The following is a 72,089-nucleotide window of genomic DNA, read 5'->3' as shown; positions in this document are numbered from 1 at the left end:
TCCTGAAATGAGCTCGGACGCTTGATTGTAAAACAGGGAGAAAAATAAACTGGTTCCGGTACGACCTTCCGAACGGCTGAAATTGAAGTGTATAATACACGGTTTTTCGAGATTCCGGGGTCCCGGAATAAAATTCTCTTGAAATCACATAGAAAGTTCCTCGCATCAGATAAAGCGGCCACACAAAGTTTGAGAAACAACATAAGACATTTGGGGGTGCCGGTGTGTCTCAAACCAGCATTCGCCGAAACTCGGATTATCGTGAAAAATGTGTTAAAGCTCGTTATTTGAGGCTGAAATCGAACAGGTTGATTTCTGAAATCGAACAGGTTGATTCCTGAAATGAGCTCGGACGCGTGATTGAAAAACAGGAGAAAAAGATACAGGTTCGATCGACCTTCCGAGCTACTGAAATTGAAATGTATAATACACGGTTTTTCGGGATTTGGGGTCCCTAATAAAATTCTCCGGAAATCACATAAAAAGTTCCTCGCGTCAGATAAAACGGCCACACAAAGTTTGAGCAACAACATAAGACATTTGGGGGTGCCGGTGTGTCACAAACCAGCATTCGCCGAAACTCGGATTATCGTGAAAAATGTGTTAAAGCTCGTTATTTGAGGCTGAAATCGAACAGGTTGATTCCTGAAATCGAACAGGTTGATTCCTGAAATGAGCTCGGACGCGAGATTGAAAAAAAGGGAGAAAAATAAACAGGTTCCGGTACGACCTTCCGAACGGCTGAAATTGAAGTGTATAATACACGGTTTTTCGAGATTCCGGGGTCCCGGAATAAAATTCTCCGGAAATCACATAGAAAGTTCCTCGCGTCAGATAAAGCGGCCACAAAAAGTTTGAGAAACAATATAAGACATTTGGGAGTGCCGGTGTGTCACAAACCAGCATTCGCCGAAACTCGGATTATCGTGAAAAATGTGTTAAAGCTCGTTATTTGAGGCTGAAATCGAACAGGTTGATTCCTGAAATCGAACAGGTTTATTTCTGAAATGAGCTCGGACGCGTGATTGAAAAACAGGGAGAAAAAGATACAGGTTCCAATACGACCTTCCGAACGGCTGAAATTGAAGTGTATAATACACGGTTTTTCGGGATTTCGGGGTCCCGGAATAAAATTCTCCGGAAATCACATAAAAAGTTCCTCGCGTCAGATAAAGCGGCCACACAAAGTTTGAGCAACAACATAAGACATTTGGGGGTGCCGGTGTGCCACAAACCAGTATTCGCCGAAACTCGGATTATCCTGAAAAATGTGTTAAATCTCGTTATTTAAGGCTGAAATCGAACAAGTTGATTCCTGAAATCGAACAGGGTGATTCCTGAAATGAGCTCGGACGCGTGATTGAAAAACAGGGAGAAAAATAAACAGGTTCTGGTACGACCTTCCGAACGGCTGAAATTGAAGTGTATAATACACGGTTTTTCGAGATTCCGGGGTCCCGGAATAAAATTCTTCGGAAATCATATAGAAAGTTCCCCGCGTCAGATAAAGCGGCCACACAAAGTTTGAGAAACAACATAAGTCATTTGGGGGTGCCAGTGGGTCACAAACCAGCATTCGCCGAAACTCGAATTATCGTGAAAAATGTGTTAAAGCTCGGTATTTGAGGTTGAAATCGAACCGGTTGATTCCTGAAATCGAACAGGTTGATTCCTGAAATGAGCTCGGACGCGTGATTGAAAAACAGGGAGAAAAAGAAACTGGTTCCAGTACGACCTTCGGAACGGCTGAAATTGAAGTGTATAATACACGGTTTTTCGGGATTCCGGGGTCCCGGAATAAAATTTTCCAGAAACCACATAAAAAGTTCTCGCGTCAGATAAAGCGGCCACACAAAGTTTGAGCAACAACATAAGACATTTGGGGGTGCCGGTGTGCCTCAAACCAGCATTCGCCGAAACTCGGATTATCGTGAAAAGTGTGTTAAAGCTCGTTATTTGAGGCTCAAATCGAACAGGTTGGTTCCTGAAATCGAACAGGTTGATTCCTGAAATGATCTCGGATGCGTGATTGAAAAACAGGGAGAAAAAGAAACAGGTTCCGGTACGACCTTCCGAACGGCTGAAATTGAAGTGTATAATACACGGTTTTTCGAGATTCCGGGGTCCCGGAATAAAATTCTCCGGAAATCACATAGAAACTTCTTCGCGACAGATAAAGCGGCCATACAAAGTTTGAGAAACAACATAAGACATTTGGGGGTGCCGGTGTGTCACAAACCAGCATTCGCCGAAACTCGGATTATCGTGAAAAATGTGTTAAAGCTCGTTATTTGAGGCTGAAATCGAACAGGTTGATTCCTGAAATTGAACAGGTTGATTCCTGAAATGAGCTCGGACGCGTGATTGAAAAACAGGGAGAAAAAGAAACAGGTTCCAGTACGACCTTCTTAACGGCTGAAATTGAAGTGTATAAGACACGGTTTTTCGGGATTCCGGAGTCCCGAAATAAAATTGTCCGGAAATCACATAAAAAGTTTCTCGGGTTAGATAAAGCGACCATGCAAAGTTTGAGCACCAACGGAAGACATTTAGGGGTGCCGGTGTGGCACAAACCAGCATTCGCCGAAACTCGGATTATCGTGAAAAATGTGTTAAAGCTCGTTATTTGAGGATGAAATCGAACAGGTTGATTCCTGAAATCGAACAGGTTGATTCCTGAAATGAGCTCGGACGCGTGATTGAAAATCAGGGAGAAAAATAAACGAGGTTCCTATGACGACCTTCCGAACTAATAAATTGAAGTGTATAATACACGGTTTTTTGAGATTCCGGGGTCCCGGAATAAAATTCTCCGGAAATCACATAGAAAGTTCCTCGCGTCAGATAAAGCGGCCACACAATGTTTGAGAAACAACATAAGACATTTGGGGGTGCCGGTGGGTCACAAACCAGCATTTGCCGAAACTCGGATTATCGTGAAAAATGTGTTAAAGCTCGTTATTTGAGGCTGAAATCGACCAGGTTGATCCCTGAAATCGAACAGGTTGATTCCTGAAATGAGCTCGGATGCGTGATTGAAAAACAGGAGAAAAAGATACGAGTTCCAAAAGATTTACCTTCCGAACTACTGAAATTGAAGTGTATAATACACGGTTTTTCGGGATTTCGGGGTCCCTGAATAAAATTCTCCGGAAATCACATAAAAAGTTCCTCGCGTCAGATAAAACGGCCACACAAAGTTTGAGCAACAACATAAGACATTTGGGGTGCCGGTGTGTCACAAACCAAAGATTCGCCGAAACTCGGATTATCGTGAAAAATGTGTTAAAGCTCGTTATTTGAGGCTGAAATCGACCAGGTTGATTCCTGAAATCGAACAGGTTGATTCCTGAAATGAGCTCGGATGCGTGATTGAAAAACAGGGAGAAAAAGATACAGGTTCCAGTACGACCTTCCGAACGGTTGAAATTGAAGTGTATAATACACGGTTTTTCGGATTTCGGGTCCCTAATAAAATTCTCCGGAAATCACATAAAAAGTTCCTCGCGTCAGATAAAACGGCCACACAAAGTTTGAGCAACAACATAAGACATTTGGGGGTGCCGGTGTGTCACAAACCAGCATTCGCCGAAACTCGGATTATCGTGAAAAATGTGTTAAAGCTCGTTATTTGAGGCTGAAATCGAACAGGTTGATTCCTGAAATCGAACAGGTTGATTCCTGAAATGAGCTCGGACGCGTGATTTAAAAAAAGAAAAAAAGGAGAAAAATAAACAGGTTCCTGATTTACCTTCCGAACGGTACAAAATTGAAGTGTATAATACACGGTTTTTCGAGATTCCGGGGTCCCGGAATAAAATTCTCCGGAAATCACATAGAAAGTTCCTCGCGTCAGATAAAGCGGCCACACAAAGTTTGAGAAACAATATTAGACATTTGGGGGTGCCGGTGTGTCACAAACCAGCATTCGCCGAAACTCGGATTATCGTGAAAAATGTGTTAAAGCTCGTTATTTGAGGCTGAAATCGAACAGGTTGATTCCTGAAATCGAACAGGTGTATTTCTGAAATGAGCTCGGACGCGTGATTGAAAAACAGGGAGAAAAAAATACAGGTTCCAGTACGACCTTCCGAACGGCTGAAATTGAAGTGTATAATACACGGTTTTTCGGGATATCGGGGTCCCGGAATATAATTCTCTGGAAATCACATAAAAAGTTCCTCGCGTCAGATAAAGCGGCCACACAAAGTTTGAGCAACAACATAAGACATTTGGGGGTGCCGGTGTGTCTTAAACCAGCATTCGGCGAAACTCGGATTATCGTGAAAAATGTGTTAAAGCTCGTTATTTGAGGCTGAAATCGAACAGGTTGATTCCTGAAATCGAACAGGTTGATTCCTGAAATGAGCTCGGACGCGTGATTGAAAAACAGGGAGAAAAATAAACGAGGTTCCTATTTACCTTCCGAACTACCGAATTGAAGTGTATAATACACGGTTTTTCGAGATTCCGGGGTCCCGGAATAAAATTCTCTGGAAATCACATAGAAAGTTCCTCGCGTCAGATAAAGCGGCCACAAAAAGTTTGAGAAACAATATAAGACATTTGGGGGTGCCGGTGTGTCACAAACCAGCATTCGCCGAAACTCGGATTATCGTGAAAAATGTGTTAAAACTCGTTATTTGAGGCTGAAATCGAACAGGTTGATTCCTGAAATCGAACAGGTTGATTCCTGAAATGAGCTCGGACGCGTGATTGAAAAACAGGGAGAAAAAGATACAGGTTCCAGTACGACCTTCCGAACGATTAAAATTGAAGTGTACATACACGGTTTTTCGGCATTTCGGGGTCCCGGAATAAAATTCTCCGGAAATCACATAAAAAGTTCCTCGCGTCAGATAAAGCGGCCACACAAAGTTTGAGAAACAATATATGACATTTGGGTGTGACGGTGTGCCACAAACCAGCATTCGACGAAACTCGATTATCGTGAAAAATGTGTTAAAGCTCGTTATTTGAGGCTGAAATCGAATAGGTTGGTTCCTGAAATCGAACAGGTTGATTCCTGAAATGAGCTCGGATGCGTGATTGAAAAACAGGGAGAAAAAGAAACAGGTTCCGGTACGACCTTCCGAACGGCTGAAATTGAAGTGTATAATACACGGTTTTTCGGGATTCCGGGGTCCAGGAATAAAATTCTCCGGTAATCACATAGAATGTTCCTCAGGTCAGATAAAGCGGCCTCACAAATTTTTAGCACCAATGGAAGACATTTGAGGGTGCCGGTGTGCCACAAACCAGCATTCGCCGAAACTCGGATTATCGTGAAAATGTTTTAGGCTCGTTATTTGAGGCTGAAATAGAACAGGTTGATTCTTGAAATGAGCTCGGACGTGTGATTGAAAAACAGGGAGAAAAAGAAACAGGGTCCGGTACGACCTTCCGAACGGCTGAAATTGAAGTGTATAATACACGGTTTTTCGGGATTCCGGGGTCCCGGAATAAAATTTTCCGGAAATCACATAGAAAGTTCCTCGGGTCAGATAAAGCGGCCACGCAATGTTTTCGCACCAACGGAAGACAATTGGGGGTGCCGGTGTGCCTAAAAACCAAAGATTCGCCGAAACTCGGATTACCGTGAAAATGTGTTAAAGCTCGTTATTTGAGGTCGCAATCGAACAAAGTTGATTCTCAAATCGAACAGGTTGATTCCTGAAATGAGCTCGGACGCGTGATTGAAAAACAGGAGAAAAAGAAACAGGTCCTAGACGACCTTCCGAACAGCTGAAATTGAAGTGTATAATACACGGTTTATAGGGATTCCGGGGTCCCGGAACAAAATTCTCCGGAAATCACATAGAAAGTTCCTCGGGTCAGAAAAACGGCCGCGCAAAGTTTGAGCACCAACGGAAGAATTTTGGGGGTGTCGGTGTGCCACAAACCAGCATTCGCCGAAACTCGGTTCGTCGCGAAAAATGTGTTAAAGCTCGTTATTTGAGGCTGAAATCGAACAGGTTGATTCCTGAAATCGAACAGGTTGATTCCTGAAATGAGCTCGGACGCGTGATTGAAAAACAGGGAGAAAAAGAAACAGGGTCCGGTACGACCTTCCGAATGGCTGAAATTAAAGTGTATAATACACGCTTTTTCGGGATTCCGGGGTCCCGGAACAAAATTCTCCGGAAATCACATAGAAAGTTCCTAGGGTCAGATAAAGTGGCCACGCAAAGTTTGAGCACTAACGAAAGACATTTGGGGGTGCCGGTGTGCCTGAAACCAAAGATTCGCCGAAACTCGGATTATCGTGAAAAATGTGTTAAAGCTCGTTATTTGAGGTCAAATCGAATCGAAATTTAATTCTGAAATGAGCTCTTACGCGTGATTGAAAAACAGGAGAAAAAGAAACAGGGTCCTGTGCGACCTTCCGAACGGTGAAATTGAAGTGTATAAATACACGGTTTTGGGATTCCGGTCCCTAACAAAATTCTTCGGAAATCACATAGAAAGTTCCTCGGGTCGGATAAAGCGGCCACGCAAAGTTTGAGCACCAACGGAAGACATTTGGGGTGCCGGTGTGCCACAAACCGAGTCGCAAACTCGGATTATCGTGAAATTGTTTTAGGCTCGTTATTTGAGGTGAAATAGAACAGTTGATTCCCGAAATGAGCTCGGACGTGTGATTGAAAAACAGGAGAAAAAGAAACAGGTCCTATACGACCTTCCGAACGGCTGAAATTGAAGTGTATAAATACACGGTTTTTCGGGATTCCGGGGTCCCGGAAGAAAATTCTTCGGAAATCACATAGAAAGATCCTCGGGTCAGATAAAGCGGCCACGCAAAGTTTGAGCACCAACGGAAGACATTTGGGGGTGCCGATGTGCCACAAACCAGCATTCGCCGAAACTCGGATTATCGTGAAAATGTGTTAAAGCTCGTTATTTGTGGCTGAAATAGAACAGGTTGATTCCTGAAATGAGCTCGGACGTGTGATTGAAAAACAGGGAGAAAAAGAAACAGGGTCCGGTACGACCTTCCGAACGGCTGAAATTGAAGGGTATAATACACGGTTTTTCGGTATTCCGGGATCCTGGAACAAAATTCTCCGGAAATCACATAGAAAGTTCCTCGGATATGATAAAGCGGCCACGCAAAGTTTGAGCACCAACGGAAGAAATTTGGGGGTGCCGGTGTGCGAAAACCAAGATTCGCCGAACCCGGATTATCGTGAAAAATGTGTTAAAGCTCGTTATTTGAGGTGAAATAGAACAGTTAATTCCTGAAATAAGCTCGGACACGTGATTGAAAAACAGGGAGAAAAATAAACAGGGTCCGAGACGACCTTCCGAACGGCTGAAATTGAAGTGTATAATACACGGTTTTTCGGTATTCCGGGATCCTGGAACAAAATTCTCCGGAAATCACATAGAAAGTTCCTCGGAACAGATAAAGCGGCCACGCAAAGTTTGAGCACCAACGGAAGAAATTTGGGGGTGCCGGTGTGCCAGAAACCAGCATTCGCCGAAACTCGGATTATCGTGAAAAATGTGTTAAAGCTCGTTATTTGAGGCTGAAATCGAACAGGTTGGTTCCTGAAATCGAACAGGTTGATTCCTGAAATGAGCTCGGATGCGTGATTGAAAAACAGGGAGAAAAAGAAACAGGTTCCGGTACGACCTTCCGAACGGCTAAAATTGAAGTGTATAATACACGGTTTTTCGGGATTCCGGGGTCCCGGAATAAAATTCTCCGGAAATCACATAAAAAGTTCCTCGCGTCAGATAAAGCGGCCACACAAACTTTGAGCAACAACATAAGACATTTGGGGGTGCCGGTGTGTCACAAACCAGCATTCGCCGAAACTCGGATTATCTTGAAAAATGTGTTAAAGCTCGTTATTTGAGGCTGAAATCGAACAGGTTGATTCCTGAAATCAAACAGGTTGATTCCTGAAATGAGCTCGGACGCGTGATTGAAAAACAGGGAGAAAAATAAGTAGGTTCTGGTACGACCTTCCGAACGAATGAAATTGAAGTGTATAATACACGGTTTTTTGAGATAACGGGGTCCCGGAATAAAATTCTCCGGAAATCACATAGAAAGTTCCTCGCGTAAGATAAAGCGGCCACACAAAGTTTGAGAAACAATATAAGACATTTGGGGGTGGCGGTGTGTCACAAACCAGCATTCGCCGAAACTCGGATTATCGTGAAAAATGTGTTAAAGCTCGTTATTTGAGGTGAAATCGAAATCGAAGTTGGTTCCTGAAATCGAACAGGTTGATTCCTGAAATGAGCTCGGATGCGTGATTGAAAAACAGGGAGAAAAAGAAACAGGTTCCGGTACGACCTTCCGAACGGCTAAAATTGAAGTGTATAATACACGGTTTTTCGGGATTCCGGGGTCCCGGAATAAAATTCTCCGGAAATCACATAAAAAGTTCCTCGCGTCAGATAAAGCGGCCACACAAAGTTTGAGCAACAAGATAAGACATTTGGGGGTGCCGGTGTGCCACAAACCAGCATTTGCCGAAACTCGGATTATCGTGAAAAATGTGTTAAAGCTCGTTATTTGAGGCTGAAATCGAACAGGTTGGTTCCTGAAATCGAACAGGTTGATTCCTGAAATGAGCTCGGATGCGTGATTGAAAAACAGGAGAAAAAGAAACAGTTCCATGTGACGACCTTCCGAACGGCTGAAATTGAAGTGTATAATACACGGTTTTTCGAGATTCCGGGGTCCAGGAATAAAATTCTCCGGAAATCACAAAGAAAGTTCCTCGGGTCAAATAAAGCGGCCACGAAAGTTTTCGCACCAATGGAAAACATTTGGGGGTGCCGGTGTGCCACAAACCAGCATTCGCCGAAACTCGGATTATCGTGAAAAATGTGTTAAAGCTCGTTATTTGAGGCTGAAATCGAACAGGTTGATTTCTGAAATCGAACAGGTTGATTCCTGAAATAAGCTCGGACGCGTGATTGAAAAACAGGGAGAAAAAGATACAGGTTCCAGTACGACCTTCCGAACGGCTGAAATTGAAGTCTATAATACACGATTTTTCGGGATTTCGGGGTCCCGGAATAAAATTCTCCGGAAATCACATAAAAAGTTCCTCGGGTCAGATAAAGCGGCCACGCAAAGTTTGAGCACCAACGGAAGACATTTTGGGGTGCCGGTGTGCCACAAACCACCATTCGCCGAAACTCGGATTATGGTGAAAATGTGATAAAGCTCGTTATTTGAGGCTGAAATAGAACAGGTTGATTCCTGAAATGAGCTCGGACGTGTGATTGAAAAACAGGGAGAAAAAGAAACAGGGTCCGGTACGACCTTCCGAACGGCTGAAATTGAAGGGTATAATACACGGTTTTTCGGTATTCCGGGATCCTGGAACAAAATTCTCCGGAAATCACATAGAAAGTTCCTCGGAACAAATAAAGCGGCCACGCAAAGTTTGAGCACCAACGGAAGAAATTTGGGGGTGCCGGTGTGCCAGAAACCAGCATTCGCCGAACCTCGGATTATCGTGAAAAATGTGTTAAAGCTCGTTATTTGAGGCTGAAATAGAACAGGTTAATTCCTGAAATAAGCTCGGACACGTGATTGAAAAACAGGAGAAAAATAAACGGGGTCCGAGACGACCTTCCGAACGGTAAAATTGAAGTGTATAATACACGGTTTTTCGGTATTCCGGGATCCTGGAACAAAATTCTCCGGAAATCACATAGAAAGTTCCTCGGAACAGATAAAGCGGCCACGCAAAGTTTGAGCACCAACGGAAGAAATTTGGGGGTGCCGGTGTGCCAGAAACCAGCATTCGCCGAACCTCGGATTATCGTGAAAAATGTGTTAAAGCTCGTTATTTGAGGCTGAAATAGAACAGGTTAATTCCTGAAATAAGCTCGGACACGTGATTGAAAAACAGGGAGAAAAATAAACAGGGTCCGAGACGACCTTCCGAACGGCTGAAATTGAAGTGTATAATACACGGTTTTTCGGTATTCCGGGATCCTGGAACAAAATTCTCCGGAAATCACATAGAAAGTTCCTCGGAACAGATAAAGCGGCCACGCAAAGTTTGAGCACCAACGGAAGAAATTTGGGGTGCGGTGTGCGAAACCAAAGATTCGCGAAACTCGGATTATCGTGAAAAATGTGTTAAAGCTCGTTATTTGAGGCTGAAATCGAACAGGTTGGTTCCTGAAATCGAACAGGTTGATTCCTGAAATGAGCTCGGATGCGTGATTGAAAAACAGGGAAAAAGAAACAGTTCCTGACGACCTTCCGAACGGCTGAAATTGAAGTGTATAATACACGGTTTTTCGGGATTCCGGGGTCCCGGAATAAAATTCTCCGGAAATCACATAAAAAGTTCCTCGCGTCAGATAAAGCGGCCACACAAAGTTTGAGCAACAACATAAGACATTTGGGGGTGCCGGTGTGTCACAAACCAGCATTCGCCGAAACTCGGATTATCGTGAAAAATGTGTTAAAGCTCGTTATTTGAGGCTGAAATCGAACAGGTTGATTCCTGAAATCGAACAGGTTGATTCCTGAAATGAGCTCGGACGCGTGATTGAAAAACAGGGAGAAAAATAAGTAGGTTCCGGTACGACCTTCCGAACGAATGAAATTGAAGTGTATAATACACGGTTTTTTGAGATAACGGGGTCCCGGAATAAAATTCTCCGGAAATCACATAGAAAGTTCCTCGCGTAAGATAAAGCGGCCACACAAAGTTTGAGAAACAATATAAGACATTTTGGGGTGGCGGTGTGTCACAAACCAGCATTCGCCGAAACTCGGATTATCGTGAAAAATGTGTTAAAGCTCGTTATTTGAGGCTGAAATCGAACAGGTTGGTTCCTGAAATCGAACAGGTTGATTCCTGAAATGAGCTCGGATGCGTGATTGAAAAACAGGGAGAAAAAGAAACAGGTTCCGGTACGACCTTCCGAACGGCTAAAATTGAAGTGTATAATACACGGTTTTTTCTGATTCCGGTCCCTAATAAAATTCTCCGGAAATCACATAAAAAGTTCCTCGCGTCAGATAAAACGGCCACACAAAGTTTGAGCAACAAGATAAGACATTTGGGGGTGCCGGTGTGCCACAAACCAGCATTTGCCGAAACTCGGATTATCGTGAAAAATGTGTTAAAGCTCGTTATTTGAGGCAGAAATCGAACAGGTTGGTTCCTGAAATCGAACAGGCTGATTCCTGAAATGAGCTCGGATGCGTGATTGAAAAGCAGGGAGAAAAAGAAACAGGTTCCGGTACGACCTTCCGAACGGCTGAAATTGAAGTGTATAATACACGGTTTTTCGAGATTCCGGGGTCCAGGAATAAAATTCTCCGGAAATCAGAAAGAAAGTTCCTCGGGTCAAATAAAGCGGCCACGAAAGTTTTCGCACCAACGGAAAACATTTGGGGGTGCCGGTGTGCCACAAACCAGCATTCGCCGAAACTCGAATTATCGTGAAAAATGTGTTAAAGCTCGTTATTTGAGGCTGAAATCGAACAGGTTGATTTCTGAAATCGAACAGGTTGATTCCTGAAATAAGCTCGGACGCGTGATTGAAAAACAGGGAGAAAAAGATACGGTTCCAAAAAGATTTACCTTCCGAATCAATGAAATTGAAGTGTATAATACACGGTTTTTCGGGATTTCGGGGTCCCGGAATAAAATTCTCCGGAAATCACATAAAAAGTTCCTCGCGTCAGATAAAGCGGCCACACAAAGTTTGAACAACAACATAAGACGTTTGGGGGTGCCGGTGTGTCACAAACCAGCATTCGCCGAAACTAGGATTATCGTGAAAAATGTGTTAAAGCTCGTTATTTGAGGCTGAAATCGAACAGGTTGATTCCTGAAATCGAACATGTTGATTTCTGAAATGAGCTCGGACGCGTGATTGAAAAACAGGGAGAAAAATATACAGGTTCCAGTAGGACCTTCCGAACGGCTGAAATTGAAGTGTATAATACACGGTTTTTCGGGATTTCGGGGTCCCGGAATAAAATTCTCCGGAAATCACATAAAAAGTTCATCGCGTCAGATAAAGCGGCCACACAAAGTTTGAGAAACAATATAAGACATTTGGGGGTGCCGGTGTGTCACAAACCAGCATTCGCCGAAACTCGGATTATCGTGAAAAATGTGTTAAAGCTCGTTATTTGAGGCTGAAATCGAACAGGTTGGTTCCTGAAATCGAACAGGTTGATTCCTGAAATGAGCTCGGATGCGTGATTGAAAAACAGGGAGAAAAAGAAACAGGTTCCGGTACGACCTTCCGAACGGCTGAAATTGAAGTGTATAATACACGGTTTTTCGGGATTTCGGGGTCCCGGAATAAAATATTCCGGAAATCACATAAAAAGTTCCTCGCGTCAGATAAAGCGGCCACACAAAGTTTGAGCAACAACATAAGACATTTGGGGTGCCGGTGTGTCACAAACCAGCATTCGCCGAAACTCGGATTATCGTGAAAAATGTGTTAAAGCTCGTTATTTGAGGCTGAAATCGAACAGGTTGATTCCTGAAATGAGCTCGGACGCGTGATTGAAAAACAGGGAGAAAAATAAACAGGGTCCGAGACGACCTTCCGAACGGCTGAAATTGAAGTGTATAATACACGGTTTTTCGGGATTCCGGGGTCCCGGAACAAAATTCTTCGGAAATAAAATAGAAAGTTCCTCGGGTCAGATAAAGCGGCCACGCAAAGTTTGCGGACCAACGGAAGACATTTGGGGTGCAGGTGTCCCACAAACCAGCATTCGCCGAAACTCGGATTATCGTGAAATATGTGTTAAAGCTCGTTATTTGAGGCTGAAATCGAACAGGTTGATTCCTGAAATCGAACAGGTTGATTCCTGAAATGAGCTCGGACGCGTGATTGAAAAACAGGAGAAAAATAAACGAGGTTACGCACGACCTTCCGAACGACTGAAATTGAAGTGTATAATACACGGTTTTTCGAGATTCCGGTCCCTAATAAAATTCTCCGAAATCACATAAAGTTTCTCGCGTCAGATAAAGCGGCCACACAAAGTTTGATAAACAATATAAGACATTTGGGGGTGCCGGTGTGTCACAAACCAGCATTCGCCGAAACTCGGATTATCGTGAAAAATGTGTTAAAGCTCGTTATTTGAGGCTGAAATCGAACAGGTTGATTCCGAAATCGAACAGTTGATTCCTGAAATCGAACAGGTTGATTCCTGAAATGAGCTCGGACGCGTGATTCAAAAAAAAAAACGAGGAGAAAAAGATACGAGTTCCAAGATTTACCTTCCGAACGGCTGAAATTGAAGTGTAAATACACGGTTTTTCGGGATTTCGGGGTCCCGGAATATAATTCACCGGAAATCACATAAAAAGTTCCTCGCGTCAGATAAAGCGGCCACACAAATTTTGAGCAACCACATAAGACATTTGGGGGTGCCGGTGTGTCACAAACCAGCATTCGCCGAAACTCGGATTATCGTGAAAAATGTGTTAAAGCTCGTTATTTGAGGCTGAAATCGAACAGGTTGATTACTGAAATCGAACAGGTTGATTCCTGAAATGAGCTCGGACGCGTGATTGAAAAACAGGGAGAAAAATAAACGAGGTTCCTGAATTTACCTTCCGAACGGCTTAAATTGAAGTGTATAATACACGGTTTTTTGAGATTCCGGGGTCCCGGAATAAAATTCTCCGGAAATCACATAGAAAGTTCCTCGCGTCAGATGAAGCGGCCACACAAAGTTTGAGAAACAATATAAGACATTTGGGGGTGGCGGTGTGTTTCAAACCAGCATTTGCCGAAACTCGGATTATCGTGAAAAATGTGTTAAAGCTCGTTATTTGAGGCTGAAATCGAACAGGTTGGTTCCTGAAATCGAACAGGTTGATTCCTGAAATGAGCTCGGATGCGTGATTGAAAAACAGGGAGAAATAGAAACAAGTTCCGGTACGACCTTCCGAACGGCTAAAATTGAAGTGTATAATACACGGTTTTTCGGGATTCCAGGGTCCCGGAATAAAATTCTCCGGAAATCACATAAAAAGTTCCTCGCGTGAGATAAAGCGGCCACATAAAGTTTGAACAACAAGATAAGACATTTGGGGGTGCCGGTGTGTCACAAACCAGCATTCGCCGAAACTCGGATTATCGTGAAAAATGTGTTAAAGCTTTTTATTTGAGGCTGAAATCGAACAGGTTGATTCCTGAAATCGAACAGGTTGATTCCTGAAATGAGCTCGGACGCAAGATTGAAAAACAGGGATAAAAAGATACAGGTTCCAGTACGACCTTCCGAACGGCTGAAATTGAAGTGTATAATACACGGTTTTTCGGGATTTCGGGGTCCCGGAATAAAATTCTCCGGAAATCACATAAAAAGTTCCTCGCGTCAGATAAAGCGGCCACACAAAGTTTGAGCAACAACATAAGACGTTTAGGGGTGCCGGTGTGTCACAAACCATCATTCGCCGAAACTCGGATTATCGTGAAAAATGTGTTAAAGCTCTTTATTTGAGGCTGAAATCGAACAGGTTGATTCCTGAAATCGAACAGGTTGATTCCTGAAATGAGCTCGGACGCGTGATTGAAAAACAGGGAGAAAAATATACAGGTTCCAGTAGGACCTTCCGAACGGCTGAAATTGAAGTGTATAATACACGGTTTTTCGGGATTTCGGGGTCCCGGAATAAAATTCTCCGGAAATCACATAAAAAGTTCCTCGCGTCAGAAAACGCGGCCACACAAAGTTTGAGAAACAATATAAGACATTTTGGGGTGCCGGTGTGTCACAAACCAGCATTCGCCGAAACTCGGATTATCGTGAAAAATGTGTTAAAGCTCGTTATTTGAGGCTGAAATCGAACAGGTTGGTTCCTGAAATCGAACAGGTTGATTCCTGAAATGAGCTCGGATGCGTTATTGAAAAACAGGGAGAAAAAGAAACAGACCTTCCGAACGGCTGAAATTGAAGTGTATAATACACGGTTTTTCGGGATTTCGGAGTCCAGGAATAAAATTCACCGGTAATCACATAGAAAGTTACTCGGGTCAGATAAAGCGGCCTCACAAAGTTTGAGCACCAATGGAAGACATTTGAGGGTGCCGGTGTGCCACAAACCAGCATTCGCTGAAACTCGGATTATCGTGAAAAATGTGTTAGGGCTCGTTATTTGAGGCTGAAATCGAACAGGTTGATTCCTTAAATCGAACAGGTTGATTCCCGAAATGAGCTCGAACGCGTGATTGAAAAACAGGGAGAAAAAGAAACAGGTTCCGGTACGACCTTCCGAACGGCTGAAATTGAAGTGTATAATACACGGTTTTTCGGGATTCCGGGGTCCAGGAATAAAATTCTCCCGAAATCACAAAGAAAGTTCCTCGGGTCAAATAAAGTGGCCACGCAAAGTTTTCGCACCAACGGAAAACATTTGGGGGTGCAGATGTGCCACAAACCAGCATTCGCCTAAACTCGGATTATCGTGAAAAATGTTTTAAAGCTCGTTATTTGAGGCTGAAATCGAACAGGTTGATTCCTGAAATCGAACAGGTTGATTCCTGAAATGAGCTCGGACGCGTGATTGAAAAACAGGGAGAAAAAGATACAGGTTCCAGTAGGACCTTCCGAACTACCAAATTGAAGTGTATAATACACGGTTTTTCAGGATTTCGGGGTCCCGGAATAAAATTCTCCGGAAATCACATAAAAAGTTCCTCGCGTCAGATAAAGCGGCCACACAAAGTTTGAGCAACAACATAAGACGTTTAGGGGTGCCGGTATGTCACAAACCATCATTCGCCGAAACTCGGATTATCGTGAAAAATGTGTTAAAGCTCTTTATTTGAGGCTGAAATCGAACAGGTTGGTTCCTGAAATCGAACAGGTTGATTCCTGAAATGAGCTCGGACGCGTGATTGAAAAACAGGGAGAAAAATATACAGGTTCCAGTAGGACCTTCCGAACGGCTGAAATTGAAGTGTATAATACACGGTTTTTCGGGATTTCGGAGTCCCGGAATAAAATTCTCCGGAAATCACATAAAAAGTTCCTCGCGTCAGAAAAAGCGGCCACACAAAGTTTGAGAAACAATATAAGACATTTGGGGGTGCCGGTGTGTCACAAACCAGCATTCGCCGAAACTCGGATTATCGTGAAAAATGTGTTAAAGCTCGTTATTTGAGGCTGAAATCGAACAGGTTGGTTCCTGAAATCGAACAGGTTGATTCCTGAAATGAGCTCGGATGCGTTATTGAAAAACAGGGAGAAAAAGAAACAGGTTCCGGTACGACCTTCCGAACGGCTGAAATTGAAGTGTATAATACACGGTTTTTCGGGATTCCGGAGTCCAGGAATAAAATTCACCGGTAATCACATAGAAAGTTACTCTGGTCAGATAAAGCGGCCTCACAAAGTTTGAGCACCAATGGAAGACATTTGAGGGTGCCGGTGTGCCACAAACCAGCATTCGCTGAAACTCGGATTATCGTGAAAAATGTGTTAGGGCTCGTTATTTGAGGCTGAAATCGAACAGGTTGATTCCTTAAATCGAACAGGTTGATTCCTGAAATGAGCTCGAACGCGTGATTGAAAAACAGGGAGAAAAAGAAACAGGTTCCGGTACGACCTTCCGAACGGCTGAAATTGAAGTGTATAATACACGGTTCTTCGGGATTCCGGGGTCCAGGAATAAAATTCTCCCGAAATCACAAAGAAAGTTCCTCGGGTCAAATAAAGCGGCCACGCATAGTTTTCGCACCAACGGAAAACATTTGGGGGTGCCGATGTGCCACAAACCAGCATTCGCCTAAACTCGGATTATCGTGAAAAATGTGTTAAAGCTCGTTATTTGAGGCTGAAATCGAACAGGTTGGTTCCTGAAATCGAACAGGTTGATTCCTGAAATGAGGTCGGATGCGTGATTGAAAAACAGGGAGAAAAAAAACGGGTTCCGGTACGACCTTCCGAACGGCTGAAATTGAAGTGTATAATACACGGTTTTTCGGGATTCCGGGGTCCAGGAATAAAATTCTCCGGTAATCACATAGAAAGTTCCTCAGGTCAGATAAAGCGGCCTCACAAAGTTTGAGCACCAATGGAAGACATTTGAGGGTGCCGGTGTGCCACAAACCAGCATTCGCTCAAACTCGGATTATCGTGAAAAATGTGTTAGGGCTCGTTATTTGAGGCTGAAATCGAACAGGTTGATTCCTGAAATCGAACAGGTTGATTCCTGAAATGAGCTCGAACGCATGATTAAAAAACAGGGAGAAAAAGAAACAGGTTCCGGTACGACCTTCCGAACGGCTGAAATTGAAGTGTATAATACACGGTTTTTCGAGATTCCGAGGTCCAGGAATAAAATTCTCCGTAAATCACATAGAAAGTTCCTCGCGTTAGATAAAGCGGCCACACAAAGTTTGAGCAACAACATAAGACATTTGGGGGTGCCGGTGTGCCACAAACCAGCATTCGCCGAAACTCGGATTATCGTGAAAAATGTGTTAAAGCTCGTTATTTGAGGTGAAATCGAACAGTTGATTCACGAAATCGAATCGGTTGATTCTGAAATGAGCTCGGACGCGTGATTGAAAAACAGCGAGAAAAAGAAACAGTTCCAAAGATCGACCTTCCGAACGGTGAAATTGAAGTGTATAATACACGGTTTTGGATTCCGGGTCCCAAATAAAATTCTCCGTAAATCACATAAAAAGTTCCTCGCGTCAGATAAAGCGGCCACACAAAGTTTGAGCAACAACATAAGACATTTGGGGGTGCCGGTGTGCCACAAACTAGCATTCGCCGAAACTCGGATTATCGTGAAAAATGTGTTAAAGCTCGTTATTTGAGGCTGAAATCGAACAGGTTGATTCCTGATATCGAACAGGTTGATTCCTGAAATGAGCTCGGACGCGTGATTGAAAAACAGGGAGAAAAAGAAACAGTTCGATCGACCTTCCGAACGGCTGAAATTGAAGTGTATAATACACGGTTTTTCGAGATTCCGGGGTCCAGGAATAAAATTCTCCGGAAATCACAAAGAAAGTTCCTCGGGTCAAATAAAGCGGCCACGCAAAGTTTGAGCACCAATGGAAGAAATTTGAGGGTGCCGGTGTGCCACAAACCAGCATTCGCTGAAACTCAGATTATCGTGAAAAATGTGTTAGGGCTCGTTATTTGAGGCTGAAATCGAACAGCTTTATTCCTGAAATCGAACAGGTTGATTCCTGAAATTAGCTCGGACGCGTGATTGAAAAACAGGGAGAAAAAAACAGGTTCCGGTACGACCTTCCGAACGGCTGAAATTGAAGTGTATAATACACGGTTTTTCGGGATTCCGGTCCGGAATAAAATTCTCCGGTAATCACATAGAAAGTTACTCGGGTCAGATAAAGCGGCCTCACAAAGTTTGAGCACCAATGGAAGACATTTGAGGGTGCCGGTGTGCCTGAAACCAAAGATTCACGAAACTCGGATTATCGTGAAAAATGTGTTAGGGCTCGTTATTTGAGGCTGAAATCGAACAGCTTTATTCCTGAAATCGAACAGGTTGATTCCTGAAATGAGATCGGACGCGTGATTGAAAAACAGGGAGAAAAAAAACAGGTTCCGGTACGACCTTCCGAACGGCTGAAATTGAAGTGTATAATACACGGTTTTTCGGGATTCCGGGGTCCAGGAATAAAATTCTCCGGTAATCACATAGAAAGTTCCTCAGGTCAGATAAAGCGGCCTCACAAAGTTTGAGCACCAATGGAAGACATTTGAGGGTGCTTGGTGTGCCTGAAACCAGCATTCATTTGAAACTCGGATTATCGTGAAAAATGTGTTAGGGCTCGTTATTTGAGGTGAAATCGAACGACTTTATTCCTGAAATCGAACAGGTTGATTCCTGAAATGAGATCGGACGCGTGATTGAAAAACAGGGAGAAAAAAAACAGGTTCCGGTACGACCTTCCGAACGGCTGAAATTGAAGTGTATAATACACGGTTTTTCGGGATTCCGGGGTCCAGGAATAAAATTCTCCGGAAATCACAAAGAAAGTTCCTCGGGTCAAATAAAGCGGCCACGCAAAGTTTTCGCACCAACGGAAAAAATTTGGGGGTGCCGGTGTGCCTAAAACCAAAGAATCGCCGAAACTCGGATTATCGTGAAAAATGTGTTAAAGCTCGTTATTTGAGGCTGAAATCGAACAGGTTGATTCCTGAAATGAGCTCGGACGCGTGATTGAAAAACAGGGAGAAAAAGAAACAGGTTCCGGTACGACCTTCCGAACGGCTGAAATTGAAGTGTACAATACACGGTTTTTCGGGATTCCGGTGTCCCAGAATAAAATTCTCCGGAAATCACATAGAAATTTCCTTGGGTCAGATAAAGCGGCCACGCAATGTTTTCGCACCAACGGAAGACATTTGGGGGTGCCGGTGTGCCACAAACTAGCATTCGCCGAAACTCGGATTATCGTGAAAAATGTGTTAAAACTCGTTATTTGATGCTGAAATCGAACATGTTGATTCCTGAAATCGAACAGGTTGATTCCTGAAATGAGCTCGGACGCGTGATTGAAAAACAGGGAGAAAAAGAAACAGGTTCCGGTACGACCTTCCGAACGGCTGAAATTGAAGTGTATATACACGGTTTTTCGGGATTCCGGGGTCCAGGAATAAAATTCTCCGGAAATCACAAAGAAAGTTCCTCGGGTCAAATAAAGCGGCCACGCAAAGTTTTCGCACCAACGGAAAACATTTGGGGGTGCCGGTGTGCCACAAATCAGCATTCGCTGAAACTCGGATTATTGTGAAAAATGTGTTAAAGCTCGTTATTTGAGGCTGAAATCGAACAGGTTGATTCCTGAAATCGAACAGGTTGTTTCCTGATATGAGCTCGGACGCGTGATTGAAAAACAGGGAGAAAAAGATACGGTTCCAAGATTTACCTTCCGAACGGCTGAAATTGAAGTGTATAAATACACGGTTTTTCGGGATTCCGGGGTCCCGGAATAAAATTCTCCGGAAATCACATAAAAAGTTCCTCGCGTCAGATAAAGCGGCCACACAAAGTTTGAGCAACAACATAAGACATTTGGGGGTGCCGGTGTGCCCTGAAACCAAAGATTCGCAAAACTCGGATTATCGTGAAAAATGTGTTAAAGCTCGTTATTTGAGGCTTAAATCGAACAGGTTGGTTCCTGAAATCGAACAGGTTGATTCCTGAAATGAGCTCGGATGCGTGATTGAAAAACGGGGAAAAAAGAAACGAGTTCGATTTACCTTCCGAACGGCTGAAATTGAAGTGTACAATACACGGTTTTTCGGGATTCCGGTGTCCCAGAATAAAATTCTCCGGAAATCACATAGAAATTTCCTTGGGTCAGATAAAGCAGCCACGCAATGTTTTCGCACCAACGGAAGACATTTGGGGGTGCCGGTGTGCCACAAACTAGCATTCGCTGAAACTCGGATTATCGTGAAAAATGTGTTAGGGCTCGTTATTTGAGGCTGAAATCGAACAGGTTGATTCCTGAAATCGAACAGGTTGATTCCTGAAATGAGCTCGGATGCGTGATTGAAAAACAGGGAGAAAAAGAAACAAGTTCCGGTACGACCTTCCGAACGGCTGAAATTGAAGTGTATAATACACGGTTTTTCGAGATTCCGAGGTCCAGGAATAAAATTCTCCGGAAATCACATAGAAAGTTCCTCGCGTTAGATAAAGCGGCCACACAAAGTTTGAGCAACAACATAAGACATTTGTGGGTGCCGGTGTGCCACAAACCAGCATTCGCCGAAACTCGGATTATCGTGAAAAATGTGTTAAAGCTCGTTATTTGAGGCTGAAATCGAACAGGTTGATTCCTGAAATCGAACTGGTTGATTCCTGAAATGAGCTCGGACGCGTGATTGAAAAACAGCGAGAAAAAGAAACAGGTTCGATCGACCTTCCGAGCACTACCAAATTGAAGTGTATAATACACGGTTTTTCGGGATTCCGGGGTCCCGAAATAAAATTCTCCGGAAATCACATAAAAAGTTCCTCGCGTCAGATAAAGCGGCCACACAAAGTTTGAGCAACAACATAAGACATTTGGGGGTGCCGGTGTGCCTAAAAACCGAAGATTCGCCGAAACTCGGATTATCGTGAAAAATGTGTTAAAGCTCGTTATTTGAGGCTGAAATCGAACAGGTTGATTCCTGATATCCAACAGGTTGATTCCTGAAATGAGCTCAGACGCGTGATTGAAAAACAGGGAGAAAAAGAAACAGGTTCCGGTACGACCTTCCGAACGGCTGAAATTGAAGTGTATAATACACGGTTTTTCGAGATTCCGGGGTCCAGGAATAAAATTCTCCGAAAATCACAAAGAAAGTTCCTCGGGTCAAATAAAGCGGCCACGCAAAGTTTTCGTACCAACGGAAAACATTTGGGGGTGCCGGTGTGCCCTAAAACCAATTATTGAAAACTCGGATTATCGTGAAAAATGTGTTAAAGCTCGTTATTTGAGGCTGAAATCGAACAGGTTAATTCCTGAAATCGAACAGGTTGATTCCTGAAATTAGCTCAGACGCGTGATTGAAAAACAGGGAGAAAAAAAGGTTCCGATGCGACGACCTTCCGAACGGTTTGAAATTGAAGTGTATATATAAATACACGGTTTTTCGGGATTCCGGGTTCCGGAATAAAATTCTCCGGTAATCACATAGAAAGTTCCTCGGTCGGATAAAGCGGCCTCACAAAGTTTGAGCACCAATGGAAGACATTTGAGGGTGCCGGTGTGCCTGAAAACCAAACATTCATTGAAACTCGGATTATCGTGAAAAATGTGTTAGGGCTCGTTATTTGAGGTGAAATCGAAACGACTTTATTCTGAAATCGAACAGGTTGATTCTGAAATGAGATCGGACGCGTGATTGAAAAACGGGGAAAAAAAAACAGGTTCGTCGACCTTCCGAACAATTTGAAATTGAAGTGTATAATACACGGTTTTTCGGGATTCCGGGGTCCAGGAATAAAATTCTCCGGTAATCACATAGAAAGTTCCTCAGGTCAGATAAAGCGGCCTCACAAAGTTTGAGCACCAATGGAAGACATTTGAGGGTGCCGGTGTGCCACAAACCAGCATTCGCTGAAACTCGGATTATCGTGAAAAATGTGTTAGGGCTCGTTATTTGAGGCTGAAATCGAACAGCTTTATTCCTGAAATCGAACAGGTTGATTCCTGAAATGAGATCGGACGCGTGATTGAAAAACAGGGAGAAAAAAAACAGGTTCCGGTACGACCTTCCGAACGGCTGAAATTGAAGTGTATAATACACGGTTTTTCGGGATTCCGGGGTCCAGGAATAAAATTCTCCGGAAATCACAAAGAAAGTTCCTCGGGTCAAATAAAGCGGCCACGCAAAGTTTTCGCACCAACGGAAAAAATTTGGGGGTGCCGGTGTGCCACAAACCAGCAATCGCCGAAACTCGGATTATCGTGAAAAATGTGTTAAAGCTCGTTATTTGAGGCTGAAATCGAACAGGTTGATTCCTGAAATGAGCTCGGACGCGTGATTGAAAAACAGGGAGAAAAAGAAACAGGTTCCGGTACGACCTTCCGAACGGCTGAAATTGAAGTGTACAATACACGGTTTTTCGGGATTCCGGTGTCCCAGAATAAAATTCTCCGGAAATCACATAGAAATTTCCTTGGGTCAGATAAAGCGGCCACGCAATGTTTTCGCACCAACGGAAGACATTTGGGGGTGCCGGTGTGCCACAAACTAGCATTCGCCGAAACTCGGATTATCGTGAAAAATGTGTTAAAACTCGTTATTTGATGCTGAAATCGAACATGTTGATTCCTGAAATCGAACAGGTTGATTCCTGAAATGAGCTCGGACGCGTGATTGAAAAACAGGAGAAAAAGAAACAGTTCCGTGACGACCTTCCGAACGGCTGAAATTGAAGTGTATATACACGGTTTTTCGGGATTCCGGGGTCCAGGAATAAAATTCTCCGGAAATCACAAAGAAAGTTCCTCGGGTCAAATAAAGCGGCCACGCAAAGTTTTCGCACCAACGGAAAACATTTGGGGTGCTTGGTGTGCCTAAATCGGATTCATTTGAAACTCGGATTATCGTGAAAAATGTGTTAAAGCTCGTTATTTGAGGCTGAAATCGAACAGGTTGATTCCTGAAATCGAACAGGTTGATTCCTGATATGAGCTCGGACGCGTGATTGAAAAACAGGGAGAAAAAGATACAGGTTCCAGTACGACCTTCCGAACGGCTGAAATTGAAGTGTATAAATACACGGTTTTTCGGGATTCCGGGGTCCCGGAATAAAATTCTCCGGAAATCACATAAAAAGTTCCTCGCGTCAGATAAAGCGGCCACACAAAGTTTGAGCAACAACATAAGACATTTGGGGGTGCGGTGTGCCTGAAACCAAAGATTCGCCGAAACTCGGATTATCGTGAAAAATGTGTTAAAGCTCGTTATTTGAGGCTTAAATCGAACAGGTTGGTTCCTGAAATCGAACAGGTTGATTCTGAAATGAGCTCGGATGCGTGATTGAAAAACGGGAGAAAAAGAAACGAGTTCCAGATCGACCTTCCGAACGGGCAGTGAAATTGAAGTGTACAATACACGGTTTTTCGGGATTCCGGTGTCCCAGAATAAAATTCTCCGGAAATCACATAGAAATTTCCTTGGTCGATAAAGCAGCCACGCAATGTTTTCGCACCAACGGAAGACATTTGGGGGTGCTTGGTGTGCCTGAAACTAGCATTCATTTGAAACTCGGATTATCGTGAAAAATGTGTTAGGGCTCGTTATTTGAGGGTCAAATCGAACAGGTTGATTCCTGAAATCGAACAGGTTGATTCTGAAATGAGCTCGGATGCGTGATTGAAAAACAGGAGAAAAAGAAACAAGTTCGATCGACCTTCCGAACGGCTGAAATTGAAGTGTATAATACACGGTTTTTCGAGATTCCGAGGTCCAAGAATAAAATTCTCCGGAAATCACATAGAAAGTTCCTCGCGTTAGATAAAGCGGCCACACAAAGTTTGAGCAACAACATAAGACATTTGTGGGTGCCGGTGTGCCACAAACCAAAGATTCGCCAAACTCGGATTATCGTGAAAAATGTGTTAAAGCTCGTTATTTGAGGTTTGAAATCGAACAGGTTGATTCTGAAATCGAATCTGGTTGATTCTGAAATGAGCTCGGACGCGTGATTGAAAAACAAATGAGAAAAAAAACGGGTTCCGATCGACCTTCCGAACGGCTGAAATTGAAGTGTATAATACACGGTTTTTCGGGATTCCGGGGTCCCGAAATAAAATTCTCCGGATATCACATAAAAAGTTCCTCGCGTCAGATAAAGCGGCCACACAAAGTTTGAGCAACAACATAAGACATTTGGGGGTGCCGGTGTGCCAAACCAAAGATTCGCCGAAACTGGATTATCGTGAAAAATGTGTTAAAGCTCGTTATTTGAGGCTGAAATCGAACAAGGTTGATTCCCGATATCCAACAGGTTGATTCTGAAATGAGCTCGAGACGCGTGATTGAAAAACGAGGAGAAAAAGAAACGAGGTTCCGATGACGACCTTCCGAACGGCAGTTGAAATTGAAGTGTATAATACACGGTTTTTCGAGATTCCGGGGTCCAGGAATAAAATTCTCCGAAAATCACAAAGAAAGTTCATCGGGTCAAATAAAGCGGCCACGCAAAGTTTTCGTACCAACGGAAAACATTTGGGGGTGCCGGTGTGCCACAAACCAGCATTCGCCGAAACTCGGATTATCGTGAAAAATGTGTTAAAGCTCGTTATTTGAGGCTGAAATCGAACAGGTTAATTCCTGAAATGAGCTCGGACGCGTGATTGAAAAACAGGGAGAAAAAGAAACAGGTTCCGGTACGACCTTCCGAACGGCTGGAATTGAAGTGTACAATACACGGTTTTTCGGGATTCCGGTGTCCCAGAATAAAATTCTCCGGAAATCACATAGAAATTTCCTTGGGTCAGATAAAGCGGCCACGCAATGTTTCCGCACCAACGGAAGACATTTGGGGGTGCCGGTGTGTCACAAACTAGCATTCGCCGAAACTCGGATTATCGTGAAAAATGTGTTGAAGCTCGTTATTTGAGGCTGAAATCGAACAGGTTGATTCCTGAAATCGAACAGGTTGATTCCTTATATGAGCTCGGACGCGTGATTGAAAAACAGGGAGAAAAAGATACAGGTTCCAGTACGACCTTCCGAACGGCTGAAATTGAAGTGTATAAATAACGGTTTTTCGGGATTCCGGGGTCCCGGAATAAAATTCTCCGGAAATCACATAAAAAGTTCCTCGCGTCAGATAAAGCGGCCACACAAAGTTTGAGCAACAACATAAGACATTTGGGGGTGCCGGTGTGCCACAAACCAGCATTCGCCGAAACACGGATTATCGTGAAAAATGTGTTAAAGCTCGTTATTTGAGGCTGAAATCGAACAGGTTGGTTCCTAAAATCGAACAGGTTGATTCCTGAAATGAGCTCGGATGCGTGATTGAAAAACAGGGAGAAAAAGAAACAGGTTCCGGTACGACCTTCCGAACGGCTGAAATTGAAGTGTATAATACACGGTTTTTCGGGATTCCAGGGTCCAGGAATAAAATTCTCCGGTAATCACATAGAAAGTTCCTCAGGTCAGATAAAGCGGCCTCACAAAGTTTGAGCACCAATGGAAGACATTTGAGGGTGCCGGTGTGCCCTAAACCAAAGATTCATTTGAAACTCGGATTATCGTGAAAAATGTGTTAGGGCTCGTTATTTGAGGCTGAAATCGAACAGGTTGATTCCTGAAATCGAACAGGTTGATTCCTGAAATGAGCTCGGATGCGTGATTGAAAAACAGGGAGAAAAAGAAACAAGTTCCGGTACGACCTTCCGAACGGCTGAAATTGAAATGTATAATACACGGTTTTTCGAGATTCCGAGGTCAAGGAATAAAATTCTCCGGAAATCACATAGAAAGTTCCTCGCGTTAGATAAAGCGGCCACACAAAGTTTGAGCAACAACATAAGACATTTGGGGGTGCCGGTGTGCCTGAAAACCAAAGCATTCGCAAAACTCGGATTATCGTGAAAAATGTGTTAAAGCTCGTTATTTGAGGCTGAAATCGAACAGGTTGATTCCTGAAATCGAACTGGTTGATTCCTGAAATGAGCTCGGACGCGTGATTGAAAAACAGCGAGAAAGAGAAACAGGTTCCAGTACGACCTTCCGAACGGCTGAAATTGAAGTGTATAATACACGGTTTTTCGGGATTCCGGGGTCCCGAAATAAAATTCTCCGGAAATCACATAAAAAGTTCCTTGCGTCAGATAAAGTGGCCACACAAAGTTTGAGCAACAACATAAGACATTTGGGGGTGCCGGTGTGCCACAAACCAGCATTCGCCGAAACTCGGATTATCGTGAAAAATGTGTTAAAGCTCGTTATTTGAGGCTGAAATCGAACAGGTTGATTCCTGATATCGAACAGGTTGATTCCTGAAATGAGCTCGGACGCGTGATTGAAAAACAGAGAGAAAAAGAAACGAGGTTCCGTCGACCTTCCGAACGGCTGAAATTGAAGTGTATAATACACGGTTTTTCGGGATTCCGGGGTCCAGGAATAAAATTCTCCGGAAATCACAAAGAAAGTTCCTCGGGTCAAATAAAGCGGCCACGAAAAGTTTTCGCACCAACGGAAAACATTTGGGGGTGCCGGTGTGCCACAAACCAGCATTCGCCGAAACTCGGATTATCATGAAAAATGTGTTAAAGCTCGTTATTTGAGGCTGAAATCGAACAGGTTGATTCTGAAATCGAACGGGTTTATTCTGATATGAGCTCGGACGCGTGATTGAAAAACGAGGAGAAAAAGATACGGGTTCCGATCGACCTTCCGAACGGCTGAAATTGAAGTGTATAATACACGGTTTTTCGGGATTCCGGGGTCCCGGAATAAAATTCTCCGGAAATCACATAAAAAGTTCCTCGCGTCAGATAAAGCGGCCACACAAAGTTTGAGCAACAACATAAGACATTTGGAGGTGCCGGTCTTCCACAAACCAAAGATTCGCAAAACTCGGATTATCGTGAAAAATGTGTTAAAGCTCGTTATTTGAGGTGAAATCGAACGGGTTGGTTCCTGAAATCGAACAGTTGATTCCTGAAATGAGCTCGGATGCGTGATTGAAAAACGGGGAGAAAAAGAAACGAGTTCGAGTCGACCTTCCGAACGGTTTGAAATTGAAGTGTAAATACACGGTTTTGGGATTCGGGGTCCGGAATAAAATTCTCCGGAAATCACATAAAAAGTTCCTCGCGTCAGATAAAGCGGCCACACAAAGTTTGAGCAACAACATAAGACATTTGGGGGTGCCGGTGTGTCACAAACCAGCATTCGCCGAAACTCGGATTATCGTGAAAAATGTATTAAAGCTCGTTATTTGAGGCTGAAATCGAACAGGTTGATTCCTGAAAAGAGCTCGGACGCGTGATTGAAAAACAGCGAGAAAAAGAAACAGGTTCCAGTACGACCTTCCGAACGGCTGAAATTGAAGTGTATAATACACGGTTTTTCGGGATTCCGGGGTCCCGAAATAAAATTCTCTTGAAATCACCTAAAAAGTTCCTCGCGTCAGATAAAGCGGTCACACAAAGTTTGAGCAACAACATAAGACATTTGTGGGTCCCGGTGTGCCACAAACCAGCATTCGCCGAAACTCGGATTATCGTGAAAAATGTGTTAAAGCTCGTTATTTGAGGCTGAAATCGAACAGGTTGATTCCTGAAATCGAACAGGTTGATTCCTGAAATGAGCTCGGACGCGTGATTGAAAAACGAGGAGAAAAAGAAACGAGGTTCCGTGCGACCTTCCGAACAACGTTGAAATTGAAGTGTATAATACACGGTTTTTCGGGATTCCGGGGTCCAGGAATAAAATTCTCCGGAAATCACAAAGAAAGTTCCTCGGGTCAAATAAAGCGGCCACGCAAACTTTTCGCACCAACAGAAAACATTTGGGGGTGTCGGTGTGCCTGAACCGGCGATTCGCAAAAACTCGGATTATCGTGAAAAATGTGTTAAAGCTCGTTATTTGAGGTGAAATCGAACAGGTTGATTCCTGAAATCGAACAGGTTGATTCCGATATGAGCTCGGACGCGTGATTGAAAAACGGGGAAAAAGATACGGGTTCCGATCGACCTTCCGAACGGCTGAAATTGAAGTGTATAATACACGGTTTTTCGGGATTCCGGAGTCCCGGAATAAAATTCTCCGGAAATCACATAAAAAGTTCCTCGCGTCAGATAAAGCGGCCACACAAAGTTTGAGTAACAACATAAGACATTTGGGGGTGCCGGTGTTCCACAAACCAGCATTCGCCGAAACTCGGATTATCGTGAAAAATGTGTTAAAGCTCGTTATTTGAGGCTGAAATCGAACAGGTTGGTTCCTGAAATCGAACAGGTTGATTCCTGAAATGAGCTCGGATGCGTGATTGAAAAACAGGGAGAAAAAGAAACAGGTTCCGGTACGACCTTCCGAACGGCTGAAATTGAAGTGTGTAATACACGATTTTTCGGGATTCCAGGGTCCAGGAATAAAATACTCCGGTAATCACATAGAAAGTTCCTCAGGTCAGATAAAGCGGCCTCACAAAGTTTGAGCACCAATGGAAGACATTTGAGGGTGCCGGTGTGCCACAAACCAGCATTCGCTGAAACTCGGATTATCGTGAAAAATGTGTTAGGGCTCGTTATTTGAGGCTGAAATCGAACAACTTTATTCCTGTAATCGAACAGGTTGATTCCTGAAATGAGCTCGGACGCGTGATTGAAAAACAGGGAGAAAAAGAAACAGGTTCCGGTACGACCTTCTGAACGGCTGAAATTGAAGTGTATAATACACGGTTTTTCGAGATTCCGGGGTCCATGAATAAAATTCGCCAGAAATCACAAAGAAAGTTCCTCGGGTCAAATAAAGCGGCCACGCAAAGTTTTCGCACCAACGGAAAACATTTGGGGTGCCGTGTGCCTGAAACCAAAGATTCGCCAAAACTCGGATTATCGTGAAAAATGTGTTAAAGCTCGTTATTTGAGGCTGAAATCGAACAGGTTGATTCCTGAAATGAGCTCGGACGCGTGATTGAAAAACAGGGAGAAAAAGAAACAGGTTCCGGTACGACCTTCCGAACGGCTGAAATTGAAGTGTACAATACACGGTTTTTCAGGATTCCGGTATCCCAGAATAAAATTCTCCGGAAATCACATAGAAATTTCCTTGGGTCAGATAAAGCGGCCACGCAATGTTTTCGCACCAACGGAAGACATTTGGGGGTGCCGGTATGCCACAAACTAGCATTCGCCGAAACTCGGATTATCGTGAAAAATGTGTTAAGGCTCGTTATTTGATGCTGAAATCGAACATGTTGATTCCTGAAATCGAACAGGTTGATTCCTGAAATGAGCTCGGACGCGTGATTGAAAAACAGGGAGAAAAAGAAACTGGTTCCGGTACGACCTTCCGAACGGCTGAAATTGAAGTGTATAATACACGGTTTTTCGGGATTCCGGGGTCCAGGAATAAAATTCTCCGGAAATCACAAAGAAAGTTCCTCGGGTCAAATAAAGCGGCCACACAAAGTTTGAGCAACGACATAAGACATTTGGGGGTGCCGGTGTGCCACAAACCAGCATTCGCCGAAACTCGGATTATCGTGAAAAATGTGTTAAAGCTCGTTATTTGAGGCTGAAATCGAACAGGTTGGTTCCTGAAATCGAACAGGTTGATTCCTGAAATGAGCTCGGATGCGTGATTGAAAAACAGGGAGAAAAAGAAACAGGTTCCGGTACGACCTTCCGAACGGCTGAAATTGAAGTGTATAATACACGGTTTTTCGGGATTCCGGGGTCCCGGAATAAAATTCTCCGGTAATCACATAGAAAGTTCCTCAGGTCAGATAAAGCGGCCTCACAAAGTTTGAGCATCAATGGAAGACATTTGAGGGTGCCGGTGTGCCACAAACCAACATTCACTGAAACTCGGATTATCGTGAAAAATGTGTTAGGGCTCGTTATTTGAGGCTGAAATCGAACAGGTTGATTCATGAAATCGAACAGGTTGATTCATGAAATCGAACAGGTTGATTCCTGAAATGAGCTCGGATGCGTGATTGAAAAACAGGGAGAAAAAGAAACAAGTTCCGGTACGACCTTCCGAACGGCTGAAATTGAAGTGTATAATACACGGTTTTTCGAGATTCCGAGGTCCAGGAATAAAATTCTCCGGAAATCCCATAGAAAGTTCCTCGCGTTAGATAAAGCGGCCACACAAAGTTTGAGCAACAACATAATACATTTGGGGTGCCGGTGTGTCACAAACCAGCATTCGCCGAAACTCGTATTATCGTGAAAAATGTATTAAAGCTCGTTATTTGAGGCTGAAATCGAACAGGTTGATTCCTGAAATCGAACAGGTTGATTCCTGAAATGAGCTCGGACGCGTGATTGAAAAACAGCGAGAAAAAGAAACAGGTTCCAGTATTGAACGGCCGAAATTGAAGTGTATAATACACGGTTTTTCGGGATTCCGGGGTCCCGAAATAAAATTCTCCGGAAATCACATAAAAAGTTCCTCGCGTCAGATAAAGCGGCCACACAAAGTTTGAGCAACAACATAAGACATTTGGGGGTGCCGGTGTTCCACAAACCAGCATTCGCCGAAACTCGGATTATCGTGAAAAATGTGTTAAAGCTCGTTAATTGAGGCTGAAATCGAAAAGGTTGATTCATGAAATCGAACAGGTTGATTCCTGAAATGAGCTCGGACACGTGATTGAAAAACAGGGAGAAAAAGAAACAGGTTCCGGTACGACCTTCCGAACGGCTGAAATTGAAGTGTATAATACACGGTTTTTCGGGATTCCGGGGTCCAGGAATAAAATTCTCCGGAAATTACAAAGAAAGTTCCTCGGGTCAAATAAAGCGGCCACGCAAAGTTTTCGCACCAACGGAAAACATTTGGGGGTGCCGGTGTGCCTAAACCAAAGATTCGCCGAAAAACTCGGATTATCGTGAAAAATGTGTTAAAGCTCGTTATTTGAGGTGAAATCGAACAGTTGATTCTGAAATCGAACAGGTTAATTCCTGATATGAGCTCGGACGCGTGATTGAAAAACAGGGAGAAAAAGATACAGGTTCCAGTACGACCTTCCGAACGGCTGAAATTGAAGTGTATAATACACGGTTTTTCGGGATTCCGGGGTCCCGGAATAAAATTCTCCGGAAATCACATAAAAAGTTCCTCGCGTCAGATAAAGCGGCCACACAAAGTTTGAGAAACAACATAAGACATTTGGGGGTGCCGGTGTTCCACAAACCAGCATTCGCCGAAACTCGGATTATCGTGAAAAATGTGTTAAAGCTCGTTATTTGAGGCTGAAATCGAACAGGTTGGTTCCTGAAATCGAATAGGTTTATTCCTGAAATGAGCTCGGATGCGTGATTGAAAAACAGGGAGAAAAAGAAACAGGTTCCGGTACGACCTTCCGAACGGCTGAAATTGAAGTGTATAATACACGGTTTTTCGGGATTCCAGGGTCCAGGAATAAAATTCTCCGGTAATCACATAGAAAGTTCCTCAGGTCAGATAAAGTGGCCACACAAAGTTTGAGCAACAACATAAGACATTTGGGGGTGCCGGTGTTCCACAAACCAGCATTCGCCGAAACTCGGATTATCGTGAAAAATGTGTTAAAACTCGTTATTTGAGGCTGAAATCGAACAGGTTGGTTCCTGAAATCGAATAGGTTGATTCCTGAAATGAGCTCGGATGCGTGATTGAAAAACAGGGAGAAAAAGAAACAGGTTCCGGTACGACCTTCCGAACGGCTGAAATTGAAGTGTATAATACACGGTTTTTCGAGATTCCGAGGTCCCGGAATAAAATTCTCCAGAAATCACATAGAAAGTTCCTCGCGTCAGATAAAGCGGCCACACAAAGTTTGAGAAATAACATAAGACATTTAGGGGAGCCGGTGTGTCACAAACCAGCATTCGCCGAAACTCGGATTATCGTGAAAAATGTGTTAAAGCTCGTTATTTGAGGCTGGAATCGAACAGGTTGATTCCTGAAATCGAACGATTGATTCCTGAAATGAGCTCGGACGCGTGATTGAAAAACAGGGAGAAAAAGAAACAGGTTCCAGTACGACCTTCCGAACGGCTGAAATTGAAGTGTATTATACACGGTTTTTCAGGATTCCGGGGTACCGGAAAAAATTTCTCCGGAAATCACATAGGAAGTTTCTCGGGTTAGATAAAGCGACCACGCAAAGTTTGTGCACCAACGGAAGACATTTGGGGGTGCCGGTGTGCCACAAACCAGCATTCGCCGAAACTCGGATTATCTTGAAAAATGTGTTAAAGCTCGTTATTTGAGGCTGAAATCGAACAGGTTGATTCCTGAAATCGAACAGGTTGATTTCTGAAATGAGCTCGGACGCGTGATTGAAAAACAGGGGAGAAAAAGAAACAGGTTCCGATGCGACCTTCCGAACGGGTGAAATTGAAGTGTATAATACACGGTTTTTCGAGATTCCGGGTCCGGAATAAAATTCTCCGGAAATCGCAAAGAAAGTTCCTCGGGTCAAATAAAGCGGCCACGCAAAGTTTTCGCACCAACGGAAAACATTTGGGGGTGCTTGGCGTGCCTAAAACCAAAGCATTCGCCGAAACTCGGATTTTCGTGAAAAATGTGTTAAAGCTCGTTATTTGAGGTTGAAATCGAACAGGTTGATTCCTAAAATGAGCTCGGACGCGTGATTGAAAAACGGGGAGAAAGAAACGAGTTCCGTGCGACCTTCCGAACGGCTGAAATTTAAGTGTATAATACATGGTTTTTCGGGATTCAGGGGTCCCGGAATAAAATTCTCCGGAAATCACATAGAAATTTCCTCAGGTCAGATAAAGCGGCCACGCAAAGTCTGAGCACCAACGGAAGATATTTGGGGGTGCTTGTGTGCCACAAACCAAAGATTCGCGAAACTCGGATTATCTGAAAAATGTGTTAAAACTCGTTATTTGAGGCTGAAATCGAACAGGTTGATTCCTAAAATTAGCTCGGACGCGTGATTGAAAAACAGGAGAACAAGAAACGGGTTACTCGTACGACCTTCCGAACGCAAATTGAAATTGAAGTGTATAATATAAGGTTTTTCGGGATTCCGGGGTCCCGGAATAAAATTCTCCGGAAATGACATAGAAAGTTCCTCAGGCCAGATAAAGCAGCCACGCAAAGTTTGAGCACCAACGGAAAACTTTTGGGGGTGTCGGTGTGCCACAAACCAGCATTCGCCGAAACTTAGATTATCGTAAAAAATGTGTTAAAGCTCGTTATTTGAGGCTGAAATCGAACAGGTTGATTCCTGAAATCGAACAGGTTGATTCCTGAAATGAGCTCGGACGCGTGATTGAAAAACAGGGAGAAAAAGAAACAGGTTCCGGTACGACCTTCCGAACGGCTGAAATTGAAGTGTATAATACACGGTTTTTCGGGATTCCGGGGTCCAGGAATAAAATTCTCCGGAAATTACAAAGAAAGTTCCTCGGGTCAAATAAAGCGGCCACGCAAAGTTTTCGCACCAACGGAAAACATTTGGGGGTGCCGGTGTGCCACAAACCAGCATTCGCCGAAACTCGGATTATCGTGAAAAATGTGTTAAAGCTCGTTATTTGAGGCTGAAATCGAACAGGTTGATTCCTGAAATCGAACAGGTTAATTCCTGATATGAGCTCGGACGCGTGATTGAAAAACAGGGAGAAAAAGATACAGGTTCCAGTACGACCTTCCGAACGGCTGAAATTGAAGTGTATAATACACGGTTTTTCGGGATTCGGGTCCCTAATAAAATTCTCCGGAAATCACATAAAAAGTTCCTCGCGTCAGATAAAGCGGCCACACAAAGTTTGAGAAACAACATAAGACATTTGGGGGTGCCGGTGTTCCACAAACCAGCATTCGCCGAAACTCGGATTATCGTGAAAAATGTGTTAAAGCTCGTTATTTGAGGCTGAAATCGAACAGGTTGGTTCCTGAAATCGAATAGGTTTATTCCTGAAATGAGCTCGGATGCGTGATTGAAAAACAGGGAGAAAAAGAAACAGGTTCCGGTACGACCTTCCGAACGGCTGAAATTGAAGTGTATAATACACGGTTTTTCGGGATTCCGGGTCCCAGAATAAAATTCTCCGGAAATCACATAGAAAGTTCCTCGGGTCGGATAAAGTGGCCACACAAAGTTTGAGCAACAACATAAGACATTTGGGGGTGCCGGTGTTCCACAAACCAGCATTCGCCGAAACTCGGATTATCGTGAAAAATGTGTTAAAACTCGTTATTTGAGGCTGAAATCGAACAGGTTGGTTCCTGAAATCGAATAGGTTGATTCCTGAAATGAGCTCGGATGCGTGATTGAAAAACAGGGAGAAAAAGAAACAGGTTCCGGTACGACCTTCCGAACGGCTGAAATTGAAGTGTATAATACACGGTTTTTCGAGATTCCGAGGTCCCGGAATAAAATTCTCCGGAAATCACAAAGAAAGTTCCTCGCGTCAGATAAAGCGGCCACACAAAGTTTGAGAAATAACATAAGACATTTGGGGGAGCCGGTGTGTCACAAACCAGCATTCGCCGAAACTCGGATTATCGTGAAAAATGTGTTAAAGCTCGTTATTTGAGGCTGGAATCGAACAGGTTGATTCCTGAAATCGAACGGTTGATTCCTGAAATGAGCTCGGACGCGTGATTGAAAAACAGGGAGAAAAAGAAACAGGTTCCAGTACGACCTTCCGAACGGCTGAAATTAAAGTGTATTATACACGGTTTTTCAGGATTCCGGGGTCCCGGAAAAAATTTCTCCGGAAATCACATAGGAAGTTTCTCGGGTTAGATAAAGCGACCATGCAAAGTTTGTGCACCAACGGAAGACATTTGGGGGTGCCGGTGTGCCACAAACCAGCATTCGCCGAAACTCGGATTATCTTGAAAAATGTGTTAAAGCTCGTTATTTGAGGCTGAAATCGAACAGGTTGATTCCTGAAATCGAACAGGTTGATTCCTGAAATGAGCTCGGACGCGTGATTGAAAAACAGGGAGAAAAAGAAACAGGTTCCGGTACGACCTTCCGAACGGCTGAAATTGAAGTGTATAATACACGGTTTTTCGAGATTCCGGGGTCCAGGAATAAAATTCTCCGGAAATCGCAAAGAAAGTTCCTCGGGTCAAATAAAGCGGCCACGCAAAGTTTTCGCACCAACGGAAAACATTTGGGGGTGCCGGCGTGCCACAAACCAGCATTCGCCGAAACTCGGATTTTCGTGAAAAATGTGTTAAAGCTCGTTATTTGAGGTTGAAATCGAACAGGTTGATTCCTAAAATGAGCTCGGACGCGTGATTGAAAAACAGGGAGAGAAAGAAACAGGTTCCGGTACGACCTTCCGAACGGCTGAAATTTAAGTGTATAATACATGGTTTTTCGGGATTCAGGGGTCCCGGAATAAAATTCTCCGGAAATCACATAGAAATTTCCTCAGGTCAGATAAAGCGGCCACGCAAAGTCTGAGCACCAACGGAAGATATTTGGGGGTGCTTGTGTGCCACAAACCAGCATTCGCCGAAACTCGGATTATCCTGAAAAATGTGTTAAAACTCGTTATTTGAGGCTGAAATCGAACAGGTTGATTCCTAAAATTAGCTCGGACGCGTGATTGAAAAACAGGGAGAACAAGAAACGGGTTCTGGTACGACCTTCCGAACGGCTGAAATTGAAGTGTATAATATAAGGTTTTTCGGGATTCCGGGGTCCCGGAATAAAATTCTCCGGAAATGACATAGAAAGTTCCTCAGGCCAGATAAAGCAGCCACGCAAAGTTTGAGCACCAACGGAAAACTTTTGGGGGTGTCGGTGTGCCACAAACCAGCATTCGCCGAAACTTAGATTATCGTAAAAAATGTGTTAAAGCTCGTTATTTGAGGCTGAAATCGAACAAGTTGATTCCTAAAATGAGCTCGGACGCGTGATTGAAAAACAGGTAGATAAAGAAACAGGTTCCGGTACGACCTTCCGAACGGGTGAATTTGAAGTGTAATACACGGTTTTTCGGGATTCCGGAGTCACGGAATAAAATTCTCCGGAAATCACATAGAAAGTTTCTCGGGTCAGATAAAGCGGCCACGCAAAGTTGAGCACCAACGGGAGACATTTGGGGGTGCCGGTGTGCCACAAACCAGCATTCGCCGAAACACGGATTATCGTGAAAAATGTGTTACAGCTCCTTATTTGAGGCTGAAATCGAACAGGTTGATTCCTGAAATCGAACAGGTTGATTCCTGAAATGAGCTCGGACGCGTGATTGAAAAACAGGGAGAAAAAGAAACAGGTTCCGTTACGACCTTCCGAACGGCTGAAATTGAAGTGTATAATACACGGTTTTTCGGGATTCTGGGGTCCCGGAATAAAATTCTCCGGTAATCACATAGAAAGTTCCTCAGGTCAGATAAAGCGGCCTCACAAAGTTTGAGTACCAATGGAAGACATTTGAGGGTGCCGGTGTGCCACAAACCAGCATTCGCTCAAACTCGGATTATCGTGAAAAAAAGTGTTAGGGCTCGTTATTTGAGGCTGAAATCGAACAGGTTGATTCCTGAATCGAACGGGTTGATTCCTGAAAGGAGCTCGGATGCGTGATTAAAAAACAGAGAGAAAAAGAAACAGGTTCCGGTACGACCTTCCGAACGGCTGAAATTGAAGTGTATAATACACGGTTTTTCTAGATTTCGGGGTCCCGGAATAAAATTCTTCGGAAATCACATAGAAAGTTCCTCGCGTTAGATAAAGCGGCCACACAAAGTTTGAGAAACAACATAAGTAATTTGGGGGTGCCGGTGTGTCACAAACCAGCATTCGCCGAAACTCGGATTATCGTGAAAAATGTGTTAAAGCTCGTTATTTGAGGCTGAAATCTAACAGGTTGATTCCTGAAATCGAACAGGTTGATTCCTGAAATGAGTTCGGACGCGTGATTGAAAAACAGGGAGAAAAAGAAACAGGTTCCGGTACGACCTTCCGAACGGCTGAAATTGAAGTGTATAATACACGGTTTTTCGGGATTCCGGGTTCCCGGAATAAATTTTTTCGGAAATCACATAGAAAGTTCCTCGGGTCAAATAAAGCGGCCACGAAAAGTTTTCGCACCAATGGAAGTCATTTGGGGGTGCCGGTGTGCCACAAACCAGCATTCGCCGAAACTCGGATTATCGTGAAAAATGTGTTAAAGCTCGTTATTTGAGGTTGAAATCGAACAGGTTGATTCCTAAACTGAGCTCGGACGCGTGATTGAAAAACAGGGAGAAAAAGAAACAGGTTCCGGTACGACCTTCCGAACGGCTGAAATTGAAGTGTATAATACATGGTTTTTCGGGATTCCGGGGTCCCGGAATAAAATTCTCCGGAAATCACATAGAAATTTCCTCGGGTTAGATAAAGGGGCCACGCAAAGTTTGAGCACCAACGGAAGACATTCGGGGTGCGGTGTGCCAAACCAAAGCATTCGCAAAACTCGGATTATCGTGAAAAATGTATTAAAGCTCGTTATTTGAGGCTGAAATCGAACAGGTTGGTTCCTGAAATCGAACAGGTTGATTCCTGAAATGACCTCGGATGCGTGATTTAAAAACAGGGAGAAAACGAAACAGGTTCCGGTACGACCTTCCGAACGGCTGAAATTGAAGTGTATAATACACGGTTTTTCAGGATTCCGGTGTCCCGGAATAAAATTCTCCGGAAATCACATAGAAATTTCCTTGGGTCAAATAAAGTGGCCACGCAATGTTTTCGCACCAACGGAAGATATTTGGGGGTGCCGGTGTGCCACAAACTAGCATTCCTCGAAACTCGGATTATCGTGAAAAATGTGTTAAAGCTCGTTATTTGAGGCTGAAATCGAACAGGTTGATTCCTGAAATGAGCTCGGACGCGTGATTGAAAAACAGGGAGAACAAGAAACAGGTTCCGATACGACCTTCCGAACGGCTGAAATTGAAGTGTATAATACAAGGTTTTTCGGGATTCCGGCTTCCCGGAATAAAATTCTTCGGAAATGACATAGAAAGTTCCTCGGGTCACATAAAGCGGCCACGCAAAGTTTGAGCACCAACGGAAGACATTTGGGGGTGCCGGTGTGCCACAAACCAGCATTCGCCGAAACTCGGATTATCGTGAAAAATGTGTTAAAGCTCGTTATTTGAGGCTGAAATCGAAAAGGTTGATTCCTAAAATGAGCTCGGTCGCGTGATTGAAAAACAGGGAGAAAAATAAACAGGTTCCGGTACGACCTTCCGAACGGCTGAAATTGAAGTGTATAATACGCGGTTTTTAGGGATTCCGGGGTCCCGGAATAAAATTCTCCGAAAATCACATAGAAAGTTCCTCGGGTCAGATAAAGGGGCCACGCAAAGTTGAGCACCAACGGGAGACATTTGGGGGTGCCGGTGTGCCACAAACCAGCATTCGCCGAAACTCGGATTATCGTGAAAAATGTGTTAAAGCTCCTTATTTGAGGCTGAAATCGAACAGGTTGATTCCTGAAATCGAACAGGTTGATTCCTGAAATGAGCTCGGATGCGTGATTGAAAAACAGGGAGAAAAAGAAACAGGTTCCTGTACGACCTTCCGAACGGCTGAAATTGAAGTGTATATAACACGGTTTTTCGGGATTTCGGGGCCCCGGAATAAAATTCTCCGGCAATCACATAGAAACTTCCTCAGGTCAGATAAAGCGGCGACGCAAAGTTTGTGCACCAACGGAAGACATTTGGGGGTGACGGTGTGCCACAAACCAGCATTCGCCTAAACCCGGATTATCGTGAAAAATGTGTTAAAGCTCGTTATTTGAGGCGGGAATCGAACAGGTTGATTCCTGAAATGAACTCGGACGCGTGATTTAAAAACAGGGAGAAAAAGAAACAAGTTTCGGTACGACCTTCCGAACGGCTGAAATTGAAGTGTGTATAATACAAGGTTTTTCGGGATTCCGGGTCCCGGAATAAAATTCTCCGGAAATCACATAGAAAGTTCCTCGGGTCAGATAAAGCGGCCACGCAAATTTTGAGCAACAACGGAAGACATTTGGGGTGCCGGTGTGCCACAAACCAGCATTCGCCGAAATTCGGATTATCGTGTAAAATGTGTTAAAGCTCGTTATTTGAGGCTGAAATCGAACAGGTTGATTCCTGAAATGTGCTCGGACAGGTGATTGAAAAACAGGGAGAAAAAGAAGCAGGTTCTGTTACGACCTTCCGAATGGCTGAAATTGAAGTGTATAATACACGGTTTTTCAGGATTCCGGTGTCCCGGAATAAAATTATCCGGTAATCACATAGAAATTTCCTTGGGTCAGATAAAACGGCCACGCAAAGTTTGAGCACCAACGGAAGACATTTGGGGGTTCCGGTGTGCCACAAACCAGCATTCGCCTAAACTCAGATTATCGTGAAAAATGTGTTAAAACTCGTTATTTGAGGCTGAAATCGAACAGGTTGATTCTTGAAATGAACTCGGACGCATGATTGAAAAACAAGGAGAAAAGGAAACAGGTTCCGGTACGACCTTCCGAACGGCTGAAATTGAAGTGTGTATAATACACGGTTTTTCAGGATTCCGAGGTCCCGGAAAAAAATTCTCCGGAAATCACATAGAAAGTTCCTCGGGTCAGATAAAGCGGCCACGGAAAGTTTGAGCACCAACGGAAGACATTTGGGCGGGCCGGTGTGCCACAAACCAGCATTTGCCGAAATTCGGATTATCGTGAAAATTTGTTAAAGTTCGTTATTTGAGGCTGAAATCGAACATGTTGATTCCTGAAATAAAACAGGTTGATTCCTGAAATGAGCTCGGACGAGTGATTGAAAAACAGGGAGAAAAAGAAACAGGTTCCGGTACGACCTTCCGAACGGCTGAAATTGAAGTGAATAATACACAGTTTTTCGGGATTCCGGGGTCCCGGAATAAAATTCTCCGGAAATCGGTTCCAGTACGACCTTCCGAACGGCTAAAATGGAAGTGTATTAATAAACGGTTTTTCGAGATTTTGGGGTCCCGGAATAAAATTCTCCGGAAATAACATAGAAAGTTCCTCGGGTCAGATAAAGCAGCCACGCAAAGTTTGAGCACCAACAGAAGACATTTGAGCGGGCCAGTGTGCCACAAACCAGCATTCGCCGAAACTCGGATTATCGTGAAAAATGTGTTAAAGTTCGTTATTTGAGGCTGAAATCGAACATGTTGATTCCTGAAATCGAACAAGTTGATTCCTGAAATGAGCTCGGACGCGTGATTGAAAAACGAGGAGAAAAAAGAAACAGTTCCGTTCGATGCGACCTTCCGAACGGCTGAAATTGAAGTGTATAATACACGGTTTTTCAGGATTCCGGGGTCCCGGAATAAAATTCTCCGGAAATCACATAGAAAGTTCCTCGGGTCAGATAAAGAGGCCACGCAAAGTTTGAGCACCAACGGGAGACATTTGGGGTGTCGGCGTGCCACAAACCAGCATTCGCCGAAACTCGGATTATCGTGAAAAATGTGTTAAAGCTCGTTATTTGAGGCTGAAATCGAACATCTTGATTCCTGAAATGAGCTCGGACGCGTGATTGAAAAACAGTGAGAAAAAGAAACAGGTTCCGGTACGACCTTCGGAACTGCTGAAATTGAAGTGTATATAATACACGGTTTTTCAGGATTCTGGTGTCCCTGAATAAAATTTTCCGGAAATCACATAGAAATTTCCTTTGGTCAGATAAAGCGGCCACGCAATGTTTTCGCACCAACGGAAGACATTTGGGGGTGCCGGTGTGCCACAAACTAGCATTCGCCGAAACTCGGATTATCGTGAAAAATGTGTTAAAGCTCGTTATTTGAGGCTGAAAGCGAACAGGTTGATTCCTGAAATCGAACAGGTTGATTCCTAAAATGCGCTCGGACGCGTGATTGAAAAGTAGGGAGAAAAAGAAATAGGTTCCGGTACGACCTTCCGAACGGCTGAAATTGAAGTGTATAATACACGGTTTATCGGGATTCAGGGGTCCCGGAATAAAATCCTCCGGAAATCACATAGAAAGTTCCTCGGGTCAGATAAAGCGGCCACGCAAAGTTTGAGCAACAACGGAAGACATTTGTGGGTGCCGGTGTGCCACAAACCAGCATTCGCCTAAACTCGGATTATCGTGAAAAATGTGTTAAAACTCGTAATTTGAGGCTGAAATCGAACAGGTTGATTCTTGAAATGAACTCGGACGCGTGATTGAAAAACAGAGAGAAAAAGAAACAAGTTCCGGTACGACCTTCCGAACGGCTGAAATTGAAGTGTGTATAATACACAGTTTTTCAGGATTCCGGGGTCCCGGAAAAAAATTCTCCGAAAATCACATAGAAAGTTCCTCGGGTCAGATAAAGCGTCCACGCAAAGTTTGAGCACCAACGGAAGACATTTGGGGGTGCCGGTGTGCCCTGAACCGATTTCGCAAAACGCGGATTATCGTGAAAAATGTGTTAAAGTTCGTTATTTGAGGCTGAAATCGAACAGGTTGATTCCTGAAATCGAACAGGTTGATTCCTGAAATGAGTTCGGACGCGTGATTGAAAAACAGGGAGAAAAAAAAACAGGTTCCGGTATGACCTTCCGAACGGCTGAAATTGAAGTGAATAATACACAGTTTTTCGGGATTCCGGGGTCCCGGAACAAAATTCTCCGGAAATCACATAGAAAGTTCCTCGGGTCAGATAAAGCGGCCACGCAAAGTTTGAGCACCAACGGAAGACATTTGGGGTGTCGGTGTGCCACAAACCAGCATTCGCCGAAACTCGGATTATCGTGAAAAATGTGTTAAAGCTCGTTATTTGAGGCTGAAATGGAACATGTTGATTCCTGAAATGAGCTCGGACGCGTGATTGAAAAACAGAGAGAAAAAGAAACAGGTTCCGGAACGACCTTCCGAACGGCTGAAATTGAAGTGTATAATACACGATGTTTCAGGATTCCGGGGTCTCGGAATAAAATTCTCCGTAAATCACATAGAAATTTCCTCGGGTCAGATAAAACGGCCACGCAATGTTTTCCCACCAACGGAAGACAATTGGGGGTGCCGGTGTGCCTAAAACCAAAGATTCGCCGAAACTCGGATTATCGTGAAAAATGTGTTAAAACTCGTTATTTGAGGCTGAAATCGAATAGGTTGATTCCTGAAATCGAACAGGTTGATTCTTGAAATGAGCTCGAACGCGTGATTGAAAAGCAGGGAGAAAAAGAAACAGGTTCCGGTACGACCTTCCAAACGGCTGAAATTGAAGTGTATAATACACGGTTTTTCGGGATTCCGGGATTCCGGAATAAAATTCTCCGAAAATCACATATAAAGTTCCTCGAGTCAGATAAAGCGGCCTCACAATGTTTGAGCACCAACGGAAGACATTTGAGGGTGCCGGTGTGCCACAAACCAGCATTCGCCGAAACTCGGATTATCGTGAAAAATGTGTTAGGGCTCGTTATTTGAGGCTGAAATCGAACAGGTTGATTCCTGAAATCGAACAGGTTGATTCCTAAAATGAACTCGGATGCGTGATTTAAAAACGGGGAGAAAAAGAAACAGGTTCCGGTACGACCTTCCGAACGGCTGAAATTGAAGTGAATACACAGTTTTTCGGGAGTCCGGGGTCCCGGAATAAAATTCTCCGGAAATCACATAGAAAGTTCCTCGGATCAGATAAAGCGGCCACACAAAGTTTGAGCACCAACAGAAGACATTTGGGGGAGCCGGTGTGCCACAAACCAGCATTCACCGAAACTCGGATTATCGTGAAAAATGTGTTAAAGCTCGTTATTTGAGGCTGAAATCGAACAGGTTGATTCCTGAAATGAGCTCGGACGCGTGATTGAAAAACAGGGAGAAAAAGAAACAGGTTCCGGTACGACCTTCCGAACGGCTGAAATTGAAGTGTATAATACACGGTTTTGGAATCAGGTCCCGGAATAAAATTCTCCGAAAATCACATAGAAAGTTCTTCGGGTCGGATAAAGCGGCCACGCAAAGTTGAGCACCAACGGAAGACATTTGGGGGTGCCGGTGTGCCTGAAAACCAAGATTCGCGAAACTCGGATTATCGTGAAAAATGTGTTAAAGCTCGTTATTTGAGGCTGAAATCGAACAGGTTGATTCCGAAATCGAACAGGTTGATTTCTGAAATGAGCTCGGACGCGTGATTGAAAAACAGGGAGAAAAAGAAACAGGTTCCGGTACGACCTTCCGAACGGCTGAAATTGAAGTGTATAATACACGGTTTTTCGGGATTCCGGGGTCCCGGAATAAAATTCTCTGGAAATCGGTTCCGGTACGACCTTCCGAACGGCTAAAATGGAAGTGTATATAATAAACAGTTTTTCGGGATTCCGGGGTCTCGGAATAAAATTCTCCGGAAATCACATAGAAATTTCATCGGGTCAGATAAAGCGGCCACACAATGTTTTCGCACCAACGGAAGACAATTGGGGGTGCCGGTGTGCCACAAAACAGCATTCGGCGAAACTCGGATTATCGTGAAAAATGTGTTAAAGCTCGTTATTTGAGGCTGAAATCGAACAGGTTGATTCCTGAAATCGAACAGGTTGATTCCTGAAATGAGCTCGAACGCGTGATTGAAAAGAAGGGAGAAAAAGAAACGAGGTTCCGTGCGACCTTCGAACGGCTGAAATTGAAGTGTATAATATACGGTTTTTCGGGATTCCGGGGTCCGGGAATAAAATTCTCCGGAAATCACATAGAAAGTTCATCGGGTCAGATAAAGCGGCCTCACAAAGTTTGAGCACCAACGGAAGACATTTGAGGGTGTCGGTGTGCCACAAACCAGCATTCGCCGAAACTCGGATTATCGTGAAAATGTGTTAGGGCTCGTTATTTGAGGCTGAAATCGAACAGGTTGATTCCTGAAATGAGCTCGGACGTGTGATTGAAAAACAAGGAGAAAAAGAAATAGGTTCCGGTACGACCTTCCGAACGGCTGAAATTGAAGTGTATAATACACGGTTTTTCGGGATTCCGGGTCCCGGAATAAAATTCTCCGGAAATCACATAGAAAGTTCCTCGGGTCAGATAAAGCGGCCACGCAAAGTTTGAGCACCAACGGAAGACATTTGGGGGTGCCGGTGTGCCACAAACCAGCATTCACCGAAACTCGGATTATCGTGAAAAATGTGTTAAAGCTCGTTATTTGAGGCTGAAATCGAACAGGTTGATTCCTGAAATGAGCTCGGACGCGTGATTGAAAAACAGAGAGAAAAGGAAATAGGTTCCGGTACGACCTTCCGAACGGCTGAAATTGAAGTGTATAATACACGATTTTTCAGGATTCCGGGGTCTCGGAATAAAATTCTCCGGAAATCACATAGAAATTTCCTCGGGTCAGATAAAACGGCCACGCAATGTTTTCCCACCAACGGAAGACAATTGGGGGTGCCGGTGTGCCACAAACCAGCATTCGCCGAAACTCGGATTATCGTGAAAAATGTGTTAAAGCTCGTTATTTGAGGCTGAAATCGAATAGGTTGATTCCTGAAATCGAACAGGTTGATTCTTGAAATGAGCTCGAACGCGTGATTGAAAAGCAGGGAGAAAAAGAAACGAGGTTCGATCGACTTTCCGAACAGTTTGAAATTGAAGTGTATAATACACGGTTTTTCGGGATTCCGGGGTCCGGGAATAAAATTCTCCGGAAATCACATAGAAAGTTCCTCGGGTCAGATAAAGCGGCCTCACAAAGTTTGAGCACCAACGGAAGACATTTGATGGTGCCGGTGTGCCACAAACCAGCATTCGCCGAAACTCGGATTATCGTGAAAAATATGTTAGGGCTCGTTATTTAAGGCTGATATCGAACAGGTTGATTCCTGAAATCGAACAGTTGATTCCTAAAATGAGCTCGGATGCGTGATTTAAAAACGGGGAGAAAAAGAAACAGGTTCCGGTACGACCTTCCGAACGGCTGAAATTGAAGTGTATAATACACAGTTTTTCGGGATTCCGGGGTCCCGGAATAAAATTATCCTGAAAAAAACATAGAAAGTTCCTCGGGTCAGATAAAGCGGCCACGCAAAGTTTGAGCACCAACGGAAGACATTTGGGGGAGCCGGTGTGCCACAAACCAGCATTCGCCGAAACTCGGATTATCGTGAAAAATGTGTTAAAACTCGTTATTTGAGGTTTGAAATCGAACGGGTTGATTCTGAAATGAGCTCGGACGCGTGATTGAAAACGGGGAGAAAAAGAAACAGTTCGATACGACCTTCCGAGCGGCTGAAATTGAAGTGTATAATACACGGTTTTTCGGGATTAAAGGTCCGGAATAAAATTCTCCGGGAATCACATAGAAATTTCCTCGGGTCAGATAAAGCGGCCACGCAAAGTTTGAGCACCAACGGAAGACATTTGGGGGTGCCGGTGTGTCGCCGAAACTCGGATTATCGTGAAAAATGTGTTAAAGCTCGTTATTTGAGGCTGAAATCGAACAGGTTGATTCCTGAAATCGAACAGGTTGATTCCTGAAATGAGCTCGGACGCGTGATTGAAAAACAGGGAGAAAAAGAAACAGGTTCCGGTACAACCTTCCGAACGCCTGAAATTGAAGTGTATAATGTATAATACACGGTTTTTCGGGAATCCGGGGTCCCGGAATAAAATTCTTTAGATATCGGTTCCGGTACGACCTTCCGAACGGCTAAAATGGAAGTGTATAATACACGGTTTTACGGGATTCCGGGGTCCCGGAATAAAATTCTCCGGAAATCACATAGAAAGTTCCTCGGGTTAGATAAAGCAGCCACGCAAAGTTTGAGCACCAACGAAAGACATTTGGGCGGGCCGGTGTGCCACAAACCAGCATTCGCCGAAACTCGGATTATCGTGATTAATGTGTTAAAGCTCGTTATTTGAGGCTGAAATCGAACAGGGTTATTCGTGAAATGAGCTCGGTCGCTTGATTGAAAAACAGGGAGAAAAAGAAACAGGTTCCGGTACGACCTTCCGAACGGCTGAAATTGAAATGTATAATACACGGTTTTTCGGGATTCCGGGGTCCCGGAATAAAATTCTCCGGGAATCACATAGAAATTTCCTCGGGTCAGATAAAGCGGCCACGCAAAGTTTGAGCACCAACGGAAGACATTTGGGGGTGCCGGTGTGTCGCCGAAACTCGGATTATCGTGAAAAATGTGTTAAAGCTCGTTATTTGAGGCTGAAATCGAACAGGTTGATTCCTGAAATCGAACAGGTTGATTCCTGAAATGAACTCGGACGCGTGATTGAAAAACAGGGAGAAAAAGAAACAGGTTCCGGTACGACCTTCCGAACGGCTGAAATTGAAGTGTATAATACACGGTTTTTCGGGATTCCGGGTCCCGGAATAAAATTTTCCGGAAATCACATAGAAAGTTCCTCGGGTCAGATAAAGCGGCCACACATAGTTTGAACACCAATGGAAGACTTTTGGGGGTGCCGGTCTGCCACAAACCAGCATTCGCCGAAACTCGGATTATCTAAAAAATGTTTTAGAGCTCGTTATTTGAGGCTGGAATCGAACAGGTTGATTTCTGAAATGAACTCGGACGCGTGATTGAAAAATAGGGAGAAAAAGAAACAGGTTTCGGTACGACCTTCCGAACGGCTGAAATTGAAGTTATATAATACAAGGTTTTTCGGGATTCCGGGTCCTGGAATAAAATTCTCCGGAAATCACATAGAAAGTTCCTCGGGTCAGATAAAGCGGCCACGCAAAGTTTGAGCACCAACGGAAGACATTTGGCGGTGCCGGTGTGCCATAAACCAGCATTCGCCGAAACTCGGATTATCGTGAATAATGTGTTAAAGCTCGTTATTTAAGGCTGCAATCGAACAGGTTGATTCCTGAAATAAGCTCGGACGCGTGATTGAAAAACAGGGAGAAAAAGAAATAGGTTCCGGTACGACTTTCCGAACGGCTGAAATTGAAGTGAATAATAATACACGGTTTTTCGGGATTCCGGGGTCCTGAAATAAAATTCTCCGGAAATCACATAGAAAGTTCCTTGGGTCAGATAAAGCGGCCACGCAAAGTTTGAGCACCAATAGAAGACATTTGGGGGTGCCGGTGTGCCACAAACCAGCATTCGCCGAAACTCGGACTATCGTGAATAATGAGTTAAAGCTCGTTATTTGAGGTTGCAATCGAACACGTTGATTCCTGAAATGAGCTCGGACGCGTGATTGAAAAACAGGGATAAAAAAAAACAGGTTCCGGTACGACCTTCCGAACGGCTGAAATTGAAGTGAATAATACACGGTTTTTCGGGATTCCGGGGTCCCGGAATAAAATTCTCCGGAAATCACATAGAAATTTCCTCGGGTCAGATAAAGCGGCCACGCGAAGTTTGAGCACCAACGGAAGACATTTGGGAGTGCCGGTGTGCCAACCAGCATTCGCCGAAACTCGGATTATCATGAAAAATGTGTTAAAGCTCGTTATTTGAAGCTGAAATCGAACAGGTTGATTCCTGAAATGAGCTCGGACGCGTGATTGAAAAACAGGGAAAAAAAGTAACAGGTTCCGGTACAACCTTCCGAACGGCTGAAATTGAAGTGTATAATACACGGTTTTTCGGGATTCCGGGGTCCCATAATAAAATTCTCCGAAAATCACATAGAAATTTCCCCGGGTCAGATAAAGCGGCCACGCAAAGTTTGAGCACCAACAGAAGACATTTGGGGGTGCCGGTGAGCCACAAACCAGCATTCGCCGAAACTCGGATTATCGTGAAAAATGTGTTAAAGGTCGTTATTTGAGGCTGAAATCGAACAGGTTGATTCCTGAAATGAGCTGGGACGCGTGATTGAAAAACAGGGAGAAAAAGGAAACAGGTTCCGGTACGACCTTTCGAACGGCTGAAATTGAAGTGTATAATACACGGTTTTTCGGAATTCCGGGGTCCCGGAATAAAATTCTCCGGAAATCACATAGAAATTTCCTCGGGTCAGATAAAGCGGCCACGCTAAGTTTTAGCACCAACGGAAGACATTTGGGGGTGCCAGTGTGCCACAAACCAGCATTCGCCGAAACTCGGATTATCGTGAAAAATGTGTTAAAGCTCGTTATTTGAGGCTGAAATCGAACAGGTTGATTCCTGAAATGAGCTCGGACGCGTGATTGAAAAACAGGGAGAAAAAGAAACAGGTTCCGGTGCGACCTTCCGAACGGCTGAAATTGAAGTGTATAATACACGGTTTTTCGGGATTCCGGGGTCCCAGAATAAAATTCTCCGGAAATCACATAGAAATTTCCTCGGGTCAGATAAAGCGGCCACGCAAATTTTGAGCACCAACGGAAGACATTTGGGGGTGCCGGTGTGCCACAAACCAGCATTCGCCGAAACTCGGATTATCGTGAAAAATGTGTTAAAGCTCGTTATTTGAGGCTGAAATCGAACAAGTTGATTTCTGAAGTCGAACAGGTTGATTCCTGAAATGAGCTCGGACGCATGATTGAATAACAGGGAGAAAAAGAAACAGGTTCTGGTACGACCTTCCGAACGGCTGAAATTGAAGTGTATAATACACAGTTTTTCGGGATTCCGGGGTCCCGGAATAAAATTTTCCGAAAATCACATAGAAAGTTCTTCGGGTCAGATAAAGCGGCCACGCAAAGTTTGAGCACCAACGGAAGACATTTGGGCGGGCCGGTGTGCCACAAACCAGCATTCACCAAAACTCGGATTATCGTGAAAAATGTGTTAAAGGTCGTTATTTGAGGCTGAAATCGAACAGGCTGATTCCTGAAATCGAATAGGTTGATACCTGAAATGAGATCATACGCGTGTTTGAAAAACAGGGAGAAAAAGAAACAAGTTCCGGTACGACCATCCGAACGGCTCAAATTGAAGTGTATAATACACGGTTTTTCGGGATTCCGGGGTCCCGAAATAAAATTCTCCGGTAATCAAATAGAAAGTTCCTCGGGTTAGATAAAGCAGCTACGCAATGTTTGAGCACCAACGGAAGACATTTGGGGTGCCGGTGTGCCACAAACCAGCATTCGCCGAAACTCGGATTATCGTGAAAAATGTGTTAAAGCCCGTTATTTGAGGCTGAAATCGAACAGGTTGATTCCTGAAATCGAACAGGTTGATTCCTGAAATGAACTCGGACGCGTGATTGAAAAACAGGGAGAAAAAAAACAGTTTCCGGTACGACCTCCTGAACGGCTGAAATTGAAGTGTATATAATACAAGGTTTTTGGGATTCCGGGGTCCCGGAATAAAATTCTCCGGAAATCACATAGAAAGTTCCTCGGGTCAGATAAAGCGGCCACACAAAGTTTGAGCACCAACGGAAGACATTTGGGGGTGCCGGTGTGCCACAAACCAGCATTCGCCGAAACTCGGATTATCGTGAAAAATGTGTTAAAGCTCGTTATTTGAGGCTGGAATCGAACAGGTTGATTCCTGAAATCGAACAGGTTGATTCCTGAAATGAGCTCGGACGCTTGATTGAAAAACAGGGTGAAAAAGAAACAGGTTCCGGTACGACATTCCGAACGGCTGAAATTGAAGTGTATAATACACGGTTTTCCGGGATTCCGGGGCCCGGAATAAAATTCTCCGAAAATCACATAGAAAGTTCCTCGGGTCAGATAAAGCGGCCACGCAAAGTTTTAGGACCAACGGAAGACATTTGGGGGTGCCGGTGTGCCACAAACCAGCATTCGCCGAAACTCGGATTATCGTGAAAAATGTGTTAAAGCTCGTTATTTGAGGCTGAAATCGAACAGGTTGATTCCTGAAATGAGCTCGGACGCGTGATTGAAAAACAGGGAGAAAAAGAAACGGGTTCCGGTACGACCTTCCGAACGGCTGAAATTGAAGTGTATAATACACGGTTTTTCGGGATTCCGGGGTTCCGGAATAAAATTCTCCGGAAATCACATAGAAAGTTCCTCGGGTCAGATAAAGCGGCCACGCAAAGTTTGAGCACCAACGGAAGACATTTGGGGGTGCCGGTGTGCCACAAACCAGCATTCGCCGAAACTCGGATTATCGTGAAAAATGTGTTAAAGCTCGTTATTTGAGGCTGAAATCAAACAGGTTGATTTCTGAAATGAGCTCGGACGCGTGATTGAAATCAAGGAGAAAAAGAAACAGGTTCCGGTACGACCTTCCTAACGGCTGAAATTGAAGTGTATAATACACGGTTTTTCGAGATTCCAAGGTCCCGGAACAAAATTCTTCGAAAATCTCAAATAAAGTTCCTCGGGTCAGATAAAGCGGCCACGTAAAATATGAGTAGCAACGGAAGATATTTAGGGGTGCCGGTATGCGTCTAAAAAATATACTTGTAGTAGATGGCTAGTTTTTAAAATGACTGACCAGAAACCCGTCATAGACCAAGTTCAGGAATATGAAAACTTATGCTCCGAGATTGCTGCCGAGGGGATGAAAATTTGCAAATTTTTTCAAGCTAACTGCTTACTTGATAAACTACCACACTCTTGGCAGAATTTCGTACACAACATGAAACATAAACAAAAAGACTTTGCCTTTCTAGAACTTGTGTCTCACATAAAAGTCGAAGAACAAAATCAGATTCAATCTAAAGGGAAACATATCGAACACTCTTCCTCCGCTGCTAATTTGGTCGAGTCTAAGAAACATTTTTCAAAAGGACCAAAACATTTTTCAAGGGCATCAAACAAACTCAATACTGGACCTAAGAAAACTGAAAACTTCAAGGGAAAGAAAAGGGAACTCAAGGGTGACTGTTTCACGTGTGGTAATCCGGGTCATCCTGCTATAAATTTTTTTTTTATTAAATGTAAATAACGTGTTCCGTGTCCTAAATTTCATGGGATGCTCACGTGTCCTTGTCGTATCCGTGTCCGTGTCCGTGTCCGTGTCCGTGTCCGTGTCCGTTTTGGTGCTTCCTATATCCTAGTTGGTTTAAGAATAGTTTGTTAAGAGTTAGTTATGTTAACTGTAGTTGATATATGATAGGATGTCGCAACCTAATCAAAGATAAATATCCTAGACCCAAATGAATGTAGTAATAGGGGTCGAACATAAGGAGACGAGAGATGCAACACAAGTTGTTATGGGATGAATTCTATCAATATCGGTTATCGATTGGTTTGGTTGGGTTTATGAAACAATAATAATAAAGGAAGAGTCTAGGGAGGTCGGGTCACACATACAAATTATGTAAATGCTCAAGTTAAACATAGGAGTTGATAATATAGTTATCGTTTAAACTTAAAGACAACCACCTCTCGGACTTATTATCATCCATAGAACGGGTCATAACGAGCTCTCGCTATGGCTAGGTCGTCTACTAAAACATGCTTAGTCTAATTCAATTTCTGCCTCTCGACTTATAAAAGTGAATTAAAAAATTTAATCTAAGATAGTGGCCAACAATCAAAGACTAACAAAACAATGCAAACATGTGATAAAAACTTTTAATCGATATAATAACATCCCAATTCAACAATTGGAAACATTATTTGTGTATGACTTCCCTTAATCCCTAGACTAGTGAACTGCTCTTGCATAATGATAACTAATCTAATGAGAAATGATAAAGTAAACAAGATAATTAGTAAATGAAAATGACAAAATAATAACAAAATAATACTAGAAATGAGATTACCTTTATAATGGAAATGAACTTGGAAATGAAGAACAACATAGAGTAAATGGAATTAACTTGAAATGTAATTGTATATAACTTGAATAAAATTATTTATAACATAAAGGAAATGTTAAAGGGAAAGCTAATCTAGACTATACTAAGAACTTGAAATAGTGTGAAAAACGTGTAAAAGTGGTGTATGAGTTGTTCCAAATGACGGATTCAACAACCCTTATATAGGAATAAGGGGATGAAACGTAAATGTCATAAAGAGAGGCAACCCCTATCAGGGTAACCCAACCCCTATCGGGGTCGTGGGTATTTCAGCTTTTTCTCTTAATTCCGTCTTAATTGGCATAGGGATCCAATGACCCTTCTTAACGCCTCTTAATTCCTCCGTCTAAATGCACAATTGGGAATACTAAGCTTCAACTTCCACTTGATTATTTGGACTTTACTTGGGCTTCTACTAGTCTTAAACCCGTGCAAATTGCACGGGTTACAATTTTAGATTTTGTTCTCTTCAAATAATGAAAAAGAAAGCTGATTATTTTTCGTGTAAAGTCATGGTTGAGATTTTCAATTTGTATTGTAATTTTAATTGCAATTAGCGAGATTGTGCATGACAAACGTTGTAATATCAAGTAGCGTGAATTACGCAGTAAGTTTAATTGGTCGAGTATTCGTTGTAGTATGATATGTCATATTGTTATCTATGTTTGAGTTGCTTCTTTGTTTCTTACTTGGATGACTTCAAAGAAAAACCCTGGCTTATAAGATGAAACAAAATTATACGAATGAAAAAAAAACACAAAATAATTGATGAAATAGTCGGAATAATTACATAAAGTAAGATATAATTAAGATAACTAAGAATAAGATTGGACAAATTAATGTATACGATTGTTGCAGTTATGCTATGGTACTAGGTATGTCAACATTGGTCATTGACTCATTTGGTTATCATCTGCACAATTAAAGTATTTATTATAAATAATATGAAATTTGACATAGTTGTTAAAGTAATAGTGACCCGCTCTTGTATATAAGTACATTCAGGTTTCAATTTATGCATGTACCACATCAAGATCCGTCAACACTTGACCGCTCCTGTTTTTTAGGGTCAAAGACCAGTGACTTTGTTGACCCAAAACGAAATTTATTTCAGGGTCGAACCCAACCCGTTTGACCAGAACACGTAACTTATTTCAGGGTCGAAACCAACCCTATTGACCTGTTGGGTCAAAGATAAATGAATAATATTATTAAAATATTAATATTTGAATGTTGTATTTTATAAAATAAATATAATAGTAGTATTTCAAAATTGTAACCGTAGAAAATAAATTTTATATAAGTTTTATACCATTAAATAATAATAAAATTATTAAAATAATTTTATTTTTATAAATGGTTTAAAATAAGTTTGATAAGTAATGAATATATTTATATTATAAATATTAAATATGATAGTTTTACGAAATATGTTTATTCGGTTTAAAATCTGATAAAATAAAAGACGACATAAACTTTTTTTTGGCTTGGATTCTAACTTTGACCTGATCCATATTCAATCGACTCGTATTATGAATTGTGACCCAACCCGTATGGCCCGAGCCTCATAATCCGTTTAACTGGCTTAATCAGAGATTCACATTTATATCCCTCATTTGTAGTCCCAATATAATTGGTCTCTCTTAAGACGGTTATATCGGTCTCAAGAATAAAACAGGTCAAATACTGCCTCATTTGAATAGATAGTATAATTATTGCTAGTATTTAGAACTTTTATTTTATCTTACCTATTTTAGTTAACCCTTCTTAAAACTAAGACAATTTAGACTTATTGCAATTAGAGCTAAATTGATAAAAATAAACTCGCAAATATATAGTGACCTCAATTCACTGCCAAATCAAGTTATGAAATATAAACCCTAACTTAAACATTCTGCCCACTTTCCACAACCATTCGGAAGGAGCTCCTTTCTCTATTAATGTACTATTTGTCCTCTCATCTCTCCCTCTATGGCTCTATCCCGTCTCAACTCCACATGCATCACTATGTCGGTCTCATTGCTTGTATACCCAACTTATCCCCCTCCTTCAATCACATATAATTTTCTAAAATAAATTTCAATTTTATCTTTACTAAAACAATTTCAGTATTATAGAATACTGCAAAAAATTAAAAATTCAAATCATATTCTAATATTTCTTTAATTTTTTACTGCAACATATTTCTTTGTTTATACTCCCTTCCACTCTTTTCTTCCCCTTTGAAGTGGGCACGTAGATTAAGGGTGGGGAGTATAATACTAATAAATATATGAGTGGGGTTTGATAATTGGAGAGATATATGAATAATTAGGATTAAATATTAATAAAGGAGATGAGTGGGGTTTGGTTATTGGAGAGAGGTAGGAATAATTAGAATTAAATATTAGTAAAGGATATAGTGGGGTTTTATGAGTGGAGAGAGATAGAAGTATAATATTAATAAAAACTTTCTCAAAAAGAAAAGGGGAAGAAAACCTGAATAATTTGTTTTAGGAAATAGGGAAGAAAAGAGTGGATGGGAGGGAGTATATATTTCAAAAGATAAAATCATTTAAGTTTTTTTTTTTTTAATGTAAAAATGTGCTTTTTTTATTAATGTTAATAGTCAAAGTTTTATTTATTTTTTAGTTTATAAATATTCAACTTTGTTACATGCGTTTTATAAACAATATTTGATTGAATTTTTTAAGATTAGTTATTTTTTCCAAACAGGATGTCGTTGGACGTGTGAATTTGATAATAATTCTTATTTTGTATTTTATGTTTATTAATTCTTAATACTGGAATTTTGTTAAAAGTGATTTAAGATATTTAATCACATACTTGAATGGGTGTATATTTAATATTTATGTAATTATTCAAGTTGTTGTAATTTTGTTATTAAATGAACATGGTTGAATCATCAAATCAAATTGAGAAACCAAGTACATTAAACATTTGAATAATTGAGAAACCAAGTACTACCAAATACTGCAATTAATTCCCATGTACATCATGGGTCCTAAAAATAAGGAAACAAAAACTGCACTTTGACTTATTAACTTTCAACCACAGAGCGTCACATAGGCTCCGTGGTTGTTCTTTTAATGAATAAGATTTTATTTCTTTACTTGTGCATCAATCCAAGATAGTTTCGTACTCGGGATTTTCCAATTCTTCCCAAAATGCCCCTATACTTCCCGGAACGCCCTTGCATGGTCAAGACTTGCTCTTATTAGCCTCCTGAACTTGGGTGAATGATAATTTGACGGTAAATAGCTACCAAAGGCTTCATTTCCTACAAAATGCAATGAATACGAGCAAAATCACTTAGAACACAGAATTAGTTCACAAACACATTAATAGAAGTGCAATAATCAAATAAATCGGGCTAAAATAGGGGGTTAAACTATATATAAAATGGGCTTATCGACCACGTGTCTTGGGTCGGTTCATGAGTTATCGTATTCGATTTTCAGCCATAAATTAGAATGATGCATCTATTTTTAAGGAGTGCTTTATTTTCGTCCGTGACTCGTTTATCGCGTATCGGCATCCTCAAATGTGCATTGTTGTTTCTCAAATTAGTGTGGCGCTTTATCTGATACAAAGTACCGTCTGTATGATTTACAGACATTTTTGTTCCGGAACCCTGAAATTCCGAGAACCGTGTATTATACACTTAAATTTGAGCCGTTTGAGAGGTCGTACCGAGTCATGTTTCTTTTCCTCAAAGTTTTTCCACGTGCCTGGGATCGTTTATCAGTTCGTATTCGATTTTCAACCATAAATTAGAAGTATTCATCTATTTTTAAAGAGTGCCTGATTTTCGTCCCTGACTCGTTTGTCGCTTATTGACACCCTCAAATGTCCTCTGTTGCCTCTCAAAATTTGTGTGGTTGCTTTATCTAACCTTAGGAACCGTCAGTATGACTTACATTTTTTGTTCCGGGACCCTGAAATCCCGAAAACCGTGTATTACACACTTAAAATTGAGTCGTTTCGAAGGTCATACTGAATCATGTTTCTTTTTCTCCCCGTTTTTCCACGTGTCTTTGGTCGCTTATCGTATTCGATTTTCAGCCATAAATGAAATCAAAAAGATTTTGACCAACTTAATTTTATTAAAATATATCTTTTGAAAACTTACAATGTTTGAATAAGTAATTCAGACTAGGAATTAATACAGGAGATCTCGAGTTACAATCTAAAACAAAATTATTTAGCTTGAGGCCTATTTCCTTTGTTTTTCAGAAAAACTCGATGCCTGATATGAATGCTGATGTTGCCTTTTATAGTCAGCTTCAGAGACTACTAGAAAAGTAACTCAATTGTGTTGTTGAATTCTGATTTGCAGGTTGATATGGTCCGTTGCTTTTGAATTATGGAAAACAGCTGTCTTGGCATCTTCTGGAAAGTGACCAGCTGTCCAACTTTTGCTTGTACTCAGATTAGTGCTCTTGCTTTTGAGTTTTGTCACGGGCTTCTAAAGTTACCACTTGACCCGTAGGTATGAATAGTAAAAGTTTGAATAGTACTATACGTATTTTAATACGCATACGTACATGTACAGACCCATATACGAAATTGCATATTTGTACAAACTTATACGTACATACGTACATGTACAAACCCATAAACGAAATTGCATATTTGTACAAAACTTGTACATACATACACACCTATTTTTTGCCAAAATCACTACAAAACACCATCCTCGGACGAACTAACCAAACCAGACGATGAAAAACTATAAAGCCTCGCAAAAAACAATTACTCAAACATGCAAGTACACAAGACAATAACCGACTAGACAACAAAGAACTGTCACTGCCCCTAGCGCCCAAGATCCCAAAAGGGTGTAACCGTGTAAGCATAATTTATTTGAAAACTAAGGATTGAGAGTTAAAAAAAATATACGAAGCAAGAGTTTGTCTTAATTGTGGTTTAGTTTTAGTTGAGCTTATACAAATGAAAAATAAGCATGCTTTTTATCATGCTCAACAGTCAACACCTCTGTTTTAGGTTAAACCTAAAACAGATCCCCAATTACCAACCTATTTGGTACTGTTACTAATTTCCACGTCAACTGACCTTAAAACTCAACATACTCAAGCACGAGACACAACCATCTACCGATGCTTGGGGCGCTTGGGCATGCTGCCACTCGGTATACCACGAGATTTACCAAACGAACTCGCCTTCATCTTCCTTTTCCGCTTCTCATCCTCGCTGTCAGATTCAGCTCCTCTCTCTCTGTCAGCGTTGCTTGCTTCTCTCTCAAGCTCTTCCCAACTCTTACCCTTGTCTTCTTCTTCCTCCTCTTCTTCCTCTTCCTCGTCATCATCATCCGACTCCACCAGGGACTCGCTGTCCGAGGCCTCATCTTCCGACTCTGACTCGGCTTCCATGTCTGATGGCTGGTAACCTTTATCCGACTCCTGTGAATCATCACTTTCAGAATCACTAGCATCCATGTTCAAAAATTCCCATCCTCCATCCTCAATGAACTTTTGTGGGTCATCAGTGATGGTTTTCAGGATGGCCCGCCAGTGGAGATTCAATCTACTCTCGTAGTACTTAATATCTGTGGTATCAAGCCACTCTTTGATGCTCTCCAAAGAAGTAGTGGGTACTGAATCAATTCGGAATACGTCTTTCTTGAAATCCTTGAATATGATGGTCATATCAAAATTCTTCTGTCCAAAGCCAACTCGCTCGAGGTTCACAATCTCAATCTCGCTCAAGGTAATCACAAGGAAGGGAGTCTCAATTAACTCGACCAGACAGCTTGACGTGGGAACGATGAAAGCTGAAGCTTTGTAAGGCACGCCATGGAAGCCAAGCTCCCTTAGAGGCATATCAAACTCCAGATCAAAATCCTTAAACTGTGGCATTCCCCATATTTCATTCACCCTGGTGACAAAATTCTGGAAATTCATGTTTATTTTGTTCTTTCTATCCCTTTCCCTTTGCTCCTCTTCAATCTCATCTGGGTCATAAGCAGACCTTCTTCCACCACCGAGGGCTTGAACAACTTCCATCACTTCAACGTAGAACTGAACATCCTTAGTTTTCTTGTTTCCCACCATTATATGATTGTGAAGGTGAAAATGAAGTAAAGTAATCATCTCGTTTTCTGCAGGCTGGAAAAAGGCATGTTTGATGTTAGCAAACATAATATCAGCACGCTCCTCGGGCCTAGAAGTAGAATAGCGGAACCCGTTCACATGAGCTTCTAAAGTACCAGGCAGCTTCCTTCCACGGCCTCCAAACGGTGGACGGATCCAGAGGTCAGACAACCTTATTGGTCTCGACCTGTTCACAGCAACTTGTAGCTTTTCTTGGCTAACCAAGGTTGCCCTCTCGGCCCTCTCAGACTCCCTCTGAGCCACCTGGCGCCGGAGTGTCTTTATCTGTACAACCACTTCATTCACATGGCGCGAGTCTTTCGAGCGGAAAGATACTTCCTTCAAAAATATAGCTCCTTGATTCTTCATAGAATTAGCATCATGTGGACTAAACGGCGTGCCGGGGACATTGAAAATTATCCTGACATAACAGTTGCGATTTGTATCAGACTGACTGCTTATAGTCTTAACCATGGCAATGTGGAATGGAACCATGCTTCCATAAATAGGTAGTAGAATAGCCTCGCTCTTTTGATCAACTTGGATCATCATTTCGCCCCTCGGTGGCGGGAGATCATTCACGTTATTGTATGCTACCAGCTCTGATGAAGATCTTCCCGCTGAGCGATTATCTCGACCTCCAGTATCATTGCCAGCAAGACGGCGTGCAGTTTCTTCATTCTTTTGACGGGCCAATTCAGCTTGGTGCTGCCTCCTAAGCTCTTCTCTGTTTATCTCTCCATGATCTGATCTAAGAGTGGTCTTTGAGGGAAATGCTTTAGTAGGTACAACCTCAGTCTTACTCTGCAAGGTTGAAAAACAAAAATAAAAAAAATCGTGTCATGGAGGTATGAAAGCCGCTGTTCCAACAAAGAGAAAAATATATTGCAAAAAAGAGTAATTAATTACACAGTGAAAGATGGCTTTATAGCCATACACTCGGAAGTAGGATGTACTTGAAAATTGTGAAATTATTATGCACAGGTAAGGCATAAACCTAAAACTGACCAATTGTTTTCAAAGAAATTAAACATATTCAGCAAAGCAAGATCTCTAGATACTAATTTAGGCCGACATAATAACAACGCTACTACAAATGCCGTTGGCCGTTAGCACGAGAGGCAAACTATGGATATTTTAACAGTGTAACATACAATCCAACACCTGACCGACCACGTACATAAATGCTACAGCAGCATACAGAAAAGGTAACAACATTAAGTAAGCTCTCCTTTTAGAAATACAGCACAGTTTGAAATCCGAAATCAAGTCTCGGAATGTCTTCTGTCAACATTAGACAGGCAAACTCAAGAGGTATAAAACTAAATTAACACAATACATATAGCATGGATTCAAAAGGATAAGGAATACTATAGTCTACACACTACGTAGACAAACAACATAGACATCCCATGTTGCATCGATTAGAAACAAATCAATGCACAACTAACCCCAGTGGATATAGTGCTTATCATTTAAAATGCCACTCAGAATCTTTAACACATTAATAGCTAAATAATCTCTTTACTCACAGTCCATCAAACCACATCTTCGCCACTTGGCACAAAAAATGAATGCTAAAGCTAAGCATATAATATGACCAACAAATTTTATATGTTCCACAATCAACAAATTTTATATGTTCCACAAATTTTATATGTTCCAAAAAAGCTAAGCAAAGTTAGCAACCATCACCTTGGGTAATTCCTCCTCTTCCTCGCCAAATGAGTAAGCGACATCCTTAACCGCCTTAGAGCTCACGGTTGTAGCACATTCCGGTCCCCTTTCCCCAACAATAACCGTGTCAGCCAACAACAGTGCAAAGTTCTGGCTCTTAGGGTTACTCGTTTGAGTCTGCAAATTCTGAAACCCTAAGTTAACATTGAACACCATTCCCGGCTTCAACACCTTTTCATTCTTCGCATTCAAGATAGAACCCGACTCACGAAACTCCAATCCAATCCCAGTCCCAGCAGACTTAGTCAAAAACCCAACCAACTCGGGAGCAGCCTTTTCGACAACCCCCAATGCAGCCAAGTAAACCGCATTGACCTTATTCCCGGGCTTCAATTCACCAATGGCGGCCTCCTGCGCCTTCAATAGCACCTCATACGCCTTACTCTGCATCGAATTAGCATCAATCAAGAACGTCCTCGCTACATTCGAGCAATAACTATTATACCTCGAACCCACAGCACAAATAATCACGCTACACGATTCATAATACAAAATATCATCATTACTCGACGCATTAGGCCGAAGATCAAACTGCCCACCACTCTGAAAAATTGGAGGATAACAAATTTCCACATTCTCCGCCTTTAGTTTCACTTTCGCTTTACTAGGATCCAAAATAGCTTTCTCCGCATCCTCCATCAAAGCCGAATGCGCAATCTTCTTCTCCTCATCAATAACCTTCTCCACCTTAGGCACCACATGATTCTTCATCACAGAAGCCGACAAAAACGCCGCCTTCTTAACATTCATAAGCTCCCCCGCATCCTTTACCGCAAAAACCTCCGCCAAACCAGTCGTAATATCACATAACCTCATACCCGAACCCTTCACCTTATTCACCCAAGTCTCAAGCAAATTCCCCTCAGGAACCTCTTTCACAAGATACCCAAAAACGACATCGTCCCTAACCGATTTCACGCTCTTCAAAATCGCCTCCATCTCCGCCCCTCCATCCTCGGATTTCGCCTTCACGTGCATCACCACTTCCACCCCAACAGCATCACGTGCCGCAGCCGTAACGACGCTAAGCAACGACGCTTTCTTTGAACTGCATAGAAAATGGATTTGCTTCCTGGTGAAAACCATGATTGTTTCGGGGAATTCGTAACCTAATAACCAAATGATGAGCGCCGATGATTTGAGATAGCGGAAATCTTCTGATGCCGGCAGTGTTGCGACAGCGAGTGCGTCAGCGTCGCACCATAATTCTGATTTTCGATCCCTCCAATTCGCGTATAAATCTGTTAATCGGCGCTTGAAGATCTCCAAGTTGATCTGGAATGCGTTCTTATCAGACATCAAAAAAATTAGGGTTAGGGATTGGGGTTTCGATTTGGGGGTAGTAATTTTTTGGGAGTGAAATTTATAGGGTTTGAGGGGATAATTGGGGAAAATAGTAGAATTAGACGATATTTATAGGGTTTGGCGATGAAGATTTGAGAGGAATTCATGGAATTGAGGTGATTGAACTGAGATTGTAGGGAGGGTGAGTGAGTTTTTAGAGAGAGAAAGTTTGTGAAAATAATGAGGAAGAAAATAGATAATTACGTGGGGTTACCTTTTTTTTATTCGAAGACCAGTGAGGTTATATTTTTTAGATAGAGGAATTTGGAGGCAAGTGGAGACGTAATTTAGACCCGGTTCTTCTCGACTAAAATTTAATTCTCAATTACCGGTTTACTTTAACAAAGCGTCTATCTCACAATATGCAAGTGGGAGGGTAAGTGTAGCGCTCCATATTCGTCCCACTTGCCCTCCACTTACCAGTGGGAGGCCAAGTATGGCGCTCCATATTTGTCTTACTTTAGATAGAGGTGGAAGTGTGGGCTAGTTTAACCCACCCTAGCCCGACCCACCCATTGGGTCTCCCTATCCCATGGCACATTGTCTTGGTTTGTTGGCCTGCCCAACCCGCTCCCCGAGATGGACCAGTCACGGGCTCACACCTTTCTAACCCACACTACCCCGTCCGCCTGCCCCACCTCCCCTTTTGCCCAGTCCAGTCCAGGGCCATCACTCCTCTAGCTTGGCCCGCACATCCCGAGCCCGTGGTTTGGGCTCGCTCCCCACCAACCTGACCCGCCCCAACTCGACCTGTACTAGCCTGGCCCACTAGCCACTTCTAACTTCAACTCAACTTATTCCAACTCTACTTATCTTGACAAATTTTAATTCAATTCAGTTTTATTTAGCTCATTTCATTTAAATTCGGTTCAATTAAGTTCAGCTCCATAAAATGAGATTAAAATGAAAAAGAGTGTAAGTTTGAAAACGTATGCTACATAAAGGAATAAGTTACTTATAATTTATTCTTAATAGAATGAAATTAAAATGAAAAATGGGCTAGTTTGCTTAAAATAAGGGGGTTGAAGTTGGATTGGAACAAGAGCGGCCCATGACGAACTGGGATATCTATAAAAGTAGTGAAGTAGTAACCATCTGTCAACTCAGTTGTAGAGAAAGAGAGAGAGAGATAATTTGGATCTGTGTGTTTAGGAAAAGAGAAATCGGATCAAGATGTTTGCAGGAATGTTTCCTCGAAAACCAAGCAAGGAAGAAGCAATGAAGCAGCTTCGATCTCACGCAACATACTTCGGTGCTTGGGTTTTGGTGCTTCGTGTAACTCCTCATCTTCTCAATTACTTTCAGAAGGAGGAACTCCATTTGGATCTCTAATTCTAGGTTTCCTTCCTTCCTTCCTTCTTTTTTTATGAATTCATTCTTTCATTTCATCTTCTTTTCATGTCCTGATGCTAACTTTAATGTCACGCCCTAATTAAGATAGATAGTTAGGTTCCTATTGATTTGAGATTGACATGTATTCTTATCATCTATTGCCTCGGGGGAAAGGGGATCTATAATCACCATTTTTAAGATTTACGCTCTCGTTTAATGTGCTTATGATTATGGGGGAGATGTGATTGACATAGTGGGGTTAGCTTCTGGGCTGAGGAAGCCGTGATCCTTAAAAAGGTCTTGTGCTTGGCTTTGAGCTTCTGGGTTTTTCATGTCAACATTACCTCTCTGATTGTCTCAAGCCAATCCTTCGGATTGCTGGAGCTGTGGTGGCTACCCACTGTATTAGCTTCTATCCAAGGAGCCTGCCTTAAGAGAATAGCACACCATTTAGCCAAAGAGGCTATGTAAGTGTGATATTCATTAACATCTTAATTATCTGTGTATGCTTGTCAAAAAGGGAGGGTGATAATGGTATTTTAACATAAGACCTCCAATATTGATAGTAGCTGATGAATATGATTAGCATCTGTGTTCCCCCTTTTATGTATGTTGCTTAGTACCTTAAACCATCTTAATTGTGATATAGTCGTTTCTGGCTGCAGTGATTGTCACGAAAGGGCTTTGGGAAGAATGTTGTCAAGATCTTCAGTATTTGTAAGGCAAACTTGTAGGACTCTTTGCAAAGTTTATTTCCTAGTTTATAAGCTTAAATGAAAGGTTGCAGTTGAATGTGGAATTGATTGTAACTTTGTAAGATTTTGAATTAATAAATAGAAAGTTTGTCAGTTTTTTTTTTTCCTGTTTATGAAGTGATAAATTTACAGTTAGTTGCCTAACGCCACAAACAACCACAATATGGTATTGAACAGCCATTAACAGGACGTTGTGTCTGAGTTGTGTGACAGACTTTGAGACTTACAGCAAAGCTAGAACGTAGTGTGTAGTAGACAGGGGAACGTTGTAACTTGTAAGACATCGTGGCCTTTAAAATTTGTGGGAACTTTGATTTAGTAAAATTAGTAATATAATCAGAGTCATAATCCTAATATATTTCCAAGTTTATGTTTGTTTTTACTTTTTTGGTAAACCTATTTCCTTATTTATGTAAAGGTAGGAGTCCAAGTAATAATAATAATAATATAAATAGGATGGTTGTGTATAGAGAATTAGAGATGTATAGATTCTAAAAGCTTATTTCAATGGCCTCACAAATAAATAAATAGAAGTCTTCTCTTCCTGCTACTTATAACAACACCCTTTCATCTAGCATGCCTTCTCCAGGAGAAACAACTAGTTGCGAGTCGAATAATACATTCATGTTCATGCCCTTAGACCTCATCACACAAGTCCTTGTTCGACTACCGGTTAAGGTGGTTCTCCGTTTCAAAATTGTTTGCAAATGTTGGTATTCTCTCGTCTCAAGCAAGGAATTCGCTAAGCTCCATCAACAACACGCCATAGATAACCCCATACATAATAATCCCTCCCTACAACTATTCATGGTGGGTAGACCACCGAAGCAAGGAAAACAAAAAAGCATGTACACACTCAAAATAGAGTCAAGTGAGATGGACAAGCTGTACAAGGCCACCGGCAGTTGGATTTATGATTTGGCCAACTCCATTGACAAGTTGAAACATAAATTTGACCACCCGGAAAGCTACCCCATTGGCTCATGCAACGGGTTGGTGTGCTTCACTGTTGGATTAGGGCATAAGATGATGCTATGCTTGTGGAACCCAGCTACTGATAAGTACCACTACATTAAAGGCCCCCATCTGATCTCCCAAGGCTTAGTAGTGCCTTTATATTGGGGTTTTGGATATGATCCCCTTTCCGAGGACTACAAGATACTCGTTTTGGGTGAGCTCATGCCTAGGAAGCCTTTTGCACTATTATTTAGGCTGAGGGATACTAGTAATACGTGGAGCCGAGTTGATTGTCCATCTGATAACGACATGAGTGAGTTCATGGTTAACAGGACCCACGAGAATTCGAAAGAATTTAGATCTCTTCCTATTCTGGTGGGTCATACGCTATACTGGAAGACGGGGGACATTGTTGTTCCTAAGAAACTTTTGGCGTACGATCTGGCTACAGACTCATTTCATATTGTACCTCTTCCAACCCTCGAGCCGGCTGCGACCTTAGATTTTTATATCTGTAAACATAGACAGTGCTTGTGCGCCTGTTGGCTGTGCATTGTCGAGTCCTCAAAATATATTAAGGTTTGGATGTTGGATGGTCATGGCAATGACAAAGTTTGGAAGTCCATGTTCAAGTCTAGAGGGGTAGAAAGGTCGTTCTACACATCACTTCCTTTTCCAAAACTCTTTGAGTTGAAGGAGGATCATAAATATTTGTTATTGGATTCGACTTTTAAAGTTGGTCTAGCTCTCGACTCAAGGGGAGAATTTCGCCATCCAACCAAAGGAGTGATGCTAACTTCAGACTTGTTGGGTCTTGGGAAGGCGACACGCTACGTCTTTGACTATACACCAACTCTAGCATGTCCGAGTCCCCAGCTTGCAACAACGATAACTTGAAATGGCTAAACAACTGCCTAGTTTGTCAAAATTCAAAAGCGAGTAGTCTTCACAGCTACTGCAAAACTATTCACTCAATTTGTATAAATGTCCAGTCTAATTCAAAATTAAACATTTTTCAGTACATGTAATCATAAACATGTAAGTTATTCAATGCGATCAACCTAGTTTTCTTACCTAATAAAAAAAATGTAAGTTATTTAATGCTTGTTGTCAAAAAAAAAAAAAAAAAAAATCATAAACATCCAAGTTTGAGTTAGTAGTACTCCTGCATAGTGAGGATTAAGCAACAAGCAGGAAGCAGCATGACAATAATAATAGAAAAAAAAAAAAAAAGGAAATCCTTTAAGACTCTTGTCCAAAACCCTAGTCTGCAAATTGTGAACAGCAACAGGGACAGATCAGTGCATGTAATATCCCTTATACCATCTTTATGCATTTCATCACTCAATTAAGAATTTCCGAAACCCAATTCCAGCACCTACGTAACATATTCTAATTAATTAGATTGTGATTCCAATTATAATCCTAATTAATCCAATTCATATCATAAAAAGAGACAAGGAAAGATAGGAAAGAATAGAGACAGATGAATGAGGTCGAATGCATTTTTGTGGGATGACCCTAGTTGACGAAAAACCCCATAATGTATGTGTTGTGCGAAAGCGTGAAATATCTCGTGTTGGTCTCTGATGCATCTGTGTCCACAATCCATAATAGTACGATATTGTCCGCTTTGGGTCAAGTCCTCACGGATTTACTCTTGAGCTCCTTCCCAAAATGCCTCGTACTATTATATTTAGTAGATACTTATAAAGATGATCTTCCATCTTTATTCTACCAATGTGGGGACATGGGGCCCACCTCGCCGGATCGCTATAGGAGTTTCACGCCTTATAGTGTACGTCCACCTTCAAGTCTTGGTCCTGATGAATCTTCGTGTCTAGCGTCTACTTTGGGCTCTGATACCACTTGTTGTGCGGAAGCGTGAAATATCCGGTGTTGGGCCTCTGATGTATCTGTGTCCACAGCCCATAATAGTACGATATTGTCTGCTTTGGGCCAAGCCCTCACAGATTTACTCTTCGGCTTCTTCCTAAAAGGTCTCGTACTATTATATTTAGTAGATACTAATAAAGATGATCTTCCATCTTTATTTTACCGATGTGGGACATGTGTTTGTACCCTAACAGTATGTTTAAATACACTGCAAGTTTTTTTATTACACTCAAAGTTTTTACTAAAACATCTCCTGATAAAAATCTGATATAGCTTTACTTCATCATCATGTAAATCAGTACATCACTGGTTGGCTGGTTGCCTTGATTGTTGTTTTCGTTGCCAATTTGTAACTTTCGTTTCATCAGCTGTAAACGAAATCCCGGACAACAAATGCTCAGGCCGTGAAATGTGGCAGTATGATCACCCAGTTGTCGGCCTGTGATTCAAAATCATCTTATTTTAGGTTAGATAAACCGGAATTCTCCTGCCTAGAGATAAAATGACTACTGAAGAAACTCCATGTTTGGAGCCCATGTCAGCCGCACCTTGCTTAATATTTTAGTGTTTAAGAGAGAGTTGAGCTGAGTGAATGAGTCCGTTATGAAGTACACTAGCAAACGCCTCTCACGCGTCTTCACCATTTCAGACGCTTTATTTCCCAACAGCCACTAGAACATGGCCTATACTCTCGGTCAGGCAATAATGGTGCAAACTACCTCCTTCTTCAAGCATATCACCGGTAGGTCTTTTTCCTGTATACATCTCCGATACAAATTCACACTTATTGTTTTTGTTTTAGTATGCTCACCCATAATCATATAACCGCACAAATTTATAATTGGTATAAAATGTAGATGAGTGTGAGCCAAAAGAAGATCATATCCATAAATTTAAACAATTATTTATTGGTTTTACAAACTTCAGTATTAGAGGAACATCTCCCAACCTCTTGTAAAAATAAAACAGACCGCTAAAACCAAATTTAGTTTCTTACTTAGTTACCATTGATGATTTGTAATTGGGTCATCAAAGAAGCGCACGCAAAATAGCAAGTGCATATGTAAGTTTAGTAAAACGGCTGAGAGGTGAAAAACCAGATATTGATGTGATAGTTAACTCTTCAATTATTTTCATTTCCACACTCCGTCGAAACACGGGGCAAATCCCTTGACCCACGTAGGCGAGATACAGACTCTTCAAGAAATAGCCAAGGAGTGAGATGAAAGACCGCATGTCCTCGCCAAAGATTTCGTGTCCTCCGAAAGAAAATTTCAGCTTATCTAGAGCGAAGGAGCCGTTTTGATCATCATTGTATGCAGTAACATTGCTCTTCATCCACTCCAAACAAGTACGAGTGATGAGTTTTCGATTTTTTGACACAAACGAACATACTTTTCAAAAGCTTTATTCACCGTTGCAATTCTTGATACCTCCTCATACGGAAACCGATCCAAGATTATTCCTAGTAGATCATGGTTACTCGCAACTCTTTCAATCGATGTATCCATCTTTGAAAAAATGGTTTTCTTGGGTGGGTTTCTTGAAGGATTTATTTGGGTAGTTTTCTTGGTGTCACTAAAACAATTGACTCTTGCGCCACGAATTATTCCACGGGAATTTATAATTCGTGAAATTTAGCCACGGGAAAAACTTAATTCACAATCTCAGAAAAATTTTATGACACGTGACAATTTTTTCCTTGGTAAAGAGTCAATTGCGCCAAAATTTTGGCAATGGCCGTGATTAATAATTATTTCTTGCCACGAACTATGTCATATATATTTCGCCAGAGATCATTCAATGGCAAATTTTTTTTAGCCACGAGTTAAATCTTGTTCATGGCAACATATTTGCTTAGTCACGAAGCTAGTAACAAACCACAAATACTATCCTACAACCAGTTGTATAGTAGCATAGTACAACCGCCTCAAAGTTGTTGAGCTCTTACACAAAGTTGTTGAGCTATTTTACAAGTTATTGAGTTATTTTACAAAGTTATCGAGCTTAATAATTATTCTGTTAAGCTCAATAACTTTGTATCATAGCTCGATAGTTTTATTAGTAGAACTCGATAACTTTATAATGAATCTCAACTACATTGAATAAGTTGTATATACAACCAGTTGTATAATACATTAACTGGTAACAAACACCCGTGACAAAGTTTTTCAAACCTCAATAAAGATGTTTCATGTTAAGGTAAACGTAAAAATTGCATTTTTTGTAAAAGAAAAAAAATACAAAAGCTGAATGAAACATAATCAAATATAGATAATATGAAAATAAATTTAAATATAAAATATTAAAAATATTTTGATTAATTTAATAAATACTAGTTTGAATGCCCGTGCGTTGCAACGGGGTAATTAGCTTATTAATAATGCAAAAAAAAAACGTTATAAGCGTTTAATGTTTACATTATATGTCTAATGATTTGTTTACATATTATTAAAATATCTCTTTCAAAAAAAAATAAAAGATTAATATATACGTGGGTTAACTCTTATTTATAATCATATAATCACCCCACCTTATACTAATCTTTCGATGTGAGACAATTCTACTATTTATAAGTAATATATTCACAAAAATTGGATTTTTTTTCTGATGTGGGACAATTCTAATATTTATACGTAATATATATTTATCAAACCGGCATTATTTTTCAATGTGGGACAAATAACATACTCAGAATTACTCCATCTTTTTTGTACTTAGTTCGACATCCAACCAGATCTCGAATACCGAATACAGATAATTGTTGCTCATTATATCTAATAGTTATATTTAAATTTAATAATATGATCAAGTACTCTCCATTAATATTTGTACGTTGTTTTTCTTCAAAAAAAATTTAACATAATTGAGATACGGAAATTTCCCGTGGTACCCCTTAATTTTGTTAGATTTTCCATGTTACCCCTACTTTTAAAAATCTGCTAATAGTACCATTGAGGTTCCATTTTTTTGTCCATGGTATCCCCTAATGTAAAGGCTGTTAAATGAACGTTAAGTTTGATGGCGTGGCAATAAAATAACAATTAAAAAATAATACCCCCTTTATTGTTTTATTGGTACGGATATCACTCTTTTAAATGCAAATTTTATTAACTATATCATTATAATATTGGAAATTTCTCATGGTAACCTTGAACTTTGATAGATTACACATGCTACCATGGACGTTTGTTTTCTAATTTTTTTTTTATCATAATTAAAATATGTGCAAATGATAAGAACCTATACTCTAATGATATAATATTTTTTTAACACAATTCTAATTATATTATTTAAACATAGTATGTTTACCACACTTACATTATTTTTTAATATGGGACATATAAAATCTATAGGTAGAAAATATAATGATATAAACTTTTAAGAGCTCTCCAAGACAATACTTAAGCGACTCAAAAGATTTTGGGTTGATGCCTAAGTTCCATGGATGCTCATAGAATCACCCACCTTATGCTATATTTCGATATGGGAAAATTCTATTTTTTATATGTAGTATATTTATCACACCTATATTATTTTTCAATGTGGGAGATATAACATACTATGAAATACACCATCTTTAATATGTGAAAATTATATGAAATCTATATATACTCTAATGATAGCATTTCTTACCATGAATCTAATAATATTATTTTCATAATTTTTTTACCTACATTATTTTGTCAAATGAAATTTAAAAGTTTTTATATAAAAATTAGAAACATTACTTGAATATAAAATAAGAAATACATAGTATATATTATAATAACTAAAAGATTTTCCAAACATTAACTTAGGTTAGAAACCATTATTGTAGAGACAGTAATACAAACTCTTTTAAGAGTTATCCCTGATAATACTTAAGGGAATCAAAAGATTTTGGGTTATGACTTCTATTTATAATCATAAGATCACCATGCCTTATGATAATCTTTCGATGTGAGACAATTCTAATATTTATACATAGTATATTCACCACACTTACGTTACTTTTCAATGTAGGACAAATAACATACTAAGTACACCATTTTTTTTTTTGCACCTACTTTGACATCAACCCGATTTAAAATGAGAAAATACAATACAATACAATATACACTCTAATGATAGCATTTTTTTGTCACAATCTAATTATATAATTTTCATACGATACTTTTTTTTCAAATGAAATACCGTATAAAGTTTTTATATCAAAATTATAAACATCACTTTAATATAATATAGAAAGTGTATATATATGGGACATATCTATTATTTATACATAATATATTCACAACACCTACATTATTTTTCAATGTGGGACATATAACATGCTAAAAAGTCTATATCTTTTATATCAAAAAATTTTGGATTAATACATAAGTTTCAAGGATGCCTCCTATTTATATTTATAGAATCACCCTACCGTATACTATTATTTCAATGTGAGATACATAATTTAGTTATTTAGACGTAGTATGTTCATAATGCCTACATTATTTTTCAATGTGAAAGATATAACATACCAAGAAATACATGTCTCTTCTTAAAAAATCACTATTGTATACATATTATTTTTCTTTGAAGGTAAAATCACTTAGTCCCGACTCATTAACGCTCTATTACTGCATTCAGAAGACAACCATTAGTAAAATCTTTAGTTTTGTATTGTGTCAGGAGATTACCATTAGTAAAACCTTTAGTTATTTTTTGATTTTCTTGTTCATGTTCTTAACTCTTTCCCGGGTAGTTCCCAACGATTTCCACTTTATTTTTTATATCATATCGTAGATAATGATAAAAAATCTTAAGAGCTCTTTAAAACAATATTATGAAATGTAAAAGTTTGATATAAAAATTGGAAATATCACTTGAATATAATTTAGGAAATATACATATTATAATAATTAAAAGATTTTCCACTTTATTTTTTACATCAAAAATTATACTTTCCTAAATTGATTTTTGATGATGTGGACGCTCTCAGATCGCTCGAAAAAACTCTCTTTTATATATATATAGATTCGGTATTCTTTTATTTAGTTTAGTAAGAAATTTTAAACTTTTATAAAATCATAAACAAGTAAAGAAAGTTATTATCGTCTTAATTGTTTATTTTCTTACAAATCAGAATATTTTTATGTGTTTTTTTCATAACATCGTAAATTTATTAAATGAATATGAATACATAATTCTGTTTATTAAATTCGTGAATTTCTCTTAAATTGCATTATCTTTTTTTTTGTTAAAATTTCATAATATTGTATAACATTCTTAAAGACCGCATCACATTTAAAGACATAGTATATCTAATTAAATAAGTAACTTATTATGACTTATCATTGACAAATATAAAACTAATATATTGTCAAATTTTTCATTCAAAAATTGATTTATAACTTCATTTGTAAAATATTTATAGAAAAACTTGAAGTTGAGATAAAATTTAACTTGGCAAAAAATAAATTTTGGGGAATTTTGCAAGGAGTAAAAAGAAAAGACAGTTAGATTTAAAAATTAATTAAATAAAAAAGTACACTAAAAAATGAAAGTAAAAATTACTCCCAACAAATCATTACAGAAAAGAAAAAAAACATTTTGAAAAAGAAAATCGATAAAAAAATGAAAATAGAAAATTTTTTTATTGAAAAAGAACGCATCCCAGGGAAAAATAAAATAGAGATTATAATAATTAATTCACATGTGTAAATATATTGAAAATTTTGATAAAAAGACCAAGAATAAAGAAAAGAAATCAATCAACTCTATTATTTTTGGACTTGGGAACTTCTAGGGAAGTTGTGTCCTTCTCCCTATCATGTCTGCAATTTTGCCAATAAAGCTTGCAAAGATCTTCTCTGGGGTTCCTCTGATCATAAGAAGCAAGTGTTCAAGAGCTGAAATTCTATTTGTCTTCCCTTGTCTAAGGGAGGGTTCAAAGTCAAATAATTTGCGATTTGGAATGAGGCATTCATGCTCAAGTGGCTTTGGCATATTAATCATGGTACAAAAACGATCTGGACTACTTGGATCAGAAACTATTTCCTTACTACACAGAGTATATGAGATGTCCAAGTGAAAGAATTCCATTCTGAAAGCCTAAGGGGTGTACTAAATGCTAGGGATAATAGATATACTGATCAGTTAGGTGAATTGCAACAGGTAAAGAAATTGCTT

General features: G+C 41.5%; 3 protein-coding genes across 4 annotated transcripts; 2 read left to right on the top strand and 1 right to left on the bottom strand.

Annotated features, from left to right (window-relative positions):
* Positions 1-56,657: 56,657 nt before the first annotated feature.
* On the bottom strand, positions 56,658-61,203 carry LOC141657544 (FACT complex subunit SPT16-like). The gene is made up of 2 exons (XM_074464817.1): positions 59,605-61,203; positions 56,658-58,713 (listed from the first exon to the last, which is right to left on the bottom strand). Exons 1-2 carry the CDS (start codon positions 60,943-60,945, stop codon positions 56,911-56,913), a joined length of 3,144 nt encoding a protein of 1,047 aa, XP_074320918.1. The 5' UTR covers positions 60,946-61,203; the 3' UTR covers positions 56,658-56,910.
* An 876-nt stretch (positions 61,204-62,079) lies between these two features.
* On the top strand, positions 62,080-63,179 carry LOC141657543 (mitochondrial import receptor subunit TOM6 homolog). 2 transcript variants are annotated; one of them, XM_074464816.1, is made up of 2 exons: positions 62,080-62,328; positions 62,972-63,179. In XM_074464816.1, exon 1 carries the CDS (start codon positions 62,164-62,166, stop codon positions 62,320-62,322), a length of 159 nt encoding a protein of 52 aa, XP_074320917.1. In that variant the 5' UTR covers positions 62,080-62,163; the 3' UTR covers positions 62,323-62,328; positions 62,972-63,179. The 2 variants fall into 2 exon arrangements, with proteins under 2 accessions (XP_074320917.1, XP_074320916.1); XM_074464815.1 differs by having other exon boundaries at positions 62,083-62,328; positions 62,988-63,179.
* A 474-nt stretch (positions 63,180-63,653) lies between these two features.
* LOC141655525 (F-box/kelch-repeat protein At3g23880-like) lies at positions 63,654-64,931 on the top strand. The gene has a single exon (XM_074462602.1). The coding sequence runs from the start codon at positions 63,654-63,656 to the stop codon at positions 64,929-64,931; it is 1,278 nt and encodes a 425-aa protein (XP_074318703.1).
* Positions 64,932-72,089: the final 7,158 nt, after the last annotated feature.

Source organism: Silene latifolia, chromosome 5 (assembly GCF_048544455.1).
Source record: "Silene latifolia isolate original U9 population chromosome 5, ASM4854445v1, whole genome shotgun sequence".
In the NCBI taxonomy this organism is placed as follows: Eukaryota; Viridiplantae; Streptophyta; class Magnoliopsida; order Caryophyllales; family Caryophyllaceae; genus Silene; species Silene latifolia.
This window is presented reverse-complemented; position numbering and strand designations above follow the sequence as displayed.

Coding starts and splice junctions, on each gene's coding strand:
- LOC141657544 (XM_074464817.1), bottom strand. CDS start 60,945: ATGTCTGATAAGAACGCATTCCAGATCAACTTGGAGATCTTCAAGCGC. Junction 58,714..59,604: donor AAGAGGAGGAATTACCCAAG/GTGATGGTTGCT, acceptor TCAACCTTGCAG/AGTAAGACTGAGGTTGTACC.
- LOC141657543 (XM_074464816.1), top strand. CDS start 62,164: ATGTTTGCAGGAATGTTTCCTCGAAAACCAAGCAAGGAAGAAGCAATG.
- LOC141655525 (XM_074462602.1), top strand. CDS start 63,654: ATGCCTTCTCCAGGAGAAACAACTAGTTGCGAGTCGAATAATACATTC.